At 43.9% G+C, this 65,099-nt stretch overlaps 5 protein-coding genes and 1 pseudogene across 5 annotated transcripts; 1 reads left to right on the top strand and 5 right to left on the bottom strand.

Moving 5' to 3' along the window:
• Window positions 1-2,750: 2,750 nt before the first annotated feature.
• Window positions 2,751-3,728, bottom strand: LOC149862221 (olfactory receptor 10A4-like). Its single transcript, XM_090053891.1, has one exon. It carries the CDS (start codon window positions 3,726-3,728, stop codon window positions 2,751-2,753), a length of 978 nt encoding a protein of 325 aa, XP_089910017.1.
• Window positions 3,729-12,462: 8,734 nt separating this feature from the next.
• LOC149862220 (olfactory receptor 10A4-like) lies at window positions 12,463-13,425 on the bottom strand. The gene has a single exon (XM_090053890.1). The coding sequence runs from the start codon at window positions 13,423-13,425 to the stop codon at window positions 12,463-12,465; it is 963 nt and encodes a 320-aa protein (XP_089910016.1).
• A 9,733-nt stretch (window positions 13,426-23,158) lies between these two features.
• On the top strand, window positions 23,159-24,133 carry LOC149862219 (olfactory receptor 6B1-like; annotated as a pseudogene).
• A 15,200-nt stretch (window positions 24,134-39,333) lies between these two features.
• On the bottom strand, window positions 39,334-40,287 carry LOC149862218 (olfactory receptor 14A16-like). Its single transcript, XM_090053889.1, has one exon. It carries the CDS (start codon window positions 40,285-40,287, stop codon window positions 39,334-39,336), a length of 954 nt encoding a protein of 317 aa, XP_089910015.1.
• A 6,558-nt stretch (window positions 40,288-46,845) lies between these two features.
• LOC149862217 (olfactory receptor 14C36-like) lies at window positions 46,846-47,808 on the bottom strand. Its single transcript, XM_090053887.1, has one exon. It carries the CDS (start codon window positions 47,806-47,808, stop codon window positions 46,846-46,848), a length of 963 nt encoding a protein of 320 aa, XP_089910013.1.
• A 9,447-nt stretch (window positions 47,809-57,255) lies between these two features.
• LOC149862216 (olfactory receptor 14C36-like) lies at window positions 57,256-58,209 on the bottom strand. The gene has a single exon (XM_090053886.1). It carries the CDS (start codon window positions 58,207-58,209, stop codon window positions 57,256-57,258), a length of 954 nt encoding a protein of 317 aa, XP_089910012.1.
• Window positions 58,210-65,099: the final 6,890 nt, after the last annotated feature.

Here is a 65,099-nt window from a genome sequence, read left to right as displayed (position 1 = left end):
AGTCCTGAGGCAGGGCCCAGGTTGGGGAGGGACCTGGAGCAGCACCCAGGGTCTTTGTGAGTTTTGTTGTTGCCGAGGCCCTGAGAAGGGGCCAGGCATGGCTGTGACTACCTGAGCCTTACAGGGTGCAATATTCCAGGGTAGAGGGCCAGGCAGGGCTACAACCACCAGAGTCTGATGGGGTGGCAGGCCCCAGTGAGGAGTGGTGTGTGAAGGGGCAGTGTGGGGGTTTAATACCCTAGGGCCAGGCAAAGCTGCAACCACCTGGGTTGGATGACCTAGAAGAGCCCTAGTGAGGGGGCACTGTGGGGATGTAAGACCCTAGGGTCAAGCATGGGTGTGGCCAGCTGAGTCCCAAGGGGTGGATGACCCCAGTAGAGTCCTAGTAAGGGGGCTGAAGGTTGGAGCTCATTATGTGTTTGTTTGTGTGTACCTGTTTGTGTGTTTAAAGACCCAGTGCAAACCATTTGCGGGGACTTCTGCAAGACATTGGGCACATAAGGGGTGGCTGGAGCATGTAAACAGTTCCCCATTACAACTGGGGTATTTGAAGGGCAGCCTTCCACCTATTTAAGATCTTAATTATTTAACAAGGCATGGCAGACGAGCAAGGTGATGGTGTGGGCTGCAGCCTGGAGGTTGCCCTCATCACACTGCTGTGCAAAGAAGCAGAAATACAGGCTAGCTGGGTGGGATTGCAATTTTGGATTTAGTTGCCTAAAGTTAGTAGGGTAGATTTTTATATGCCAACGTCCTTTTTTGGACAAGGCCTACAGAGAGTAATGTGACTTCCCCAGGGCCATTTTAGCATGTTATCATGGAGTGCTGGACCAATCCCCAGTCCCTGGCGAGGGACAGAAATTGCACATAAACCACTTTAAGTGATCAGAAACCAGTTCAAATCTGTAATGGAACAGCAGTTCAGGGCATATAAACAACTGACAAAATGGCCAAAAACAGTTTAAGGTAAATCTGGATGTATGTAGTATCAGACTTAACTGGTTTAGGTTAAACTGGTTTATTGAGTTTTTATCCCAGATCCCATCCAAATTAAATTTAACTCACAGTACCCCAGCATCCCTGAATGCTTTGCACCACCCCTGCAATCCCTCCCCCTACCCTGGCAGGGTCGGTGAGCTAGCTTTCTTCTACACTGTCCGCCCCAGCCAAGCAGGGAGGTATGTTTTAGTGCTTCCCCCTGCCGGCTTCTGGCCTGAGCCACTGCAGTTACATGGCTGCATTTCCAGAATCAAAAATGAATGTCTGTTCACTTGCTTATTGGTTTAATCCACATAGGTTAGACTAACCTGTGAAGATTAAATAGATACAGATTCAGCCTTTAGTCTGAAAGCCAAAACAGGTCCCAGCACCATGACCAGACCACTGTTCTTACTGAAAACAGGAAAATATATGAAACCAAGCTGAGGAGCTTAGATGTACACAATGTTTTTGAACCCAATTCTTTGGGCAACACATGACAAATACACATTTGGATGGGATCTGAATACACAACCAGACTTACGAAAAATAATTGATTTTTTTGTAGCCCAGGCTGGGGAGGTGGGAGGTAGAGGCAGATCCCTTTTTCTTCATTATATTTTTCCTACCAACAAAGAGGACAATATTATTAAAAGGCAGTATTCTTGCATTTTTAATTGAAAAAAGAGAAACACCGTGGAATAAATATTTTAATCAGAGTAGTAATAAAATTATTAACACTATTGGTGTTCTCATTCTTCTATACAGTGAAAAAAGAGCGTGTGCTTAGAAAGGAAAACAACTACAGTTGGGTAGTGAAGGGAAAAATAATCTAGTAAAATAGAATGTGAAGGGAAACAGTCGTTTAATCACTTTGAAGTCAATCTAGAAAAAGGGGAAAGAGAAAAGAAATAGGAAACTGAGAAAGGTAGAAAAATGAAAATTAAGAGAGAATAGGCAAAAAGTAAAATGAAAGAAAAAGGGTCAAGTAAAAAGAGGCAGAATGGGAGGAGAAAGGAAAAAAAAGGATGCAATGAGAAGAAAGTAAAGGAAAATGTTCCATTCAGATCTAGATCAGGTCTTTTCTTCTGATTTCTTTGAAGTGAATCCCACACAGATCTTAAGTGCGAAACCTGCACCTCTGTCCAAAACTGAATATTGCTCCAAAACACAATTCACCCACTGTCATACTCCCTCCACAGATGCAGGTACCATATGATTGTTCTGATTTGACCTGTGTCCTCTCTTCTGACACTTGGAGCCTGGATACCTGTGACCAAGGACAGTTTTCTTGAACACAACATGGGGAAAGGTTAATACAAGGGAAAAAAAAAATATTTTTTCAGACAATAAAACCTGATGACCGTGATGTGAAAGATTTGGGTTACATATCTTTTAGAAACAAATCATCCACCAGGAAGTTGAAGTGCTGTCAAATCTCCCTCATTTCCATTTCAAGAAAAAAGGTGTCCTCTTTCTTCAATGAGGTTGTCTCTTAGATCTCCTTCTACCTTTTGATCTCTGCAAACTGGGAGGGGATTCCATTCTATAAAATATTGTCCAGCGAACTCATGAGAGGGCTGAGGCTGCACATCGCAGTAAATTCCTGTGGGCATTTGCAGAGGAGCTCTTTTCTGGGCTATTGTGCAACTCTTGGCATTATTTCCTACCACCCTGTTTCCTGAATGAATACCAGATGCATCATTTTCAATACTCAGAAACACACATTGATTGTGCAATCAAAAATCAATAACTCCAATAATCCTACGTTATTAAAAGGACCTTTTTCTTGATATCAGCCTTCTCAAGGCCTGCTTTACCTCCTTATTCCTCAGGCTATAGATTAAAGGGTTCACCATTGGTGACATCACAGAGTAGAAGAGAGAGAGGAATTTGTTGGAATTGTGAGAATGGACAGATTTGGGAATCAGATATGTAACCAGGCCGGGAACATAAAATAAAGTGACCACAAGGAGGTGGGAGAAGCAGGTGGAAAAGGTTTTTCTCCTGCCCTCAGCAGCAGGTATGCGGAATATGGTATGGAGGATCCAGGCATAGGACATGAGTATAAGTAAGAAAGGCACCATGATGAAGACAACAGCAACAATATAGATACAAATTTCGTTCCTGAAAGTATCCACACAGGCCAACTTCAGTACTGGGAGCAGGTCACAGAAAAAGTGATTAATCACATTGGGGCCACAGAAAGGTAGAGTGAATATGGCAGTTGTCTGCCATACGTTCACCACCACCCCCAAGAACCAGCACACACCTGATAGCTGGAGGCAGACAGTGTGGCTTATCATGGCTGTGTACCTCAGAGGATGACAAATGGCCACATAACGGTCATATGCCATAGCAGCCAGCAGGCAACATTCTGTGATTCCCAGGAGGCCAAAAAAGTACATCTGCATGGCACAACCCACAAAAGAGATGCTCTTGTCTTTTGCAAAGGAGTTCACCAGGAATTTTGGAATGGTGGAAGAGGTGTAAGCGATTTCCAGAAAGGCTAAGTTCCTCAGGAAGAAGTACATCGGGGAGTGAAGGGCTGGGTCAAGGACACTGATCGTAATGATGAGGAGGTTTCCCCACATTGTGGTAAGGTACATAAGCAATACCAGAAAGAAAAGGGTAACTTGCACTCCTAAGGCATTGGAGAAAGGCTCGAAGACAAAGTGTGTCACAGCCGTGTGGTTCCCACTTGCCACTGCCTCCCTTGTATTTCCCATCTGGAAAAACAAGAGAGTCATGCTTTTTATTGTGAATCTGGATGAATGAGGGGAAAACAAAAAATGCACCTATCTACCCCACTGGGCCTGTTTCTGCAACTTTTTTCATACCTATTATTTCTTATGTGTATCTGTGGTTTTTAACTCCAGGTTATATTTTGTATGGGTTTATAGTTGGGACGTACGTTCTGAATACAAACAGAAACTACAAAGATTTACTGCTATTCAACAAGATCAGAAACAAGCTATTCACATCCAGTGCACCCAAAGCAAAGTCCCTGCTTAGCCTCACCAAAGAGATTTGAAGATCATGTATTCAAAGTATTTTGAAATGTTAGGCAGCATTACAGCAGCAATTTCTCTTCAGTTAACCCTGCCAGGTCAGAACAACAGGAAATGATGATCCCATACTGTAGTTTACTATGCCTTATCTTCCTCTACATTATCCAGGTTTAATTCAGTGACATTTATTTGTCCATAACAAGATCCTGACTGGTTTTCACGTATTAGACTGAAAGCCTGACCAAGTGTGAGAATTTAAGCTATCCATTTATCTACCATTTTCCTGCAGCATTCATTAAAGTAGTTTGTAATCATGAGTTCCCTACTTTCTCCAGACATCGAACTAGCCTAAATTCAGTGGTGACTGTTCCATAGCTCCCATCCATAATGTTGAAGAAGTCACCCCTAAATGGTAATTCGTGATATTAGGCCACAGAAATCACATTCTAAAACAAAACAATACTCACCAGGATGTCCAGCCTTCTTCTTTAGCTTGCAAGCTTTACATTCATCTTTACTAATACTAAATAGATATAAAATAATTTTACATCCAATTTCTGTACTCATTTCACTGAAGGTAACATTTTTCACCCAGTCTGCTCTTACCTAGACCACATGGAATTGACTGCATAAATTGGACTATAGTGCAACAATAACATTTAGAGGAAAACTAGATTACATGTTGAAAACATTCTATCATAATCATGTTTTAAAACTCAACTGTGCTTCAGAGAAGAGTGTACTGAGTGAATAAAGAAGCCACACCCTGAATTATGAGCATATAAATTCTTTTGTACTTCCACTGGGACTGATTCTCTCATGTATTGGCTCTTTGAAAACAATTTTTCCCCCCTGATTTCTCTCCGTTTGCATCTCCCTGTCTCTCTCTCTCTTTGTGTCAGTGTTTTAGATAATGTAGGCCTTGATATTCAGGCAAGTTTCCAAGCAAAACCTTAGCCAGGGCTAATTAAAAAAAGCCTATGGAATATTTTTTCAACAGCAAATTTGGTGTTAATTGAAGCCAAGCTGCTGAGAGAAAGCCCTTACTTTGAGAAGAATTAAGAATCAAAAATAAAAACATTCTGGTAAAAACATTGCAGTTCTCTGCCCCAAATGTTTCTGTTTGCACTAAGGTGTTTTCAGTATTTAGTTATCCAGTGCTCAAAACTTGCTTTCTGATTTTCATTTTTCTTAAAGACAAAGTTTTCTGCTCAAACTTTTCTTTGGAAAGCACCATATATTTCTGAGTGGCTTTACCTTGAAAATGTTTTGCACTATTCTGTGCCTAAATTTCTGTAAATCATAAAGGGATTTATTGGGGTAAGTGCAAATAATTGCCGTTAGGACCCCTTTAATATCAATTAATCAAATTCTGATCCTACTTACTGTAATGTTTCTCCAGAGAAATAAATGGGATTTATACAGTGTTGTTGTTGCTATTATTGAAAGACATCTGATACATTTAGTGTTGGCCTAGTCTGTTACCACTGTCTTCAAAAACGCTGTGGTAGGGCAAATAGAAGTGAAATTCAGAAAAGAGTTCAGATGCTTAAAACTGGACACAGACAGAATTAGACTTTTAAATCCAAATAGTGTATTCACAACCATTGTATTTAACTCTGACAGGGAGTAATTCCATTTGACCTATTATACATCTAAGTGAGGGGTGGGCAAAGTGCAGCCCAGAGGCAATTCCATCCGGCCTGTGAGGCTCCTAAAATGTTTTGAAAATTAATATTTCTCTGTCTTTGGTTCTTGTCAAAAATGACAGGAATCAGGGGCAGTAGGACCCAGGGGAAGCCTGATGGGCTCCTGCAAGAGCAGGGCCTGCCCGGTCCCCACTGCCCCAGGCAGGGCTGGAACGCCCAGGCAGGACTTCTAGCCTGGGACCACATGGCTGCCCCGCACTGAAAACTCCAGTAAGGGGGGTGGTCAGGGAAGGAGCTGGTGCGGAGCACAGGGAAAAGTGGCCCTTCCCCTGCCCTGTTGCCCGCGCTCCCTACTGCAGCTGCTCACAGCCCGAGCAGGCACAAGCAGCCTCAGGCAGGCTGTGAGTGGCTACAGAGTGGGGCACTGGCCACAGGGTGGACAGGGGGATGTTTTTCCCCCCCCGCACTCAGCATCACCTTGTAACCCACCCCCTCTGCCAGGCTGGGCCCCGTGATGGTCCAGGCTCACCCATTGGAGCTGCTCCACAGTGGTAGCAGCTGTGCCCCACCCTTGCTGCGCCGGGCAGTGTTGGCTTGTGCCGCCAGCCCAGAGCTCGCACGCTGGGCATCCCAGAAGCTGCGGTGGCAAACTCTGTCCGGCACAGCAATTTGGGGGGCCACAGCTGCTGCCACTATGCGCAGCCCCAATGGATGAGCCCAGAGCCATGCAGGGCCTAGGCTGGCACTGGAGCCAGATTACAAGCTGGTGCTGTACATGGGGGGAAAAAAGCAGCCCCTTACCCACCCCGGGGCCAGCACCCTGCACTGCAGGTGCTCGCATCCCACATGGGAATGCCTGTACTGCTCAAAACAAAACAAGGGACATGGCAGGATGCCCTTCTTGTGCCCTTTGCCCCCCCAGCCTTCCTGCCTCTGCCCCCCAGCCCTGCTGCCTCTTGCCCCCCCCCAAATCCCCTGCCCCTCAGCCCTGCTGCACCTTGTCCCCCACCCAAAGCCCTGGTCCCGCAGCCTGAGGTCTGTAGCTTTCAGCAGCTACCCAAAACCTGGGCCAGCTGCAAACATCTCTCCACCCTGGCCCCTGCTTGTGCCTTCTCGGGACAGCCCCGCATAGGCTGTGAGTGGCTGCAGCAGGGAGCTCAAGCCATGGGGCAGGAGAGGGGCTGCTTTTTCCCACATTCAGAACCAGCTCATTCCCTGCTGCACAGCAGGGGTTCAGGGCTCTGTGCTGCCCTCCGCCTGTACCGTGGGGCGGGGCAGGCCCTGGGAGTGAGCGGGTGCACAGGGCCCACACCAGTGTCCCAGGGCCAGCACTGGCGGGGCCCAGAGCAGGACAGGAGGAGTACAGAATTTATGTAGGAAAACACACACATATGTGTGTATATATATATATATATATATATATATATATATTTATTTATTTATTATATAAATACATACCTACAAACATACATACATTAAATAAATATACATACAATTATCTTAATAGCTACATATACTACATAAATCAGATAGATAACATTACACAAAAGAAGGGACAGATTTTCTAGCACATCAAGGCAAAGACAAGACACTATGAAACACATCATGAAGCATGCTGGAAAGGCAGCTGGCAAGCCTTCAGGGAGAGGAGAAAGAGGAGGTAGAGGGAGAGCTATAAGTTCCCCCCTGCCCCCCACCAAACTAAGATGCAGCTTCTTTGCTACAAGAAGCAGGCATGAGGTTTCCGCTAGTACAGGCAGCAAGGGGAGGGGAGCAGTGCCAGTGCTGAGGAGGCTGAGGTAGAGGGTGCAGAGGAAAGTGGATCCACTGAGTCTGCTCCTCCTTTTGCTGTGCTTCTGCCCTCTGAGAAGGGGGAAATTGCAGCATCCACACATGCACCCGCACCCCAGAAGTGAGCAGGTAGTGTGGTCTGAGATCATTTGGAGCTGGCAGATGATCCCACACAAGTTATCTGCCTAAACTGATGGGCCCAAACCAGCTGGGACAAGGGAACAAACTACATGAGCACCACGGGGATGCTGATGCATCTCCACAGGCACTGCCCCCTTGTCCTCATTCCTCCTCATCCTGGCACCAGTGGGGGGGTGCCCAAAGGGAAGTCCCCATATTGTGCACCACAACCCTCAGTGCCGCAACCCTCAGTGCTCGGGGTACCCTCCTTATCTAGGTGATCGCTGTAGTGAGGGAACTTCAGAGCCAAATGGAGAGCTTCCAGGGGATCAATGTTTCTGGCTGGGGAAGCCACTGTTACCAAATGTGCAGGCACTGGTGAGGTGGCTAACAGAAGGCAGCAGGACATGGCTTGATCCCTTGTGGTCCAGTATGGTCCATGTGCTGGCCACCATGTGTGACCCGAGGGTGAAGGGCAGCATATGCTGCAGCCAAAGCCTTAAGTAGTGGACAGAGGTACTGGTGAAGAGAATCAGGGAGGAAGAACACTGACTGGTATCGTGGGAGGGAGCACATGTCCCCCCTGACTCAAGAGGCACCAGGCACCCATGGTATCCCCTATTCCCTGTTGACCTCCCCCCAACCCCCATGAGTTTGTAGACAGCCATGATATCACCCCTCAGCCTTCTCTTGCAGAGGCTGAGATATTCAGGTCCCTCAATCTTTCTTCATAGGATCTTACCCTCAGGCTCTCAACCATACAAGTAGCCCTCCTCTGAATCCTTTCCAGGTTATCCACATCCCTCTTGAAGTACCATGCCAAAAACTGGATGCAGTACTCCAGCTGCAGCCCCACCAATGCCATATAGAGGGGAAGTATCACCTCCCTAGACCTGCTTGTGCTGCACCTACTAATGCAGGAAACAGTGTGGTTAGCCTTACTTATTACCTCATCATATTGGCAACTCATGTTCATTGTTGCATCAACTATGACTCCGAGATCCCTTTCTGCTGCTGTGCTACGTAGAATGGTATTTCCCAGTTTATAGGTGTATTAGTGATTCTTTCTCCCCAGGTGCAGCACTTTGCATTTATCTTTGTTAAATTGCATCCTATTCTCATCTGCCCACTTCCCCAGTATATCTAAATCCTCCTGAATTTGCTTCCTACCCTCTAGTGTGTTTACTATACCCCATAGTTTGGTGTTGTCTGTGAATTTGGACAGAGTGCTTTTTAAACCTTCATCCAAATCACTGATGAAGTTATTGAACAGTACTGGTCCAAGGACAAAGCCTTGGGGGATGCCAATTCCCACATCTCTCCAGGTAGAAACTGACACATACACCACCACTCTCTAGGTGCATCCCATAAGTCAGTTTCCCACCCACTTGGCTGTGAAAAAATCCACATCACAGCTACTTAATTTATGTGTAAAAATTGGGTGCAGCACTGTGTTGAAAGCCTTTTTAAAATCCAGGTAAATAACATCTTCCTCTACTCCTGCATCTAAGCACTTTGTGACCTGGTCATACAAAGAGACCAGGTTAGTTGGGCAGGATCTGCCTGCTAGAAACCCATGCTGGTTTCCCCCTAACATTTTATTATCCGCTGGCCCTCCACAAATGTGATCCTTAATGATTTTTTCTAAGGTCTTGCGAAGAATAGAGGTGAGGCTAACCGACCTATAATTACCCGGGTCCTCCTTCCTCCCCTTATTGAAAATAGGGACCATACGGCTCCATTTCCAGTCTTCTGAGGCCTGTCCTGAGTGCCACAAATGCTCAAACAGTTGCACCAGTGGTTCCGCTATGGCACCGGCCAATTCCTTTAGTACCCATGGGTGAAGATCATTGGGGCCTGCTGACTTAAATAGTCCAACCCCTCCAAGTGCCCCTTCACTAGGTCAGTACTAACTGCTGGGGGATTGGTATCTCTCTCAAGCCAGACTAAAGTCTCATTGGGAGGTGTTTGTATCCATGTCCAGGGACACAGATGAAAAGAAATCATTTAAGAGCTCAGCTTTGTCCATCTTATCTGCTACGAGTTGTTCTAGTCCATCCTGTAGCTGTCCTATGTTACCCTGCACCTTCTTCTTGCTCCCTATGTATGTAAAGAAGGACTTTTTGTTACCTATAATCTTTGTTTCCAGCCTGAGTTCCTTTTCTGCTTTGGCCTTCCTCACTTCTTCCCTGCAAGCACAAGCCAAACAGGTATACTCCTCTTTGGTGGCTGCCTCCTGCTTCCACAGGCTGTAAGCCTATCTTTTCCCCTGTAGGATCTCCTGGATTTATCTTCTCAGCCAAAAGGTTTCTTGGATCTTTGGCCTCCCTTTATGTGTACTGGGATGGTACCCCTCTGTGCCCGCAGGATCAGTTCCTTGAGGAACTCCCACCCTTCCTGGACTCCCAACTCACCAATGTTAATACCCCTCAGTCCCACTCTAACTAATCTCCTGAGCTTATTGAAGTTTGCCTTCCAGAAGTCTAGCACTTCTGCCCTACCAGTTATCTTTTCCACCTTTTGCCGGATAGTGAATCCTATCAACAGGTGGTCACTATCTCCTAGGTTACTTTGTATCTGCAGTTCCCCCACCAAGTCCTCCCCTGTGGTCATCACGAGGTCGAGTAATGCATTTCCCTTAGTGGGACTGCATACTTCCTGTGTTAGATGCAGGTCCTTTATGCAGGTTAGGAACCTATGTGAATGGGCAGACCTGGCTGAGTGTTCCTCCCAGCAGAATTCCAGGTAATTAAGGTCACTCATGACAACCAGGTCCTTTGAGTGTATTGTCTTTGAGAGCTGTCTCAAGAATTCTAGGTCTAACTTCTCCACCTGGTGTGGGGGTCTGTAGTAGACCCCCACTACCAAGTCCTTTTCATCCCACCCCCTTGTAATCTGACCCATAGGACTTTCATCTGCCCTTCTTCTTTCCCCATTTTTATTACAGAAGATGTATAATGTTCCTTGATGTATAAAGCAACACAGCCCCCCGCCCCATTTTTTCCCAATCTATCCTGCCTATATAGGCTGTAGCCCTCAATGCCCACTGCCCAATTGTGGGTAGGGTCCCACCAGGTTTCTGTTAGCCCACCCAGGTTGAAATCTTTGTATGCAAGCAGGAATGCAAATTCCTCCTGCTTATATCCAATGCTCCCAACATTAGTGTAGAGACACCTAAATCCCCCATTAGGTGCCCTCTGTACTTCCCTTTCCAGATTCTTGTGGGGCCCTAAGTATTTACCCGATCTGTTCCAGTGTGTGGTTCATGGAAAAAAGAAAAAAAGCCCTGCACTTACTGGCTGCTGCAGTGGCTGTCAGGGCTTCTGGAGGCTCATGGCAGAGTCCTCCATGCAGCGTGGGGCAGAGGGGATTGCCCCCTTCCCCTCCCCAGCTGGCAACATCCAGTGAGTGTGGGGCTTTTTTTTTTTAAGAGTCAGGATGCGGGGGTTGGGCTGGGAAGCCATTGATAGGTCTGGGAGAGCAGGACAGGAATGGAGACGGGGCCTGTTTGATTTGGTGATTCAGCCAATTCTGCGGCAGCTGAATTGCTGAATCAGATTTGGCCAGATTTCATAGATTTCATAGACATTAGGGCTGGAAGGGACCTCGGGAGATCATCGAGTCCAGCCCCCTGCCCAAAGGGCAGGAAGTCAGCTGGGGTCATAGGATCCCAGCAAGATAAGCATCCAATTTACTCTTGAAGGTGTTCAATGTAGGTGCTTGAACCACCTCCGCTGGCAGACTGTTCCAGACCTTGGGGGCTCGGACAATAAAGAAATTCTACCTTATGTCCAGCCTGAAATGGTCTTGCAGGAGTTTGTGACCGTTTGACCTCGTCATCCCTTGGGGCGCTCTGGTGAACAAACGTTCCCCCAGATCCTGGTGGTCACCCTTGATAAATTTATAGGTGGCCATCAGATCACCCCTGAGCCTACGCTTTTCCAGGCTAAAGAGTCCCATGTCTCTCAGCCTGTCATCGTAAGATCTGTTTTCCTGACCTCTGATCATGCGCGTGGCTCTCCTCTGGACTCTCTCAAGCTTCTCCGCATCCTTTTTGAATTGTGGAGCCCAAAACTGGACGCAGTACTCCAGCTGCGGCCTCACCAAGGCCGAGTACAAGGGGAGAATGACGTCCCGGGATTTGCTCGAGAAGCATCTATGGATGCAAGCCAGCGTTTTGGTCGCTTTACTAGCCGCAGCATCGCATTGCAGGTTCATGTTCATCTTGTGGTCAATGATGACCCCCAAGTCTCTTTCTTCTGTAGTGCTAACCAACGTAGCACTGCTGAGCCTATAAGGGTGCTGCAGTTTTTCCTCCCAAGGTGGAGAACCTTGCATTTTTCGGTGTTAAACACCATCAGGTTCTCGTCTGCCCATTTGCTGAGCTTGTCCAGGTCAGATTGATTCAGGACAGTGATTCAAATACCGAATTGAATCACTGTCCCCCAAATCAGCTGAATCCAAATCTGAAGTGAATACTAACTGCTTTGCACAGGTCTAATTTGCAGTAGGACATGCAAAGAAAAAAAATGTTATTTAGCAGGCAAATGCCTTTTACCTTCCATGGGGTAAAGTCAAATTATACCATTTGCCTGACATTGATATAAACAGAGATAGTTCTATCATCTGGGGAGATCAAATATGTTTTGCGTTTAGAAAGAGCTATTTGGGGAGACATTTAAAAAGATTGAAGAAGTATTTGAAATATTTAAGTGACAGATACTTGCTCTTATGGTGTATGCATTATAACGTGAGGACCTTGACAGGGCTACACCACTTACTTGCTCTTCATGTCCCACTACCCCCCACCCCCCACACACACAAAGGAATCAAAGAAAATCTCAGTCACCCAGGCTATAGTATTCTGAACAGAAACTATTATTTTCCATAGATATTTTTTTAAGATTACTGATTTATTTTCTCTGAATACCACTGTACACAAATAATTTCCCAACAAAATTTCCTAGAGCCTCCTTCACCATTTTATTTCTCAGGCTGTAGACCAAGGGGTTGACCATCGGAGTCAAGGCAGTATAGGAGAGAGAAAACACTTTGTTGAGACTGCTCTTGGCTTTAGACTTTGGTAACATGTAGACAAAAATTAATGTCCCATAGAACAGTATCACCACAATGAGATGAGAGGAGCAAGTGGAAAAAGCCTTGTGCTTCCCAGTAGTGGAAGGGATTCTTAAGATGGTGGAGATAATTAAGATGTAGGACATTAATGTTAAAAGAAATGGTGGCAGTGTGAAAATACCTGCTAGTGTAAAGGTTGTGACTTCCACCATGTGGGTGTCTTTGCAGGAGAGTTCTATGATTGGGAAAACGTCACAAACAAAATGGTCAATTTTATTGGGCCCACAGAAAGACAGCTGTGATATTGATACTGTTGTGATGGTGCTAACCACGAATCCACTTATCCAGCACCCAGTTGCTAGAAAGAGGCAGGAACTGTTATTCATAAGGGCAGAATAATGCAGAGGCTTACAGATTGCTACATACCTGTCATATGACATCAGAGATAAGAGATAGCACTCAGCTCCTACCAGGAAAGCGAATAAATAATTTTGCCCAATGCAGTTTCTAATGGAAATAGTTCTGTTCCCGGTCACCAGACTTGCCAGCATTCTGGGAAGGATGGTGGAGGTGTAGCAGGTTTCCAAGCAGGACAAGTTCCCGAGGAAGAAGTACATAGGAGTGTGCAGATGCTGATCAGCAACAACCACAAAAACAATGAGGATGTTCCCAGCCATAGTCACAATGTAAATCACTAAAAAGAGCAGGAAGAGAGGAGTTTGCAATGACGGAAGATTTCTGAATCCAAGGAGGATGAATTCAGTGATGTCAGTTTGATTTCTCCAGTTTGTGCCTGCCATGGGGTGTACTTAGGAAAGTAAAAAGAAATCTCACAGTTAAGTTTGAAGAAGTAATTTACTGTAACAAAATTACTCTAGGTTCAGATTTATTAAAGATCCCAAAGGCATTCAGCTTCTATGGATAACCAGGGAACTATGTGTTATGACATGGATGTTTCAATCCTTCTGTGGAGTCTGAAAATGTCAACCATCAGCTATGTGTGCACACCATATAACATCCCTTCATGGTAAAACCACTTGGTTTAATGTTTTACTGTGTTCCTCTAAATTGAGCTATGAAATTCTTGGCAGGATTGTCAAAGAGGGATTTTTTTCTGAGTGATATTTATAAAACAAAATTTTTGGTGAAATCTTCACCTTGAGTAAACAGTCAAAAGATTACTGTCCCAATGGGCCATATGTCCCACTAATGAAAATGGTTCTACTGTCACGGTCCTATCTATTTTGCTGCTGCTCTTGATGGATCTTGCTATTTTCTTGGCCTTTTTTCTCACAATAGTTACTTTTCTCATTCAAAGAGAAAAGAATAATTTCAGTTGGAATTTTTAAGGCACCTAAAGCATGATGCCAAAGAAAGTCAATGAAGAGATTCATATCAAATTTCACAGAATCCTAAAATAGCAACATCTCACCTCTTGAGGAAGGAGTGAGATGCTGAACTTAACAGTGTCCCCAACACTGACCTTTTACTAATTGTAAGTCAGACCAAACAAGAATTGTTTTCTAACTTAGATTTTTTTTAAAATAGTTTTAATTGAATTTCTGATTTTCAGCTGTTTTCATATTTCAAGGGATGGGAGCAGCTAATAGCACTATTCTGATTTACAAACCTGAATTGGAGGGGAATAAGTACATATTTGCCTTCCGATTCTAAAATTCTACTCCATACTCATTTTTATGCTTATTTTGTGAATATGGCAAGAATTTTCCTTATTCATGCCTCAATTTCTCCATCTTTTTAATGAAAAAATAATGTTTAAGAGGGGCTGAACTTGCGAATTTCCAGAATGCAGTTTTCTAACCCTGAATGTCAGCAAATAAATGGAGGCAAAAAAGTAGAAACATAAAGGACAATGCTTACCTTAGATTAAAGTAGTTCAGTTCAGGATTTGAGTGATTTCTCAAGATTACTATAGAAGCTGATTGCTTTCCTTAAAGATACTTATCTATCTCCAAAGGGATTATCACCACCTGGGAACATGTTATGTCACCTCTATTTATACAGTTCAGTTGTACCATCACACTTAAATCATTTTGCAAGAGAATATTGTTTTTCTTTTATGTTTAAAAAACAACAACACATAAATACATAAATAAATAAATAAATACCCCAAATCATTAAGATTGGTTTTCCTCCTCCTCTTTATCCTTCATAATATGGCTCAGATTGTGTTCTCAAACTTGTCTTAATGGAGTTCAGCCTTGTCAGGTATCATTCATTTGTGTCACAAATTCTTCTTCATAGCTAAGTTTAATCTAAATAACTTCTCTCTCTCTCTTTCACACACACACACACACACACACGTTAAATTTTAATACAGGGCCTACCAAGTTAACATGCTGAAAGTTCTGGACTTGTATTTAAACAGAGAAGGAGAGAGCTTGCTTCAAGGTGGGTGCAAGATAAATTTATGCAATAAAAATTTAGACAATGAAGGCTGTAGAAATCATTTATTGATATTCCTTATAGCTTACTTTCTAGAGCCCATTTCCGACCCCCTGCCATGGGCAGGAAAGAATGCTGGGGTCAAATGACCCCGGCTCGGTGATTGTCTAGCCTCGTTTTGAAGACCCCCAGGGTAGTAAACTAGACATTTAGAGCATTTTTACATGTGATCCAGTGGGGGAGTGGGGGGGGGGACTTTAATTAGAGCATCTCTGAGTGCCACTCTGATTAAAGCATTTTCAACACCTCATGCATCAGAATCCCCATGCTTCAAAATTAACTAAAGCCCCCACTGCCATTTTGAAGCATGGGGACACTGATACATAAGACTCAGAGGCTGCTGGAGCATGGTAATTAAGTCTCTGCTGATATGCTGTAATTACAGTGCGTTGAAACAACCTCCCTTCACATCTACAGGCATCCTTAGTTGCCCCAACATCTACTGCTGTAGTCCAAGATAATCCCAGCAACTATAGCAACCTACTACTTATGGTATTTGCAACTAATCTTTTAGCTTGTTTGGGGAAGATCTATACTTTGGCGGGTGAAGATTATGAAATCAAGGCTGTTGACAATGGTGATATGCCTGAAATCACATGAGCACCAAATGTCATCCTATTGTAGCTTTTTGGCAATGCTAACTTTTAACACTTTCAAGCAGCTTGATCTGCACTGATTTCAAAATGGAGGTACTTGGAGTATAGAACAGCTTGGCTCTCTCCATACTTCCATGCCTTGTATTCTGTGTAATCTTAGATGAAATGAGGTGCTTTCACTTTGGGTCCCCATTTGTCTGTCATGTCCACTTTTTAATGAAAAGCTCTTTAAAGGGAAGGACTTTTCAGGAGTGGGTTGATACAGGACCATGCACAATGACAGGACTGGATCCAGGAGGGGCATAGTGCACCCACCTTCTGTATTGGACTGGCCCATAGGAGCCTATTGGGATTATTTTTTTTTAGCCCTCTTCTTCCCTTCCTCTTCCCCCATCCCTGCCCCCAACTCCCCCACTTACCACTTTTCCTGTCTGCCCCAGCCTGGCTGCATGTGGTCTGAGCTCAGCTGGGGACAGGGAAAGCAGCAGTGGGAGTAGGCAGAAGGGATTCCCTTCTCTGCGCCTGCTCCTGGGAGATGGAGCAGGGAGGGGGAAACTACTCTCCTGCCTTGCGGTTGTCACTATCTTCATCCCCACGTGAGCCCAGCCCCAGTGCAGCCTGGCCAAGCCAAGCAGAAATACCTGTTCTGCTTTTTCCACTCCTTTCCCCCAATCTTTGGGAAATTCTGAATCTGCCCCTGCACAATGAGACCCTTATCTCAGCTAGGAACTCTAGGCATATTATAGTTTCATAGTTGGTAGGGTCGGAAGGGACCTGAGCAGATCAAGTCTGACTTCCTGCCATGGGCAGGAAAGAATGCTGGTGTCAAATGACCCTGGCTCAGTGATTGTCCAGCCTCCTTTTGAAGACCCCCAGGGTAGGAGTGAGCACCACATCCCCTTGGAAGTTGGTTCCAGCTCCTAGCTGCCCTGACCGTGAAGTAGCGCCTCCTGATGTCTAGTCTGAATCTCCTCTCAGTCAACTTGTGGCCATTATTCCTTGTTACTCCCGGTAACACTCAGGGGAACAGGGACTCTCCCATTGCCTGCTAGTCCCCCTTGGCCAGTTTATAGGTGGCCACCAGATCCCCTCTCAGCCTTCTCTTGTGGAAGCTGAACAGGTTCAGGTCCCTTAGCCTCCCTTTGTAGGGCCTGCCTTGCTGCCCCCTGATCATGTGAGTGGCCCTCCTCTGGACCCTCTCAATGCTGGTCACATCCCTCCTGAAGTGCAGCGCCCACAACTGGACACAGTACTCCAGCTGCAGCCTGACCAGTGCCGCATAGAGGGGGAGGACCACCTCCTTGGGCCTGCTCGTGATGCATCTGTGGATGCATGACAAGGTGCAGTTAGCTTTCCTGACCACATCCTCGCATTGGTGGCCCATGTTCATCTTGGAATTCATAAAGACTCCAACATCCTTTTCTGCCTCTGTGCTGACGAAAAGGGAGTTCCCCTGCCTGTAGGTATACTTCTGGTTCTTCCCTCCCAGGTATAATACCTTGCACATGTCAGTGTTGAAACTTATCCAGTTCTCATCTGCCCACCCCTGTAACCTGTCCAGATCTAGTTGCAGCATGTCCCTCTCCTCTAGTGTGCCCACTTCTCCCCACATCCTAGTGTCATCTGTGAATTTGAACAAGGTACTTTTCACCCCTTTGTCCAAGCTGCTGATGAAGATGTTGAACAGTGCAGACCCGAGGACTGAGCCCTGGGGAACCCCCCTGCCCACATCCCTCTAGGTCGAAGGAAGGAAGGGTTATGAAGGAAGGAAGGACTTTTAACTGCTTTATTCAGGGGTTCAGAGATACAAAAAGGGTGGCCGCTTACAAAGCAAAAAAACAAATTACTATCAAACCAAGAATACCATATCATCGCATTCAACACATCACACTGTGACAGACACCCTCACTACATGCTATGTCATGCCTTACATGTTAGTTATGTGGTTGGAGTGCCAGCCACACAGTCATAACTATAAATAAACAATTCGTACTCTGCTCCATCCAATCATACATGTAACAAAAACCTTCAACTTCCCACACAAAAAGAAGGCAAAAAAGCAGCCTAGTGAGGGCCCAGGATGCAGCATGAGCTGCAAGTCATAGTCTGACACCAAGCCAGCCCAGTCGCCCAGACTGGTCATGACATCAGAGCGCGTATTTGAGACGACCGTCTTCCACAAGGCACAGCACTCCTTCTAAGGCCCAGCGTGTCTGAAAGGTGGGCACCACCCACCGGAGCACAGCATGCTCAAATGCCAGTGAGAGGCATGCCTGCACCAGGAGGCGGAAAAGCCTCAGGGCATCATCTGAGCCAGTCCCGGCAAGCTAGTTTCGGCGGCTCTTGAGGATGGCCAATTTGGCCTGACCCAGCAAAAAGTTGGCCAGGCAGATGGGGCCTTTCTCAGCTACCCACTATGGGTAGCAGCACACATAGGTGGTCTCTGAAAAGCAAGAGACCTGGCCCACCTGGAGATAGTCATCTAGGGTGGCTGCTGCCTCCAATGGGAGGGTAGCCCGGATGTCACACAGAGATGGTCCACACTGCGGACAGAGCACGTGCCCAGCTGGGTGGTCAAGGCCTCAGGAGAGAGCTAAGCCAACCGAGTGGGGTCAAGGAGATGGCTCAGGTGGAGGACATGCACCTGGATGAAAATCGCTGTGAGACTGGCAGAGGCCAGGCTCAGCATGAGGCACCTTAGATATGGGTTGTACACCAGGGGCTCCCTCAGCAACTGTGGGAACTGCAGGTGATGGGTCTAGGGCTAGAGGCGGAAAGTGGTTTGCCAGGCTCATACCACGCCATGGTAGAAAGCTGGAAGCACTGCCCAGTTCAAAAGCGTGAGGTCCAACAGGAAGAGCTCCCCCCCATGTCATGTCTTACATGCTTGTTGGATGTTTTCCTCATTGTGCAAAAGGATGGCACTATCATCAGCATATTGTAAGTCAAGGATGGTTACTGTGCAGTAGCGTTGCATTACATTTCATGCCAAGCAATGCTACTGCACAGTAGTAACAAGCTACTGCAGTCACCATCTAGTGTAGACACTGCCAGCGAGTGCTACGTCTCACTTTGTCCTCTCTCTCAGATTTTTTCACAACTTCTGTGAGACTAAGTGGGAAGCTTTTCCTAAGGGTTTTTTTTTATAATGAAACTGGGTAACAGGCAGGCTGTTCTGGTGCCCAGTGGCGGAGTGCCCTGGAGGTAGGAGACACCCTGGCATACTTGTGAGAGATGCCCTGGCAAAGCACTTCCAAAGTGGTGGGGCATGGTAGTAAGGGATGGCAGTTGATTATTACCCATAGAGCTTTACCTATGCCTTTTATTAAACATTGCCCAACCAGAAAACAAACTCTCTTGTGGTTCTTAAGAAGAAGAGAAGTTAGGAGATGGACTGCAATTGTGATGCCAACATTTCAGAGTGGAAGGTGGTCAGGGAAGCAATGGGTTGTGATGCATAAATCATGAGGGAGGGGTGACATGTTTACTCCTTGCTGAGAGCAAAGTCTTATATTTGCTGTTTTAGCACATCTTTGATTCAAACCCATGCAAACCCTTTTTATAACCAAAGCAGGCTTTATTGTCTGTCAACAAAACCATGCCTTTTACTAAGTAGCCCAGTTCTTAGTAATCCAATGGTATTTTTTTAACCAAAACATTTTTATTTAATGAGCAACCAAAAAAACCTACCCAAACAAACAGACAAACCACCTTTTATTAAGTAAACCAAAATTTGAAAAAAGAATATCTTCTGTTACCAATATTTTAATCAACAAATATCCCAAAATGTCTACCTTTCACTGACCAAACCAAAGCAGTTCTGCGAGGTACTTATGGGGTACAAAGTGGGGGGAATTGCACAACTCCCATCAAGGCCTACAACACACCCCATTCAAAAAGTACCCAAGAGAGGTGGAGTTCCCCACTACATAGCATTATGGATTCATGGCCATATGCCTGCTGAATGCATCAAAGAAGCTGCTCTCAGGGTGGTATCATGCTTTCATTTCCAGCAGTTGCAAATCATTGTTGTGTTGTGATGTATTAAAGTTATTATGAGTTAGGATGGTGCCATGCGTCCACATGCTAAGATTGCAAATCTTTGGAATATAGCAACTTATTTTAGTTATTATAGTTAGGAGATAAACCTCACCTGGAAGAGAACACTTTTGCAATTCCATGGGGGCTCTTAATGTGGACTAAATGGCTGAATTGCTCATGTTTTAAGTTGAATGTGTGACATCACCCTTACTCTGCCAAGAACCCTCCCCACTTGGGCACGTGGCGTGTGCTGCTGTTGCTGTGTGGAAATACTGGTAATATTCATGTCATAAATGTGTCTGAACCAGCTCTCTGAACTCAGAAATTTTTCCCTTCCCAACAAATTCCATGAAGCAGTTGACACCACTAATATCAACATTTTCTTTTCTAAAACAATACAAGAAAATGTATCGTTATTCCTTTTGTCTCATTATAATTTCAGATGCTCATTAGCCATGGTGCCAAGGGAGATTTCACATTTTGGTGAGATAAAGGGTGAAGCAAGTCAGATGTTCAGCTTTTGCAAAGAGCTTGAAGGAGAAACATACCAAGATCACCAGCAGAACCAGGGTGTCTGAACACTAACATGCAGGTCTCATTACTGAGAAGTTTCAAGTATACAGAATAAGTGAGAATGTAAGACAAGTTTCAGGACCCATATTTATGTCCTGGCAGTGCTTAGTCAGAGGAAAATTCTGAGCTTCTTTTGTACCTGCCATGAGATAAATAGACTTCACCAGACTCTTTTGGGATACTGTGAAATCATAAATGATATATATAGATATATCTTAGTGAGCCTCTGTGCTGAATATGTTTCTATTATAAGTGCCACGTAATGCATAAGATTATTGAAAGGGATAGTGAGTTTGATGTTATGTTAGTTCTTGTGTGTCTAAGTCAGTGCTGAATATGAAATGTCTTAAAATATGTGTTTCTGTGCTTGGCTAAGTAAGGACCTCCATGTTGCAAAATACTTTGAAGATGGAAAGGAATCTATACTACACACTGCTAATATTATTTACTATTCCACTAGGAATGCAATAGAAGTATATTTCTGAACAGACTTAGACTTCATCAAATCTGTCCTTAAAGTAAATGAATGTTTTCTCTCTGCTTGAGTACAACTGAATTATCAATTTTATAAGACAAATGTGTTTATATATCTTGCCCTTATTCCTATGTAAATGCATGGGGATACTATAAGTTATTTTTATAGTTCACACAAGTGTGTAAACACTTACAGTGATGGTGAAACTTATTTTCCAGTAAGAAATTTCAACAATTTTTTTCAAACTCCCCCCCCCCCGTGCTTTCAATAAACCTTTTTTATGTGGGGGGGAGGAGGGCGGAGGAGAGAATTGGTTTAAAAAATCTAGTTTTGATAGACCTCATTAGTTTACAAAAATACTTTCCTTTTTTCTTCCTGAAAAACAAATATATTTTCTATCAAAATGTATGAAAACCACCCTTAAATTCTGGCAAACATTAACAAAAACACTTTCTGACAAAATAAATGTTTTCCATGAAAAAATACACCTTTTTGGTCAACACAAGCATTTATCTTTGATAGTGACATCCACAGTGTTAATGCGGAAGTCAGTTTTGTATAGATTGTAAAATGTGGCAATTTCTTTATATAAAAGGGAACCACTGCTATTTTTGCCAAAGGCAAGGGATTGATGAAGTTGTAGTCCATATTTCTTTTCAATATGAAGTGGAGGTGAAAATCCAAGTTTCAGGGAATGGAGTAAAATGCTCAACAGCTTTACTGGAGATATTAAAATAAATAATCATAAAATCATAGAAAGTTTGGGTTGGAAGCGACCTCAGGAGGTCATCTACTCCAAGTCCCTGCTCAAAGCAGGACCATCCCTGACTGCTTCATCCCAGCCAAAATGTTGTCTAGCCAGGTTTTGAAAACCATAGAAATATCAAAGATGATTCACTTTTTATATTTTATTTTGAGAATTTTAAGGTTTTAAGCTCGTGAGGAGTTTCCTAATACCAAAAAATCAAAGGTTTGTTTCTGAAAGAGTTATAAGGACTGACAGACTGAAAGAAAAACAGAAGCCCAGACAGAAGAGATCACCGTATGTGATTTCTGATGGTGCAAAGTTGGAGAAATATCTCAGAAACTTAAATGAGTAGGCAAAATTGGCAGTGATCTTGAACACTGATTGTAGTACTGGTCTTCAGATCACAAAAAGGATATAGTAGAAGTAAAAAAAAAAGATACCAAGAAGAACAAGCAAAATGGTCAGGGGTATGGAGCACCTGCTGTACTAGGGGAGACTGAAGAGGCTATGGTTCTTCAGTTTGGAAAGGAGAGGGCTGGGGTGGGGAAAATATAATAGAGGTCTATAAAATCATATGGACATGATGAACAGGGAGAAGTTATTCAACAAGTCGTAGAATACCAGAACTAGGGGACACTACTAAAGTTAGCAAGAGACAGGTTTAAAACTAACAGGAGAAAATACTTTTGACACAGTGCATAGTTAACTTGCTGAACTCATTGCCACAGCAGGCTTTAGTGGCAGATACAACAGTCTGGTTAAAAAAGGGATTAGACATATTCATGGATGGTAGATCCATAAATAGTTATTAAATGGAGCAGTCAGAGATGTATCCCCTGACATCTCTAAACCAATGATGGTAGATGCTAAAGAGGGTATGAACAAAGGAGAGATCACTGTGAATATACACTGATCCAATGCTGCGAGGACTCTCAGTTATAGATTTAGATTGGATAGGATGGAATAATTACAACACTATGTAGGATTTACTATCCCAGCTTTAAGATTAGTATTATGTCATAAGCAACCTGATAAATTAATCATTTAACTTGATATATAAATACTTTCTCCCCCTCAATTAAGATATCAAAAATTTATTTTAATTATATTTATTTATTGAATATTTGGTTGACTGCATTCTCTGCTTCTCATACAGCATATATTTTACATGTTCTATACATTCAAAACTCAATTATAGATTAGAAGAGGGAAGCAAACATAGGTAAATCAAAGTCAAAATGTAGCAGTGTTGTTTTTGGAGGAGAGGTTGGACATGTTGATGTATCCTTAAGAAAAGAATATGAGATAACAGCATATTTATGGGCAAAATAAGCACTGGAGTTATGATTTCTAAGAGCTATACTTTCTAAAATGTTTCTAAGAAAAAAAATAACTATACATTCTACTCAAAGGCAGTGTTGGAAGGTGCTTAATTCTTTTTCACATCTCCCAAATCACATCTTAGGATTCCAATCATCTGGAAACTTATGTGTTGGTCTCCAAAACAAGTATTTTACTTTTAACTAGTCTGATGGCATACATTATATATTTATGAACTGAAATTGAAACTGCATCACTGATATTTAACATCTTTAATATTACATTTTTTCTTTTAATTCTTCTAGCCAAGCCACATGGAAAAAGCAGAAGAGAATCAAACAGTCATCATGGAATTCATCCTTGTGGGATTCAGGATTATTCCTGAACTGCAGCATCTTCTCTTCCTGCTTTTTCTAGCAATCTACATTGCAACAGTATTAGGGCATCTCCTTATTGTTGCATTAGTGGTAAATTATAAGCAGCTTCACACACCCATGTATTTCTTCCTAGGCAATCTGTCCTGCATAGAGACCTGCTATACCTCTGCCATCCTGCCCAGGATGTTGGCCACATTCTTCACAAATGAACTATGCCATCTCATTAAATGGCTGTTTCTTGCAATATTATTTGTTTAACTTGGCTGGCAGGTGCTGAGTGTTGTCTCTTGTCAGCCATGTCTTATGACAGATACCTAGCAATATGCAAGCCTCTACATTATGTAACTCTTATGAGTGGCAGATTCTGTTTGCAGCTAGCACTTGGGTCTTGGATAAATGGGATGGTGGCTGGTGCCATTGTGACCTCTCTGATGCCACATTTAATTTTCTGTGGCCCCAATGAAATTGATCATTTCTTCTGTGATTTCACCCCAGTGGTGAAACTTTCCTGCAGTGACACCAGCATGATTGAGCTTGTTACTTTCATCCTGGCTTCCATATTCACACTGCCCCCATTTCTACTGACAACCATATCATATATTTGTATCATTGCCACTGTCCTGAGAATGCCTTCTGCAACCAGAAAGAAAAAAAGCATTTTCTACCTGCTCCTCACACCTTATTGTGGTCACAATTTTCTATGGGTCGCTAATCATTGTGTATCTGTTGCCAAAAACCAAAACATTGAGAGACCTCAATAAGCTTTTCTCTGTCTTCTACACTGTCCTGACTCCCATGGTCAACCCTCTTATATATAGCTTGAGAAATAAAAATGTAAAGGAGGTTTTTGCAAAGGCTGTGAGCAAATATTTGGCCTTGATGAGAGATCAGAGAATCCATACTAATAGCTAAATAAATGCAAGTGACCATATTTGATAAATGAAGCACAGAGTCAGAATCATTCATGTTACCTTAAATACATGTTAAGTTCTCTTAAAACAGGTCTGTCCACATGTTATGGCAGAAAGACACAAGCTCAAGACCCTGTGAGTAGCTCAGAGAGAATTGTCTTCCAGCGAGAATTATCTTTAACTGGTTTTGGGCACCTCATGTTGCATTCATGTTAGGGTGTAGTTACATGTTAAAATCAGCATGTGGTAACTTTAAGGAGTGTTAGATGGTGTTAAAGTTAGCACATGCTCTGAGTGGTCACACAGTAAGAGTTAAAACGCCCCTGTAACGTACAGTGCTCTGACTTCCTTAAGACGGCTGGTGAGCAGGGGCAGACTTAATAGCTGCCAAGCTGGCTCTGCACCTGCTTAGCTCACCTGCTCTCTGGTGGTGTGTAGGTGAACCAGACTGGGACCCTGCCAGGCCCTGGCAGACAGTCATCCCCTGCCTGCCCAGACTAGGCCTCCACTGCCCTTGCCAGCCCAGATCAAGCCCTCTGCTCTCCTCCCATCCCTACCCCCCACTGGCCTGGATTGGGCACATCAGCTCCCCTGCCACTCTCCACTGGTCCAGATCAGACCCACCACCCCCATCCAGCCTGGATCAGGCCTCCTGCCCCCATTTAAGCCTGGTTCTCCAAATTGGGCAGCACTAGGCATAGCAGGAGGTGGGGGGAAGCATACAGTATACTGGATATCAAAGGGTAGTGGGGCTTGGAAGAGGGAGAAGTACTAGTTATATTTTATGATGGCACCTAATTAGGTTAGGAGACAGCTATGTAAGACAGTTTCTCATTCCACTTTTCTCTGTGGAAATATAGTATATATAGTATATATTATACTATATAAAGTATATATAGTATATATTATATTATATTATAACTATTATATATTATAATTATTATAATTATATATTATATTATTATAATATATATAATTATATATTATAACTATATAGTAGTTCTCAACATTGTTGACCACAACAGCTCCAGTTTTCTGGCTATCTCCACAGTCCCTACAGTCTTCTGAACCTCCTGTTTCCCCCCTGGTCCCATGCACAGCCTCACAACAAAACCCCCTCATGATCTGACCCCACCAAATGTTTCCTATGCAGGCTGCACTGAGTGTAGTAGCCTGGTTTTGGGAAGCAGCAGAGTAGTAATAGTGCTTTGCCTAAACCAGTTACACTTGCCTTTCAGCAGTGCTAGTAAGCCCACTGACAAAGATATTAGTGGGTCTCTGCTACATCCCATGATGGAGCAGGCTGTTGACAAGAACATTTAAAGGGCTCACTTTACCATCTGGAGCTGCCTATTTAGCTCAAGTCTAACTCCCGCATTTATATTTAGCACAGTGGCTGGGGTGCTGTTAGTTGGCAGCCTGGCACAGCCAAACTGCACTTTGGACTGGGCAAGTCAGAGATCTCCAGGTGTGTCCCCCAGTGACACAGAGAAATGGTCTTGGGTGGCCTACAAAGGATTTCTGGGTATAATCCCAGCCCAAATTCCAATTCCTTATTCGGGTCCAGATACTTAGCACAGTGTCTAGACAGTGGTGTCAGTTGGTAGCCTGATGCAGCTAAATGGTGCTTTGGGCTGTGCAAGTCTTTAGTCATAGATGTCCAGAACAGTCCCTCAGGGCTGCTGAACCATTTTGTGGGGTGGGCCAAGAAGGATTTCTAGGTATAATCCCAGCCCCAAATCCATTTCCTTATTTGGTTCCATATACTTAGCACAATGGCTGGGGTGCTGTCTGTTGGCAGCGTGGCACAGCCAAATGGATCTTTAGGTCAGGCAAATCTGTGGTCAGAGATGTCCAGGAGAGTACCCTGGTCCCACAGAAGCATGGCATGGGGTGGTCTAAAAAGGATTTCTAGGTATAATCCCAGCCCCAAATCCAGTTCCTTATTCAGATCCATATACTTAGCACAGTGGCAAAGGCAGTGTCAGTTAGCAGCCTGGCGTAGCCAAATGGCACTTTGGGTCGGGCAAGACTCTGGTCAGATGCATCCAGTAGCGGCCCCCAGTGATGCAGAGGGATTGTGATGGGTGACCCAAGCAGAATTTCTAGCCGTAATCCCAGCCTGAAAGCCAGTTCCTTATTCAAGGTATTATACTTAGTACAGTGGGCATGGGGGGTGTTAATTGGCAGCCTGGCATGGCCAAACCGTGCTTTGGGGAAATGGGACTATGGTCCAGGTTCTTTGGGATAGTCCTCCAGTGGCATTGACAGGATGTTTGGGGTGGCCCAAGAAGTATTTTGCCCCATAATACCATCCTAATCTGACCTTCACTTAGGGTTCTGTACTTTATGTGGGATATTATTTCAAATATTAATTAGTGGACTGCTCCGCCCTGCTCCCCCCCACCCCCCAAGAGACCCAGGCCTCAATCCCCCTGCTCCTCCTCCAAACCCCTCCCTCTCCAGACAACCCAGATATTATTTTACATATGAACTACTACATATGCATAGATAATGAAATTCTCTCTCTTTAGGATGTGGAATTCATTGCTAACAAGCTTTATTGGGTCTAGATTAGCTTTGAAAAAAGAACTGGGCATAAGGAACTGGGAATAAGCAACCAACTTCAGCCCCATCTGCTTCTGTGGGGGCTGCTACCAGGACAATTGCTTCTGAAAGGACGACTAGCAGAAGAATTGTGACCGAGTGAGCTGCTACTGAGGGCAGAGGAGCCACCAGCTAATGGAGTACCCAGGATTGCCTGGTATCCTTTACTGAAGGAGAAGGGTTGTGGAAAGGGGTTCCCCTCCCCACTCTTAAAAATTGCTGGGTATAGGGAGTCACTGGAAGAAATCAGGGATAGGGGTTGCTAGAGGAGGTTCTGAGAGAGCTAAGGAAAGCATCAGGTTATCATGGCTGTGTGGGAGCTCCAGCAGAGAGCTCAATAAAGTATAGCTGAGAAGAGTCACTCCAGGTGCCAAACACAGGGGAGCTGGCTTGGGAAGCATCTGGGGAATGGTGTGAGTGATTGCAAGTGCCCAAGAAAGACTGGACAAGGGAAGAAACCCTGGTTTCCATGCAGCCACACCTGTGGTCCTGACAGGCACCTCCATCTTCTGTCCAGATGCCAGCATCATCATCCCTCTTGTGAGGCACAGCAAGGATCGCTCTCCAGGGCTCCATTGCAGCCACTGCACAGTGGGCTACTCTGCTGCAGGCAGAGCCGTTTGTGAAGACCTGGCTGATTAAGCGTATATACTTGTTAAAGTTGCCTGAGTATTAAAGTTGATAACATAATTGCTTTTGTTATATGATAAGTCTTTGCTTTATCTGCTGGTACAGATTATTATTGAGCTCATTGAAAGTATTTTGGTTGTTATTTATGGGATGTCAAATTTGTTACTCAGTTATTATTGTAAATAAACTATTGTAAATAGTTATTGTGTGTGTGGTCTGGTGTGGGGAGGACCACCAGTGATGCTCCCAGCCTGGAGATGGAGTGAGTGGACAAGACCTATTGGCACCTGAGGATCCCAAAATTTGGATGTGGCTGCAGGTAGCGCTGCCTCCAGGGTTACACATTATTGCAAAGGATGAAAGAATTCTGAAAACAAACCAGACCAGAAGTTAGGCGATAGAAACAGAAAGCAAGTACAGATTCTTACATTCTTATCTGCTACCTCTTGGCTACCATAAGAGTCCTTCCAGAGTTCTAGAAATCAGCCTTTCTACTGCTTTTACCAGACCTGGTAACTGGAGCCAGTGAACCCCCAAATCTGATATTCAAAGATGAATACTCTAGCCTAGCTAGGCTCTAAAAAGTCTGCAAGCAGTCACCAGAATCCTCTATGTTTCTGGCCACCCTGAGACACCTGAAGCCCCTCCAGCTGAAGGGACTAGTGCCTCCAGATGCCATTAGCATTGTAGAGTTGATTGCTCCCATTATAGACCAAAAAGTGCCCAGGAGTTCCTGTTCCACCAGAGGCCCCTTGTCTGCTATTGTGAGTAGCAATTGTCTTAAGTCTAGGACACATTTGCAAGGAGCTATTAGCAATTCTGCCTGCTTCCCGAGTTCTCTGGCTAAACCATATCCAAAACCATAAAGATATACCTAACAATAATAACACAATCCATATAGTAATAACAATATCAGAAGTAAATATAGTAGAACCTGGGCTTTCCAATGAGACCACACATGCCTCATTAGTATAATAAAACACAAGAAAAAAAAATATGACATGCTAGGAATCCCAAAACATAACAGAATTTGTGACAATGACAAAGGGGGGAAAACAAACAAACCCCAAAATGGAATGAAGTGACCCAGCTCTGTCAGTCCTGTTGGGGGACACAAGTTAAGAATGAGCAGCCTCATATGGAAGCACCACCATGCCCTTCCCCAAATGGACACCTTTGTAGATCTGGTGATTCCTATGAATTCCTGCCTCTTTCAAAGTCTGCAATACCCCACCCCATTTTTAGGCTAGGTTTCACCTGTTCCAGATGGAAGAAAGAAAGAAGAAGGGAAGGAGAAGGAGAAGGAAGAATCCTGCTCTCCTCTTACTCCTGACCTGGTCCCTCAACTCCCAAACCTGTGATTGAATCTATGCAATTAGATGAAGCCCATTATCACCTCACCTTAACAGAGTATCAGTACAATCTATACTTCAGTTGACACTTTTTTTGCTAATTGCCTTTAAAAGAAGGCAGCTAGTTAGCCTGAAGGGCTGCAGCTGGGGGGAGGCTAATAAGGGTGTGGGTCCCTGAGAATTAAAAACTCCAGCAGGCAGGACTAACAAAGAAATAGAGGAGAAGCATTAGGGGCAGGAACATGCCTGTGCTAGGAGGAGGGTAAACCTAGGAAGGAAGATTGGCATTACAGTGACTCCATCTCAGGCATTAGGATGATAAAGTTTCCATTTACTTTTTTTGTTTGGTGAAGGGCTATATAGATCTGGGGCAGGTGAAGGTATGCTCCAGGCAGCAAAAGCCATCCTGGTGAGAGATTGTGTAGTATACTAAGGCTGCCGAGAGATGTTCAGAGGTAGAACAAAGTTTGAGTAAAGTCCTGAGGTGGAAACCTACAGCACATGGTGGAAAAAGCAGGCAAATAGCATGCCCCCATAAACAGTGTTAAAAGGGATGGAGGGGCTACAATACCAGCAGGCTTTACAGAAGTAATGGGGAATGATAGAAAGTTGGTCTAAGTTAAATACCTGGTAAATTACTGGAGCATATAATAAGAAAGGTCACTTGTAATCCTCTGGAGGAGGAAAAGCTAATCAGGAACAGCAGGCATGAATTTGGAAAGAACAAATCATGCCAAACAAACTTGCTCTGCTTTAACAAAGTCCAACATGACTGTCTGCTAAATAAACTGAAGAAATGTGGGCTGAACAAAACTACTTTTAAGGTGCACAGACAACTGGTTCAATAGTCACAAGCAAAGGGTGATTATAAATGGATCCATGTCAAAACTTGAGGTTTTTGAGTGAAGTCCTATCTGGGTCTGTCCTTGGACTAGTGCACTTTAATGCACTTATTAATTACCTGGATGCACTTATTAATTACCTGGATGCTGGAATATAGAGCTTCCTGAGCAAATTTGCAGATGACACAAAAGTAGGAAGGACACAAAAGTAGGAAGGACTGCAAATGCAAATGCACTGGAGGACATGGGAACAATTCAGAAGGATATTAATAATCTGGAAAGCTGGGCTAAAGCCAACAGGATCAAGTTTAAATTAAATACAAAGTGCTATACATTGAGAAGAGTAACCAAGAACAAAGATACAAAGTGGGTAATAACTGGCTGAATTGTAGTACTGTGGAGAAGGAACCAAATAGAAACAAATCTCATTTAAGCCACTTTTCCTTTTTTTATGGTGGCACAAATGCTGAGCAAATAGTCCTTCCCCTTTGGCATAACCAAAGGTGGTAATAGACTCTGCCCCTTTACTGTGTCTGTAACATTTGTGGTGCTTTCCTGTTCTGCCAGATCTTTCCCTGGGTCTGGATGAACAGGGGAAAGTGATTCCTTACTCAGCCTGACCTATGCATCTGACTAGGGGGCGGGGGAGGAGGAATACTTCCCCCCCCCCATCCCCTCCTCCATATTTGTAAAGGATTTCCCTATGTGCATCTGCAAGAGTGGAGAGGGTTACACCCATTCAATTCCCACTCCTGCACTTGTAGGCATGTGGGAGGAAATTCCCTGCAGGAGATTCTCATGCTCCCCAACACGGAGGCAAGGCTGCAAGAAGTGCAGTTGACTGTGCTTCACTGAAGACACCTGTTTATTGCCTGGGTGTCTTGGTGGGTCACAGATTCAATATGGGTCTGTAGTGTGATGCATCTGTCCAAAAGATTAATGCAGTTTGGGCTACATTAATAGGAACACAAAATGCAACATATGAGAGATGATAGTGCCTCTTAACTCAGCACTGGTAGGTCTCATCCAAAGTATTCCAAGGAGCCCCCTGAAGAAAACTGAAGTAACTCAACATTTATAACAAAACAAGGTCTGCAGTTTTTAAATGCATGGCAGAGAGGAATGTTTAAAAAAAGGAATTATGAATTAAAAAGCATTTGATAAAAGTTTTCTAAAATGTTTTATAGTTTTTCCAAACAGCTTTAGTTTTCAGTATTTCAACTTGCCATCAAACTAAGCATCCATTTTTTTTATTTTTAACTTGAAGCTTCTTGAAAATATGCAAGCCAAGGCAATCTATTGTGATATAGGCCATGGATTCTTAACTGCAAAGGATACTATGCTATATTTTACTTTTATTATACTACTTTTTCTTTGTTATACATTTCTTAATATTAAAAAATAAAAGGATGAATACAATGGGTTGTGGCTTCAATAAACTTACTGAAGTTCTGACTTTAGAAGTTAAACAGTCTTGGGTCTTGCTGGTACTTGAATACTGGACCACAGTAACCAAGTGAGTGAGGAAATATCATCTGCTCCAGTTGTTGCTGGAGAGTAATAAAAGGAAGGAAGTATCCTACTTTAGGGTGAGAGATACAGGGATTACCCAGTGTAAGCTCCATTCTAACCAAATCTTCCCTGATTATGTGCCTTACCCTTTGAAACAAACCCCAATACAGCAATCCATTGAAATGATGGGAAACTTGATCAACTTTTGAGAGCTCCAACTGGTTTGTATCTTTTTATTATGATGGTATAATCACATAATTTCAGGATTTTCTTCCCCCTCCCTGCCCAATAAGTTTATTATGTGCCATTGACCATAGATAGCAGAAGATAAGAAACACAGAATGGAGGTATCTGCACATCTCCAGAGGGCAATCCCACTTCACCTTTCTTAGAAGATATGGGACATTGGAGCATCCCTTCAGATGCCTCCATGCTTACCTGTCCACTATTGTGGCAATCTGCCTAGATTGTCAGAATGGGGTATCACTGGGAAACATGGTCCCAGAATACCCAAAACTACTGCTGTACTAAAAGAAAGAAGGGCTCTTAAAAGCTCTATCAACTTGTTGAAAGCTCCTGCAAAAAGCTACATGAAGGCACCAGTATGCATGGTATGTTAAGAGAGATACCCAATCACCATCCTGCATCAGCCGAAGGAACCATGCCAATCTGCTTCTCTGCAGGTAGGGTATTTGCTTGGCTGCTTGTGTAAGCCAGTTTACTCCTTGCTGTAGCACCTCTTGGGTGATAAGTTAAACTAGCACCTGGGCTAATACCAGACCAATGTGATGGCCTGCACAGGAAGTGAATTAGAATGCAGTCAATGGTAGGAGGAGAGCAGGCTGCCCTCCCCATCCCCCGATCCATTATAGCTCTACTCTCCTATAGGCCCACTTGACAGAAGAATTAGCTTGGGTAAAATGAATGGTACAGCCATGGTAGCAAAAAAGCTGAAGACAAACTTATTTCCAGAGCCTTTAGCTCCTTTTCAAACAGTTTCAGCCTTTTGAGTGTGTACAGAAGTTGCTTTTTTGCCATTTAAACCACTTTATTGCCATGACTTAACAGAAGTGCATAACTTTATAGAATTTTAAAAAGGGGTACAGAACCTTAAATTAACCTTTGTTAAATAGGTGAGGCATTAAACTTCAAACACTGTATTTTACAGCACTTTAGTAACCTACAGTGCTTTAAATAACTTCAGTACATTGGGTCAAATATCTGACCAGTTAAGAAGCCCTAGGAAGCTGTGAAGTGCCCCCTGCCTCCTACTCTGCAATATGCAGGGTGGCTCAGAACCCCCTCCCCCCGCAACACTGTTCTTCTGACATGTTTAAGAGTAACTTTATAGCACTATAAAAAGTGGTCTAAATTACAGTGCTGTAAAACATGCACAGAGCACTTCTGTACACACCCTTTGTGCTGAGCTCTGTTGTGTCACAACTACATTGCTAGTAGTGCCTGAGAGAGTTACACAATGGAATGCATATTACCTTGTGGAAGTCAATGTCACAGGATTAGTATAGGACAATATTACATATTCGTGTTCAAAAAAGGGATTAGAGAAATTGATGAAGGCTATTTCCCTTAGATTTATTAAGCACAGAAATCAGGCTATACCCCCAGGCTCTGGACATCCTAAGCCTCTGACTACTTGTAACTGTGGAAATCAAACAGGATCAATCAGTTAATATGCATTCTGTTTCTTATTTTCTAAAGCAGTGGTGCTCAACCTTCTTGCCCCATGGGTCAGATGGGCATTGCCCAGTCCATCAGTGGCATGGATCCAGCTAGTGGGCCCAATCTAGCACACAGGCTAGATTGCCCAAGGCAAGCACAACAGGTTGCAATCTGGCTGCACAGGGAAAATAGGGGTGCCCCAGCCCTAATCCAGGTGTAAGGGAAGGGACATGACCTGGTCCCTGAGTACAGGGGGAAGAGAGAGAAGGGAGCTGGGAGCTAAAGGTTATCTTGGTCTGCATGGGCCAGTACTGCACTATGTTCCCCTTGCCTTCTTCCTGCATCTCCTCCCCCTCCCATCATGCAGCCAAACTATGATGGTGCCATGCTGTTTCAATGTGCCACTTCAGGCCACGTGGGTGCAGCTGGCACAGCTCCTGCCACAACCTAGCCATGTACCCGAGACTCAGAGTAGGGTAGGAGCCATGCTGGGGTTGGACAAAAGTCATGCCAGCTGCGCCCGTGTGGTGCAGCCCAAACCAGTGGAGCACTACATTAATGGCTCCCACACTCCTACCAGGCCCCTTTCTGGCAAGTTCATTTCTTCTAAACATTACTTATTTCTCAATCTTTTCCTACACTCAGTGTTGCCTCTCCATAAGTGCAAGAATATTAAATTATGAATCTTTCAGAAATGTTTGCAATAGCGAGAAGAAATTTTTGCTTCTGGGTCTATTCTTGGGTGGTTCAGGGCTCTAGGAGTAATTTCCTAAAGCTCTTCTGACTAGAAACTGATAAATATACTTCCAACCACAACTAGTTAAACCATCTTATCTGTATATAGCAATTAGTCAGTTAATATTTAACAGCTGACATGCTGAAAGTATCTTGCTAGATACTTTGGTTAAAGAAGAAAAGAAATCTCAAAATGGGAAGACTGAACATAAAAAGAAACCAGTAAGTTGCATTCTTCAGCAATATTTTTTGGGTTTTTTTCAGACGGACATTTATAACCCCAAATACACAAGAGATGATTTCCATTCTTTATTGAATTTCAATCTTAAAACATTTTCAACATGAAAATTGATGGTTTGTCTATAGTGAGACACTTTGGGAAGTTAATATGTATATGTTCTTAAGTGAATTGGGAAAAAATGCATTATACCCCTGTGTTCATACTTCCATTCAAAATGGTCTTTTAATTGGAATTACTTTAAAAAACAACAACAACAAAAGAGTTGCATCAAAATAAGGCTTCTTTACTTCTGTATTAAAAAAATGTTCATGGGGTATCTATGCACTGTGTTAAAGTCACGTTATTTTATACCTTGAATTGGTATTAACTGTCTTCTTTAAATATCTGTGTCTGGGCAACCTTGTGATGACCTTAGAAAAGAGACAGAATGTGGGATGTTAGCTTCAGTTTCTCCAACTGAAAATGTGGACAAAGGAACATAATGTTTCTAATATTCTTAAATATTTTAAGAAGACTAAATAGGAAGAAGTGCCACACAATTGTTAAGCGCTTGTATTAGATCTGGGAGTGCACATGGGATAGTATGTGGTGCATGTAGCAGCAATGATTAATAGACTGGAGAAGTGGAGGGACAGTTATGCTTTTCATAATTAAAAATAAGGCAAATAGAGCATGTGAGAAACAAATGGAGAAAAATATGTGATTTTACAAGAGGCAGAAATTCTATAAATGTACAGTATGGCTATCTATCTGATGCTATCTCTTCTTTCACTTTCTGTCTTATTTCTTCCTCACTAGTTCTCTACATAGATCAATATGGAAGTAGAGATGATATCTCTAGCTAGGAAGAATGCCTACAAATGGCATAATAATTGCTGTTGCAATTAAATATATTAGGGATTTTCAAAGCAGTGATGTTAAGTAAAAACCTGCATGAAAGACTATGCTGTGGGAACTTAACCATAACTGTAATAATCTTTTAAGATAAGGAAGCTAGAAGCCAATTTAGAAAGATTTATTACATGTAAATAATATATTATTAACATAAGGATGCAGAAGAGCAGCGAACAGAATGAAGAGGAAGCTAGCTTTGTAGCTGTATAGATGGCATATTACAAAATAAGTAAGGAATCTGGAAAAAAAAAATTCCCTCATTCGCTTTTTCTCTCTCAGCTTTCTATCTTCCTGTGTTATTTCAAGTGTGTGTGTGTGTGTGTGTGTGTGTGTGTGTGTGTATGCGTATGCATGCATGCATGTATTATATGTATTTAAAAATAAAGAAAAACAAACAAACAAAAAAGAAAACAACAGTAAGATGTTAACAGAAAAAAAGCTCAGTCTCTCCCAGTCAGGCATGGTAATCTTAGGAAAAACCAGAATTAGGAATGCCTAAGGATGCCTAGGTTTTATTCCTGTGGCTGATGGAGGTTGTGAGAATCTGGTTAGAACAGAGCTTCTCCTGCTCCATTTCAGTCAGGCTGCATTGAAAACCGGGTCTTTTGGGGGCAGTGGCAATGGCAGACAGGTTTAGCTTCCCTCTTTTGTCCCTCTGGAAGTTGCCTGCCATCACGGGAGCATGCATGTACAGGGGGAACCTCCCCACTATCTCTGCTGTCCCTGACAAAGCCTGTTCCCTGTGCAACCTCCCTGCAGCCCAAGCTGAAGCAGGCCAAGACACACTTAGAAAGGGGCAGTGCCTGTGAGTTGGTGTCCCAGTTGCCTTCCTGTTCCCATATCTATAAGTAGAGAGGACAAGGAGAGGAAGAGTGGGGAGGTGGGAGGAGGTGCTGCTGGGCATGGAGGGAAAGGGAAAGGTTACCAAGAGGGTGTGGGGGGATTCCTAACTGTTTTCTTGCTTTAGAAACTGAGGTAAAATCCACAGCTGTTGCTCCTGTGGTGCAGTCTGCATGCCCTGCTGGAAGCTGGAGAGAGGCTGGGAGTGAGGGAGTGTAACCACGCTTGTGGCATCTTGCTGCTGCACTCCCATTTTTAAAACCTTGGATCTACCTATGAGCAGATGAAATCATTATAGATATCTTGAAGGGGAGCTAAAAAAGACATGTTCTTAAATAGGTAAATGTCATTTAAAAATTTCAGAGAATACAACCTGTTTCATGTAAACATCTTCCATGTTGGGTAATATTCCTTGATCATGGATTTCATAGATTTCATAGACATTAGGGCTGGAAGGGACCTTGGAAGATCGAGTCCAGCCCCCTGCCCAAAGGGCAGGAAGTCAGCTGGGGTCATAGGATCCCAGCAAGATAAGCATCCAATTTACTCTTGAAGGTGTTCAATGTAGGTGCTTGAACCACCTCCGCTGGCAGACTGTTCCACACCTTGGGGGCTCGGACAGTAAAGAAATTCTTCCTTATGTCCAGCCTGAAACGGTCTTGCAGGAGTTTGTGACCATTCGACCTCGTCATCCCATGGGGCGCTCTGGTGAACAGATGTTCCCCCAGATCCTGGTGGTCACCCTTGATAAACTTGTAGGTGGCCATCAGATCACCCCTGAGCCTGCGCTTTTCCAGGCTAGAGTCCCGTGGCTCTCAGCCTGTCATTGTAAGGTCTGTTTTCCTGACCTCTGATCATGTGCATGGCTCTCCTCTGGACTCTCTCAAGCTTCTCCACATCCTTTTTGAATTGTGGAGCCTAAAACTGGACACAGTACTCCAGCTGCGGCCTCACCAAGGCCGAGTACAAGGGGAGAATAATGTTCCGGGATTTTCTTGGAAAGTATCTATGGATGCAAGCCAGCGTTTTGGTTGCTTTATTACTGCAGCATCGCATTGCAGGCTCATGTTCATCTTGTGGTCCATGATGACCCCCAAGTCTCTTTCTTCCATAGTGCTAGCCAGCGTAGCACTGCTGAGCCTATAAGGATGCTGCAGATTTTTTCCTCCCAAGGTGGAGAACCTTGTATTTTTAGGTGTTAAACACCACCAGGTTTTCATCCACCCATTTGCTAAGCCTGTCTGTATAATGTCCATTTTCTTGTGGTTAAATTATTTCACTTTTGACATTGCCACTTATAACTGGCTACTTTCAAATACAGGCTATCGTAGGTAAACATCTACTCTATCAAGTATGTTATTTTGACTTTTGTTGATGGTCATTATAAAGCCACTTTGATAGGAAAGTGCCTCCTGCACGGCTTAAAAAGCAGAATTGTATCTGATAAACATAATGTGATTCTTAGGAAATGGACAGGTATTCCAGTAGCCTCTCCTGTTCTTAGTTCTAATTTTTGAGTGTTGTCATAAAATCTTTTTACAATAAAATTCAATACAATTATGGTTGATTTAAGATTTTCTTTGAAACCACATTTTGTAACAGGGTCACAATCATTCTTATCGTAAGTGTGAGCCTGTGAGGAGACAAACTGCTCAGTGTGCCTATACACATCAGGGCCCCACTCTAACTCATGGCACTTTACACAAAGTGCCATGAATTAGAGCCCCTAAGATTCAATCAGCCATTTAAAAAGCTCTCTGCAGCTATGTGTATGTTATGTCATTGCTGTAGAGCACTTTCAGGGGCCCAAACACACACAGAAATGTTACTTCTGTAAGCACCCCTAATGAGAAACAGCTGAGAAATTCGATTGGATGTTGGATATCCTCCTTACCACATTCATTATCTACACTATCTATGGTATATACTTTCTTCTCTAATAATTCTGGCAATTTTCACATCATTTATAACATTATCATGTTTTGGGGGCAAAGAATCATGGAACAGGAATTGCAGTAAATGGCATCTTCTGAAAAGTCCTTGCTACTTAACTAAGTTGCCTTTTCTTAAGATGTACTTTTTTGGTACTCTGATAAGATCAGAGCAATTTCCATAGGTAAGCTACAAAGTCATCTGATCCAACTCTTTTGTTACAACGAATTATGAATACGTTAAAATGTCTCCACAGTGGCAATGTTAGATGAAAATAAGGCAGAGATCTGCTTTGCATGAAGTCTCACATCTGACTGAAGACCAGCACTGCCTGCCAGAATGTTGAAGACAGTGAAGTGCACATGCGCTGAACACTTTTTTTGGTGGATGCTTTTTTCAGACGTTTACATGATTTTTGAATTTTGTGCATAGCTACACACTAAGTTTTTTGCGCAGCACCCAAAAATCTCAGAAAGTCATAGCCTAATGTTTTTCAACCCAAAACTTCTTCGAAATTTATTTTTACTCTGTACTATAGGGGTCCCTTCTGTATAACATAGGGTTTCTGTCCTCAGGTACTCTTATAACAACAGAGAAGTGTTTACCAATGGTGGCTAATAATGCTGATTTTTTAAATGGTGACATAGTTTCTAGGAAGCGGATACAGATCTCCTGTCTACTTTATACCGGCTACCACAAAGTTATTTGGTTGTACTAAGTCTTGATGCTTTGGCCAAAATTGGCCACTAACAGCCTTGTTGTACACTGGGCTCTCTCTATATAGAATTGAGTGCCTGCTAGGTGGTACACACAGCTAAACTTGAATTTTATTTCTGGCAAATTTTTAATAGGAAATAAATGCAATATTGTGAGGAGAAAAGCATTCAGAATCAGAGCAGAACATGAAAAATCAAATTTCTATTGAGGATTATTTGTGAGAACGCAACTCAAAAGAACCAAGCAGCTGATTTGTTTTTCAATTAGCTTCCTTGGGTAGTGAAGTCACTGAAGTGCCAGCATGTCTGCCAAAAAAAAAAAATCTGCCAAAATTGTTTTGTGAAGATCCTTGAGGTTTCAGATAATCAATCTCTCGCTTGCTCGCTCGCTCTCTCTCGATTGTATACTGAAAGTTGCCATTGCTCACACATATCATTAAAACATGCCAAATTCTTAACAGTAGTGCAACGTTCCAAGAGAAGCAGAGACATTCATACATTTCAGGAATTATTCTCCACCCCAATAAAAATGATAAAACATGGTCAATTTTCTTTTCATCCAATATCTACAATGCTAATATCCCTGGAAATTAAAAATCATTAACAGTCCCTATCTAAAAATCACCAATTTCACCCCAAATGTCCTAAGAGTCTATGCTGAATGCACTGACAAAACAAAAAAGCAAGCAAACAAATGAATAATAAAAAACCCTCACATCTTGGGAACATACAGAGAAGCAGCAGCAGCAACAACGACAACAACAATAATAAATACATCTGATAATATAGGAATCCCACAATATTCATACTTGAACCAAAGTCCTATCCCAAATCTGATAAGAACTAGACGTTCCCTAAAGTAAGATGTCCAGATAGCATTTTAAGATTAGATGGAGAGAGAAAGAAATGGATTTTAATTTTATATGGTACATCATAAGAAGTCCTTTGAATTCAGTAGTGCTCCAGGAAATATGCAAGGTACAAGACTTATTGTAGGAGATATCTTTTCTTGGAAAACCTGCGTAGTTGGATAAGCTGTCCTGAAGGTTAAATAGTGCAAGAAAAGGCATCATCTACAAAAATCCTTCAACTTTATTGTGCCTAATCTGAACTAGCAAGAAAATGTAAATACTGCATTAAAATAGATTAGAGAACATCATCACAAAGAAAATAATCTTATTTGATTAAATTAACAAAAATGAGTAATTCAGCCACAGTAATTAAGGGACACTACACAAGTAATTCCTTCTGAATAATACCCATTGGATCACTTCCCACAAAGCAACTTTCATCTCCTTGTTCCTAATGCTGTAGATGACTGGATTCATCACTTGAGGTACTGTGGAATAGAGAACACCTACCAGGATGTCAAAAACTGATGGAGAGCTGGAGGTGGGTTTCAGGTAGGCAACAATGCCATTGGAAAGAAACAAGGTGACCACAATGATGTGAGGAATGCAGGTGGAGAAGGCTTTATGCTTCCCCTGCTCAGAGGGGATTCTGCGCACAGTGATAAAGATCTGAACATATGACACTATGATGAATGCAAAACAGACCAAGCCGAGACACACACCAAACACCACAATTCCAATTTCACTGATGTTTGCATCAGAACAGGAGAGCTTGACCACCTGGGGGATATCACAGAAGAACTGGTTTATAACGTTTGAGTCACAGAAGGGTAAATTAAAGGTATTAGCAGAGTGCAGTGCAGAGTACACAACAGCACTGACCCAAGCACTGACTGCCATTTGGGTGCAGGCTCTCCCGTCCATTAAAGTCCCATAGTGCAAAGGCTTGCAGATGGCAACATAGCGGTCATAGGCCATGATGGTGAGGATAGCAAGGTCAGCTGTAACAAAGAAGATAAAAAGAAAGAGTTGGGTGATGCATCCAGCATAGGAAATTGTCCTGATGTTCATGATTGAATTGGCCATGGATTTGGGGAGAGTCACAGAGATGGATCCAATATCAAGGATGGATAAATTCATCAGAAAGAAGTACATGGGGGTGTGGAGATGGTTGTTGAAGGCTATGACTGTGAAAACAAGGAGATTCCCCATCACTGCTGCCAGGTACAATGTTAGGAAGAGGAGAACATGGAGAATCTGCAGTCCCAGCGATTCAGAGAATCCCAGAAGGATGAATTCGGTCACAGTGGTTTGGTTAAACATATTATTTTTCAAGGCCTGTTCCAGGAATGTATGTTGCCTATACCAGTAAAAAAAAAAAAAAAAAAAAGGACTGGGCTGTGGTCAGAATGAAAATAAAAAAGGGAGTGGACCTGATTATCTTGTTGTCTGTGACTTTTTAAGCTTCAAATCTGCCCAGTAAAACAGGTGCAAAATTTCTAAACACACACCTTTGTTTCATGAAGAAATTGGCTTGGGAATAAAGTAAGTCATCCACAAGGACAAACTGATTACAGAAAAAATATTCTGATTTCTCATTTAAAAAACAAAAACACCAAAAAAAGAAGTTTTTCATCTACCTAATGCCTCTAAACTGTCTGTGAGGAACTGGGTTTGCTTGTTCCCGCTCCTTTTCCGGGGCAGGCTTTGAGGCCAGACAACTTTTCCTGTGATCAAGGCTCCCATCATAGAACTGTTTAGCTAAAAATATTTCCTGTGAAAATGAAACATGAAGCATCATGTGAAGCGTAGCATGGTCAGAGAGCCTAGCATGGAGAGGAAAGTTTGGCATGAACCACCCTGTCCTCGAATATAGGTGTCATACATGGCAGTGTGTCCAAAAAGTGTTTTGGTTTTCAAAAAATCATTTTGTGGCAAATAAGGTGCCCTAAGTGTTATTTTTTTAAATTGAAAATTGTATTATCCCAATAGCATAACTAGAGGTGGGTGAAAGAGGCATGAGCCTCAGGCACCGACTATTCTGGGACATTAGAACAAAGAAAAGGGTCAATTTTGCAAGTGGCAGCCTGCAGCAGTGGAAATGGCCATAAGCCAGCAGCTGGTGGGGAGAGGAGTCTTGCATCTACCCAAAGAACCTTGCCTGCCTATGTCCTTAGACTGATACAACTATAACTAAAAACTCCTTAGAAAGGCTAATTATTTACTGTGGCAAACAGGTGGTTAACAGTTTTAGCGTGAAACTACAAGCATTAAAATCTCTTCACATAGTGGCTCCCTATTTCCATGGACCTAGATAGACATTTTAGAACACACACAGATATATAATGATTCCAAACCATTTTCCAGGTGCAGACTACCTCGTACTTGGTTACATATTGATATCTGCCCCCAAATCCAAGGCATCTTTGTGCCATGAAGTAATTTGGTAGTTTGGGGATATTTCAGCTTTGCTACACAACTCTATTCTCCTGGCCAACTGGATATAATTGAATCAAATGATAATAATATTCCTTTTAAAAAAATCACACAGTAAATCAGAAGCACATTGTATATTATCCTTCTATGTGAATAAAGTAAAAATTATATAGAAATAACAAACTTACTGTGCCGGAACTTTTGTATTTTCCTCACAATTTCTGATCCGTTCAGTTCTTCATTGTCTAGATAGTTTAGCCTCTCTCTATATCTATACCTAGAGTTAATGGGTGCAAAAGGTACAGACACCTAAGATCCCTCTCTCTCTCTGAGCTTGAATTGACAAAGGGGATTCAAGCCTGTTTCTCTCTTCAGATAGTTCCTTCATGCCAGTTACAGACAGACTAAGGCAAGTGTGGAAGCAGTTTATCAGAATCTCTTTTCTTAGAGCCTCTGAGGGGACTTATTCCCTAAAGCTCTTCAACTCAGAAGCAAGGGCCGGAGACAAACATGTAAAGATAAAAGGGACCACTGTGATTCTCTTTCTTGACCTACTGCAGGCTGCCGGACATAAGATCTTTACTCAGAGTTTCTTGCCCCTTCCATAGGCTTGGTGTCATCTGTGTCTCTGACAAACAAAAGTACAGAAGCACCTAAGGTTGCACATATGTTCAAAGTCCTATATATATACACACAACAAATCTCCTATGCGGATTGGTTCACATAGGCTTCTCATAATGCAAGTGGCAGTCTTCCTCTTTAAGGACCTCAAAGATTTGGCAGCTGCCAGCTTGACATGGAGGTTGGAGCAGCAGGACAGGATATCCGAGATGGTTCTGACAAGTATTTAGTAGCTCTTTTCAATACCTACAAATGAAGGCATGAAAGTTTGGACCAAGGGCCTAGGTCAAGATTTTGTAATCAGGACAGAGGAGTGATATCCATCACCAGTTTTTAATGTCACTGTGATCTCCCTTCCTGAGAAGCAGTATGAGGACTCCCTGCTGCCAGTTGACTGGTAGGATCACATCCTTAAGGCTGTACTGGAAGACATCTAGAGGTCCAGGCCAAGGAAGAGCCAACAGATCTTATAGAATTCAGTGGGGAAGCCACTGAGGTCCAGAGGGTTTTTGTCATGATGAGGGCCTTAGGAGCAACAGTTAGATTTGGCAAGGCTAGCTCCTGCTCGAGGTCATTATGGAAGCATAGGAAGGTAGAACTGTCATGTTCTTCACAAGATGCCCTAGTCCCGTCCCTTGCTCAAGGTAGGATCATCTCTGACTACACCATTCCAACAACTCTGTCTAACCTGCTCTTGAAAATGTCCAAGAATAGAGATTCTACAACTGCTCTAGGTAGCCTGTTCCAATGCTTGACCACCCACGTAGCAAAAAGGTTCCTTCTAATCTCCAACCTACATTTCCACTACTGAAAGTCAAGGCCATTGCTCTTACACCTGTCCACTATGGTCACAGAGAAAAATCCACTTTCATCCTCTCTAAAATTTCCCTTCAATTATTTGAAGAATGTTATTCCCCCCACAGTCTTCTCTTCTCCCGATTTAAATAACCTTAGTTCTTTCAGTCTGTTGTCGTAAGTCTTGCTTCCCAGGCTTTTCCATGTTTCTAACCTGTCCACATCCCTTTTGAAGTGGAGGGCCCCAAAACCGGACACAGTACTGCAGGTGAAATTCCTTCCACCAGGGCTGGATTATGACAGGTTTGGGCCCCAAACTTAAGAGGCCCCATAGCATTACCAAAAAAAAGTGATAAAAAGGCATTCATCTTCAATGCCTGATGAAGGGTGTTTGTGCCAGAAATCTTGCAATTGAAGAGATTTTTTGTTTTGCAAAAATCTTTTTGGTCTAATAAAAGATGTCATCTCTGTTATGAGTTCTGATCATAAAAAAAGTGAAAAACTCACAAAATCCAGCACTTCCCTGCTGCTTTGAGACTAGCTGCTGCTCCGCTCCACCCGCCCCCTGCCTCCCCCCCCCGCCCCCCGCCGGCCTGGAAGTGGCAGGGGAAGCTTGTACACAACTGCTCCTGCTCCAGTAAAAACTCTGCTTGTGGCTGGTGCTCCAGGACTGGACACCGCTACCCCACCACCCCTCCCCACCTCCACAACTGGCTGCACCCTTTGCAACACACCGAGCCCTCCCTTGCCTGGCCAAGCATTGATAGGATCATAGGAAAGTAGGACTAAATGGGACCTCACAAGTAAGGTTCATTCATGACTAAGACATGCTTTCCTCCCAAGGGATCCTGTCCACCAGGTTCCTGAGTTGGTTAAACTCTGATCCAGTGGCCCTACATGCTGCTCTTTTTCATTTTGTTGTTGCCATCGCTCCTTGCTCTCTTTATCAGCTGGACCCCAGCTCTTCCCCACAGTCCATCTCCCTGGAAAACCTCCTCATGGTTGAGAAAGCCAAAGTCTGGCTGTCATTATCATTTACACAGCCATGTATTGATCTCAAGGATGTGTCTGCCCCTCTCCAAGCCTTTACTCTTTACCAGAAGGGTTGATGAGAACACCATCTGGGACCCTGCCCTCTTCACAATTGTGCCCGAAGCTATGGAGTCACTTTTGATCTGCTCAGAGTTGCCCATGGCAGTATCATTATTACCCATTTGAATGAATAGTCTTGGAGCCAGATGAGTTGAGGCAACTTTTTTCCATGATGTCTCACTTGAGCTCCTGGCATGGAGCCAAATACAGAATCCAGCCAATCAGGCCAGAAGTTAGATGCTTCTATGCCCAGATGGCAACATAGTGGTCATATGATGTGATTGTGAGGATAGAGTGGTGAGCAGCAACAAAGAAGACAAAGAAGAAGACTTGTGTGGCACATCCAGCAAAGGAAATTCTTCTTGTGTTCAATAGAGAATTAGTCAGGGATTTGGAGACAGCTGTAATGACTTGGGGAAATTTTTATCCTAGTCACGAGTCCATTCCTATTTCATGCTTATTTATGAAATACTAAGAGGCTTAGTAAAAAAATAAAATTACTGTGCTGGTGTAGAGGTTTCATTTTTTTCCCCCTTTCCCCAACTTCTGATGAAGTTCTAGGATAGTATATTCATCATACATCTCCAATATGCGTGCATTCTAGCCATCGGTTAACAGGGTGCAGTTCCCCCAAAACCCCTGCACTGATCTTCTTGAAACTTGAAAGGCTTTGTGGCCCCAGCATAGGCTATCACTCCTGCAGTTTCCACCACCCTATGTTGTAATGCTGAGATGTGACATGAGTTTTGCTTTCAAGAATTTGGGGGACAGTTCCTCCCAAATCCCTATACTGATCTTCTTAAAACTTGGTAGGCTTCATGCTCTCTGCAGAGTCTACCGCTGCTGAAAAATTTCATCCAAATCAGACAAAAACTAACAAAGTTATATATATTTCCTTGATTCCCCATTATCCCCTATGGCCACATCTCCAAGACGGCTCTGAAGCTTTGGCTGGATTGAGGTGGAAACCAGTCCTGAGCTCCGGATCAGATCGCGGCCATCCAAAGCAGCCGGATCCAAAGCTGGATCAGATCACTGCCGATTCGCCCAGGCCTACCAAGAGTCCTTGCCCTCTGTCTCATTGCTCTGGACTAACAGTGGATGTAAACAGTTTTCTCTCTGAAGATATTGTTTCTGCAAGTGGCATGTAGGGACTGAAGCTGCAGGGCAGCTGTTTCTTACTGTCCTTTTGTTTTTTCCTTAAGTCCTGTAGGAATCATCTCCGGTATGCCTGCAGAGTCCAGAAGCAGAAACAAATATTTGAAGACTATAAGGACCATTGTGATGCACTTTTTTGACCTCTGGCAGGCCACAGCATATAAGATCTTACTTAGTGTCCCCTGCTCCAGTCAAAGGTATACATGATCTGTGTCCCATATAAATAATGATATGGAGGAATCAAATGATATACATAGTCATATTTAGGCAATATCCTATGAATGTTGGTTAGCACTATCTCATAATGTAGGTGCTTTTGTAAACCTCATTAAGTTCCAGTTGTATCTCTTTAAGCATCTCGGTACCTCTGCACAACTGCCCCTGTGTTCTTGCTGCGTTTCAGGTTCTTCACCTCTCTCAAAGTGTAGGAGTCAATAAGGTTGTTGCTTACAAAGTCCAAAAAGTGAAGCAGGCAAATTTTAGGCACCTGAGTACCTTAGATTCCCTGAAAAATCACAGTTTAGAGTTGTAAGAGTGAATTTAGTCAAGCTTCTGGCCTCTCTGACTAGAAAAACAGACAGAGACCAGAAGTACTGATACCGCTTATTTCAGTTATATGTTATCAGATTACAAAAAAAACAAAATAAACTCCTGCATTATTACTCTGTGCACAGATGTCCAATTAAGTAAGCTTGTTTTAGTTTCTTCAATGTTGTATTTTTTTCTCTCTTTATCTGTCTTAAGTATAAAAATGCTTTAGGTACTTGTTTCTTAATTTCTTTAATCATGTAAAGTCACATTTTAAACATCATCTCAAATTGTGTAATCTATTTTATTCTGCATGAAGTATTGAAAAGGTTGTTAATTCTGGGTCAGTCTACTGATGTCTAAGGAGTTGTTATAACATATCATTTTCCATTACAGTACAAGGAATCAATGAATCTATTCCTCTGGTGGTGGCAGTTGCTATTCTCCTTCCCCAGCTTTGCTAAGATCCAACTCTTATTTCCCTATCCATCTAAAACCTTTTCAAATTTTGACTTTTTGAACCCCTCTGGATTTAGACAGCTGGTAGGCATCATAGCCGCAGCAAAGGCTAGCAGGCCTGCAGTTTTCACCCCACTAAGACTTAACACACACAGTGTCACCCTTGTCATGAGTTTTGCTTGTCCACAGCTTGAGGTGCAGTTCCCCCCAAACCTCTGCACAGATCATCTTGTAACTTGTTAGGCTTTGTGGCATCAGCTGGGGTTCACCACCCCTGCAGTTTTCACCACCCCCCATGGTGTAACGCATACACAGGATATGAGTTTTGCTTTCAAGAATTTGGGGTGCAGTTCCCCTCAAACCCCTGCACCTATCTTCTTGAAACTTGGCAGGCTTTATGGCCTATGCAGGCGCCATCACTCCTGCAGTTTTCACCTCCCTGTGGTGCAACACACATACACGTGACATGAGTTTGGCTTTCAGAAATCTGGGGTGCCGTTCCCCCCCAAACCCCTGCGTTGATCTTCTTGAAACTTGGCAGACTTCATGCTCACAGCAATGGCTTCTGTACATTTAATCAAAATCAGATACAAAAAACAAAACTTATAGATATTTTATTGATTCCATGTTATACCCTATGGCTGGATATCTGAGGCAGCTCCAAAGCTTTGGAGCCACTTTGGCAGGATTGAAATGGGAACCTGGTCTGGAGCTCTGGATAGGATCCCTGGCATCTGAAGTGGGGAGATCTGAAGCTAGGTTGAATAGCTCCCTACTCACAAGCCTACAAAGCTACAGTAATAAAAGAAAGATACACAACCCATTCCTTCTGAATAACATCCGTGGGATCATTTTCCTCAGGGCAGCTTTGATTTCCTTGTTCCTCATACTGTAAATGACTGGATTCATCACTGGAGGGAGAGTGGAATAGAAACCAGTTACAAGGAGATCCAGAGCTGATGCCGAGGTAGAGGTGGGCTTTAAGTAGGCAAAGGTGCCAGTAAAGAAAAGCAATGAGACCACCACGATGTGAGGAACGCAGGTGGAGAAGGCTTTATCCTGACCCTGCTCCGAGCGGATTTTACACACCGTGGTGAAGATCTGAACATATGACACTATGATGAATGAAAAACAGCCAATGCCAAGACACACACCAAAGGCCAGAATGCCAATTTCATTGACGATTGCGTCAGAACAGGAGAGCTTGAGTACCTGGGGAATATCACAGTAGTACTGGTTTATGATGTTAGAGTCACAGAAAGGTAAATGAAAAGTGTTAGCAGTGTTAAGTGAAGAATACAGAAGAGAAATAACCCATGCACTGGCAGCCATTTGGATGCAAGCTCTCCAGTTCATCAGCATCTCATAGTGCAGTGGTTTGCAGATGGCGACATAGCGGTCATACGCCATGATGGTAAGGATGAAGAAGTCAGCTGTAACAAATAAACCAAATAAGAAGACTTGTGTGGCACATCCCGCATAGGAAATTTTCCTTGTGTTCATTAAAGTATTAGTCATGGATTTGGGGACAGTCACAGAGATAGACCCGATATCTAGGATGGACAAATTCATCAGGAAGAAGTACATGGGTGTATACAGTTGGCGGTCAAAGACTATGACTATAAAAATGAGGAGATTCCCTATCATTGCTATCAGATACACTGTTAAGAAGATGACAACTTCCAGAATTTGTAGTTCCAAGGATTCAGACAAACCCAGGAGGATGAACTCAGTCACTGTTGTTTGATTAGACATTTCCTCATTGAAGACATGATATATGGTCTGTGATGGGAGAGACAGAGACAGTGGTCAGACAGTGGTCAAAGACACTCACCCTTGTTCTCCTGTCATTAGCCTGTCTTAGCTTTAGGACAGGTGAACATTTTCCAAATACAAAACATTGTTTCATGGAATATTTGGTTTTTGAACACATTTTCAGAAGAAAGGGTAGCTTTCAAGGGAATGCTATTGTTTTCCCTTAGAATATTATGCAGTGAAAAGAGAAGGTTTCTTTTTATCTGTCTAATGTCACTAAATTCCCTCATAGGATTGGGACTTGGTTGTAACCGCTGTTCTGAAGGGCAGGCTTTGAAGCCAAAGCTGCTTTCCTGTCATATAGCTGTTTCCCCCAAAATCATAAATATTCTTTTTAATTTAGAAATGTCTGATTTTGGCAAATATTTTGGTCTAAATGTTATTTTTAAATTAAAATCAACATTTCTCACTCTGCACTAGTGCACAAGCTTCATAAGAGCCATTCACTCAGGGCTGCAAATGCTTGACACCCATAGAAATCAGATCATATGTGAGGATACTTAAAGGGGGGCTGCTCCAGTGCAATACTGTTTAAAAATACTGTGCATTACATACATATTCAAATATTCTGATCAAAATCAATTCCCTATCAGTACAAAAAACTTGTCACATTTTATTTTGAAGCCATTACATTAAGAGAGCAGAAAAGCATAGTTCTCTATTTCCAGGGACACACTTCAAAAACACAGAGGGATATAGTGATTCAGCTCCGAGCTCTGCATGGATGCTTCCTCACCTGTAGAAATTGCTATGTGCCCCAAAACCCAAGGCATCTCTGTGCCATGAACTAACTACTGCAATTTAGAGTAAATATTAATTAATATGTGAGTACAGAATTACTATATGCCACAGTATTTGTGCTGAGGTAGGGGAGGTGCTCAGAATTGGAATGATTTAGGAATTCTTTTCTCCCGTCATATTCACTTATATTATCCTTGTGTATGAATAAATTGAATTGTACTGAAATATTATACTTACAGGGCTGGTATAGAGTGGTTTGGTAGTTTTTTGCTGTTCCCCCAACTTCAAATGCATTCAGTTTTTCAGTACTTCCAGGATATTATAGTCACTGTCCATCTTCAGTATCGGTCCACTCTATCCATTGGTTAACTGGGTGCAAAAAGTACAAACACCTACAAGTCCTTGCCCTCCATCACACTTCTGTGTACCAGCAGTGGATGCAAACCAATTTCTCTCTGAAGATATCTTGTGTGCAACTGGCCTGAAGGGACTGAGGCTGCAAGGCAGTTGTTTCTTAGGGTCTTTTTTTTTTCCCCCTAGTGTCATGTGGGACTCATTCCCAGGAGCCCTGCACAACTCAGAAGCAGAGACTAGAAAGAAATATTTGAAGACAAAAAGGACTACTCTGATGCACTTTCTTGACCTCTAACAAGCCACAGGCCATACTTATGGTCCCTTCTCCTACCAAAAGTCTCTAGGAACTGTGTCCCAAATGGATCATTCTATGTATGCACAAACAATATATAGAGGTACCCACTGATATTTAGGCAACATCCTGTGTGGGCTTTTAGTTTACTCTCATAACTTAGGTGATTTTGAAAACCTCACTGAACACATCTCCATGTCACCACATGGTGACATTGTTACTGTGCCATACTTTAGTACTTCCTTTTGGGAGTACTAAAACATGGTGCAGTAACTGCCCGTACTGCACTGTAAAGGTGGTGCACAGTTTGATTTCCCTGCTACGTTGCCCTAGCAGCACAGTTTAAATAGGGAGTGTGCCACTATGGTGAAGCAGCTGGTGATCACATGAAGACTCATCTGATCGCTAAGTCACTGTAGTGTGCTTTACAGTGATGTTGCACATCACTACATCGCCATAGGACAACATGTAGACACAACCACTAAGTGCCAGACTGCATCTTTAAAAATCTGGCTACCTCTGCACACCTACACCTGTGTTCCTCGTGCTACCTGTCACTGCCTTTTCTATTCTTTTTATCTTCCATCTGTGAGAAAAATCTGATACTATAAAATCAGTCACATGAATTATTTAGTTTCAGGCTATTTATATTGAATCAAACTGTTCATTGATTCCACCAGGACCTGCCATAGCTGTTACATTTGCAAACACATTTTGTCTGCTATTCACAGGAGAACAGGGATTGCCAGAGGCCACAAAGTTTAAAAGAATCCACCTTAGTAGCCGCCCTGCAGTATCCCAAAACAAAAGGTCCAATGTGGGTAGAGTTGTTCTGAGTGTACCCACAATAATCTATGTCTGAGTCAGCCAAAGATATAAGACACCACTGCTCTGCAGTTTCTCGCTAGCCCGTCCCAGCAGAGGTACCTCTGTGCTCTGGGAGGGAAGGATTGCTAACATCCCGTCAACGCAGAGAAATACTGGAAAGCTCAGGCCCCACGTTGACAAGGCCCCTGCATCTGCTGCCATTCAGATCCGCATGATGATATTACTGAAACTCATACTGCTGCCATCAGCAAAACTCCCATTGCCACTGCCAACTTTGCTGCGATGCCCATAGTCTCCAAAAGAGCTGATTAATCACAGATGCTGGAGCGTGGTAAGTACTGTGCTCCAGCCAGTCCCTGAGCCTCACGTATCAGCATTCCTGTCGTTCAAAATGGCAGTGAGGGCAGTGGGACATACCAGGCACTTTACTTAGACTGTGAATCCCTTCAGGATAAAGAAAGCCTTGAACTAGGTCTCCCAGTTTTTAGGGAAATTCACAACACCATTGTTTTGCAATTTGGGGAAACCACTCCATCTTGACAGAGAAAAAAACCAGCTTGTCAGGATATTGAGGCATGGGTTAGATGCCTCAGGCTAGATTTACTTTGTAAACTAACCCTTCCCAACAAAGTGCCACTTCTCAAAGCAGACTGCATTCAAAACCAAAGCAGTGGGGTACCAGAGGCAGGCTAAATAGAACTGCCAATTTATAGTGAGCATTAAATTCCACCCCCAACCATCATAATTAACCCACCTATATTGTTATTTGCATGTTTCCACCCACCCACATTAGAGGACACCCTGACCTGAATAGCCTTGTGACTTGGGACTGTGGTTGTCACAGACCCTAGCTGATGGCCCAGCCTGGCCTAATTGCGTAGGCAGCCACAACCGGCCATGGAATCACTGGCTAACAAACTCTGCCCTAACAAGTTAATAGGCTATCTGCTTGTTTGGCTGCTGAAATCTCAGACTTCCCATTTATCCCCACCTTGGAAACAGCCGCCAAACCAGCCACCAGTTCTACCTTGTCTGCAGTGGTAAGCCTCCTCGATTTTCAGTCTGGCTTTGGCTTTGATTTTGGCTTTGGCTTCCCCTGTGCTTCTGTTTCCTGTCTCCTGAGGCTGGTGTGGCTCTCTTCTCCAAGTTCACCAGGTAGATAGAATCATAGAAAGTTAGGGTTGGAAGGGACTTCAGCAGGTCATCTAGTCCAACCCCCTGCTCAAAGCATGGCTATCCCCAAGTAGATCGTCCCACCCAAAGATGTGTCCAGCTGGGTTAGGAAAACCTGCATGGATGGAGCCTCCACAACCTCTCTGGGTAACCTATTCTAGTGTTTTACTACCCTCCTAATGACAAATTGCTTCCTAATCTCTGACCTAAATTTAACATGCTGCAATGTCCGCCCATTGCTCTTTGTTCTGTCATCTGACACCACTGAGAATAGTCTAGCTCTATTAAATCCCACCCCCTCTTCTTGAGACTAAATAAGCCAAGTTTCCTCACCCTCTCCTCAAAAAGCATGCCCCCAATATCCTCCACGCCTATTACCATTTTTGTTGTCCTCCGCTAGACGCTATACAATTTGTCCATAGTCTTTCTCCAGTGGGGCACCCCCAAAACTGAACTCAGGTCTCCAGATGTTGCCTCTCCAGTGCCTAATAGAGGGGAAGAAATACTTCCTTTAAGCTACTGGCAACACACCAACCGATGCAGCCCAGGATGCTGTTTGCCTTCTTGGCAAAAAGGACTCACTGTTGACTCCTATTCAGCGTATTGTCCCTTGGATTAGGTTTACTCAGTATCTGATTCCCTGATTCTGCCTTGTGTTTTGGACTCTGCCCCTGGATTCCTTTCCGGATCTCGTCGTTTGGCTACTAAACTGTGACCTGGACCCTACCCCCTCCCTTCCAACACCTTTTTAGTGAATGCCAATTTGCTACCTATGCACTCAATCTCATGCTCCAAATCATTAATGCAGATACTAAACAATATTAGACGGAATATAGATCACTAGGAAAACCCATTCACTATTTCTTTCCTGCTAGTTATTAAACTCCTGTTGACTACTTCCTGAACACAATGATCACACCAGTTGTCTAGCCATCTGCCGTATAGTAATTGTGACACTCGTGTCACGCCATTCCAAAAACCTTACTAAAGCCACAGTACATCTCATCCATTGCCTCGTCTTTATCCAGAAATGAGGCGATCTTGTCAGACGTGACTTTCTATGATGTATCCAGAAGAAATGCAAAACTCTAGAACTCTTGGTTCAAATATGATCTCTTTTATTAAACCAACTGAAAAATCTCAATGACATCAATTGACTCCTTTAATTGCTGCTTGAATACAAGCACTGCTGCTGGTCCCAGGAAATTGCTTTTAAACTTTGGATGGACAATAAATCAAAAAAGGGGTGGAGCTTTACATCTGCACCCTGCCCTGCTATGCTTCACTGTTAAGGCCCTTGAGTAGGGATCTCAAGCTCATTAGGCTTTGGGGACCAGGTAAGTGGTATAGGACAGCTCTCTAGACTGGATGCATGGCACTGGGCTGGCCTCAGAGGCTGGACTGTCCACAAACTGTCCCCCACATACCAGATCCAGCACCCATGGTGCCCACCTCAGGCTAATTTGGGACTGTGGCACACGTGGTGCCTGCTTTGGTTGGTTCAGAGAGAGAACGTTGTGCAGCCCCAGCCCCAAGCCAGCCAGAGTGGATGATAGATCCAGTCTGTAGGGGACCCATGTACTGCTTCCCCTGCATGCTACATCTAGCATTTGTTCTGGGATCTGTGCTGCATGCAGTGCCTGTCTCTGATCACCTGCAGCAGGTATCCTATATTGCAGCATGTATCCTAGATTGGCTGTAGCAGGTATTATGGGCATTAGATCTGGCGTGCGGGGGGGATCCTAAACTAACTCCACGTCAGTGACATATGCAGCGTGGGCCCTAGAGTGGACTCCATGTGCTGCATAAACTGGCCCTGAGTGTGGGACTGGCTTGGCGTGGCATGTTGGTCAATTCAGGACTCAGAGACAAGGGTGTGGGCTGGATGATATGTGACCATGAGCCATATCTTTGTCCCCTATACTACAGAGTCCTTTAGAAGAGGACAACAAAGGATTCCTTGATAACCACTCTAGCATCCGCTACCAGCTGGATGTTGACCTGCTGGTGAAAGAATAGCATGTGCTTAAGGATGAGGACTTGAGACCAGAGAAGTACAGTGGTCATTGAGGAGGTGACCTTTCTTTGGCAAGGAGAGGGCTCATGAAGACAACATTGAGACATGTCAGGGACCATGTGGCACGGCACACTATGACACCTGGTGATGGTAGGAAAGGGCTACTTGAAATGGTCTTGACCCAAGTGTTGTAAAGTCCCAACATCAATTGCCTGTAGGGAAGCTGGGCTTCCAGAGCTGGGGAAACACTGAGTTGGCAAGGTCCCAGCTCTCAAAATATACCTGGCTACAGAGAGTGGCCATTCCTTGACTTTGGCGGCAACCACTTCTTCCTTACCAGACTGTTTTAAGGAAGCAGCTGGGTAGCCCTTGTCCTCATTTCTGACTTCACTTTAACTGAGATACTGTGGAATCATTAGGGGGAGATGGGCCAAAGGACCACATGGTCCTGTTTGTCTCTTCTTGTCTACCTGCTCTTGAAACAATCCCAAGGATCGCAACCCTACAGTTTTTCTAGGCAGCCTGTTCCAATATCTGATTACCTTCTGGGGCAGAAAATTCCAGGTATGGGAAATTTCATAGCAGGCATTCAATATATCTTCACTTCTTCAGACTAAATATCCCTAGTGCTTTCAGCATGTCCTCACAACTCATGCTTCCCATGACCTGGCTAGAATGGAGAAATGGCCTACAATCTTTGAGATGAGATCTAACAAGGACAATTGCCTTTTGGAGCGGAGCTGTAACATGCTGGAGCGTTCGCAATTCCACACAACTTGGTGTCATCCACAAATTTGCTAAGTGTGCACTTGATCCTGTTATGCAAATTATTAATGAAGCCGTTGAACAATACTGAGTCCAAGATAGTCCCTAAGCAGACCCCACTTGACAGCTCTGTCCTCCTAGACATCAAGCCACTGAGGAATGTCAGTATGATGAAATGAGCACAGTGTGGCTACATGAGATGAGAAGAGCACATTAGGCAATTCTACTGTGCATTAGTGTGCCACAGAAGAAGCCTCATAATGCACAGCAGGTTTAGGCTACTGCATATTAGTGTCATTAATGTGCTGGTGCTACAGCCCAGTAGCACCAGTGACTGCACATTAAGTTAGTAATTGTTAATACAGGTACTAAACCTAATGTACAATAACAATGGCACATTAGTGCTTATGTAGACATGTCCCTAGTTAAACATCTACCTTACAGATGGGTTCTATTTGGGCTATGTGAGGCTTCAGACCGTACTTTGGATGTGGTGTCCAAAGTGCATATGCCTGGATTGAAGTGCTGCCTTTGTTAGGCTTTCTGAAGTGCTTTGGATCTTCTGAGTCGCTTTGGAAAAGCTTCAGAGCCACCTCAGAGATACAACCCATAGGGTATGATGGGGAATCAATGAAATATCTAGAACTTTGTTGATTTTGGGGGGTAAAAACTGCAGGGTTGGTGAACCCCTGCTGATGCCACAAAGCCTAACAAGTTACAAGAAGATCTGTGCAGGGCTTTGGGTGGAACTGCACCTCAAGCCGTTGACAGGCAAAACTCGTGACATGGGTGACACTGAATGTGTTAAGGCACAGGAGGCCACAAAGCCTGCCAGCTGTTGAGAAGATAAATGCAGGGTTTCTGGGCTCTGAGGCCCTGCATCTCTAGCTGCTGCTGCATTGGGGAAAGTGTGTCCTACACCGACTTAGTGGAAGGAGGGACAGAAGTAGGGTAAAAGAAACCGAACCAAAATACAGAATCTAAATCCAGAGGTGTTCAAAAAGGCAAAATTTGAAAAGGTTTTAGAGGGATAGGGAATTAAGAGTTGGATCTTAGCAAAGCTGGGAAAGGAGAATAGCGACTGCCACCACCAGAGCAATAGATTAATTGATTTATTGTACTGTAATGGAAAATGTTATGTTACAATAACTCCTTAGGCATCAGTAGAGTGACTCAGAATTAACAACATTTTCAATACTTCATGCAGAATAACATAGATTACACAATTTGAGATGATGTTTAAAATGTGACCTTACATGATTAAAGAAGTTAAGAAACAAGTACCTAAACTATAGGGCTGTGCAAGGCTTCAGACCATGCTTCAGATCCGGAGAAGCTTCTTTAGGCTTTTCAAAGTGGTTCGGAGCTTCCGAACTTTTTCGGAAAAGCTTCAGAGCCACCTTGGAGATCTGGCCATAGGGTATACTGCAGGGGTGGTGGCCCCTTGATGAGGCCACAAAGCCTGCCAAGTTTCAAGAAGATAGGTGCAGGGGTTTGAGGGGAACTGCACCCCAAATTCTTGAAAGCAAAACTTGTATCTTGTGTATGTGTTACACCACAGGGGGGTGAAAACTGCAGGGGTGGTGAACCCCTGCTGATGCCACAAAGCCTAACAAGTTACAAGAAGATCTGTGCAGGAGTTGGGGGGAACTGCACCTCAAGCTGTGGACAAGCAAAACTCATGACAAGGGTGACACTGTGTGTGTTAAGTCTTAGTGGGGTGAAAGCTGCAGGCCTGCTAGCCTCTGCTGAGGCTATGATGCCTGCCAGCTTTCAAGGAGATAGGTGCAGCGGTTCTGGGGCCCTGCACTTCCAGCTGCTGACAGATGCAACTCATGACTGTCTTGCAACCGACTGTCTTTGTCTTGGGGCAGTTGATTGTCTGTATTGATTATTTTCTCTCCTAAGTCTGTGGTTCTGTAGGTGTTACTCATTGCACGCTAACTCATTAACACCTACAAATCCACAGACTATGGAGAAGAAACTATCAATACAGTGCCCAACTGCTTCTGCTCCAAGAAAGACACAGTCAGTTGCACAAGCACACATGTCACTAATTTGGTGCACACTTTGATTTCCTTGCTATGTTGCCCTACCAGCACAGTTTAAGTAGGGAATGCGCCACTATGGTGAAGCAGCTGGTGATCACGCGTAGACTCATCTGATCTCTCTGTCACTGTAGTGCGCTTCACAGCGATGTTGCACAGCACTACATCACCATAGGACAACATGTAGACACAACCACTAAGTGCCAGACTACATCTTTAAAAATCTGGCTACCTCTGCACACCTACCCCTGTGTTCCTCTTGCTACATTTTCAATACAGAATAAAATAGATCACAGAAATTCAGATGATGTTTAAAATGTGACCTTACATGATTGAAGAAATTAAGAAACAAGTACCTAAACTATAGGGCTGTGCAAGGCTTCGGACCATGCTTCAGGTCTGGAGAAGCTTCTTTAAGGTTGGCTTCTTTAGGCTTCTCAAAGTGGTTCGGAGCTTCCGAACTGTTTTGGAAAAGCTTTGGGGCCACCTCGGAGATCTGGCCATAGGGTATATGCAGGGGTGATGGCCCCTTGATGAGGCCACGAAGCCTGCCAAGTTTCAAGGTGATAGGTGAAGGGGTTTGCGGGGAACGGCACCTCAAGCTGGGGCAAGCAAAACATGTGACATGGGTGAAAACATGTGACCCTGCAGTTTTCACCCCCCTGTGGTGTAATGCATACACGGGATATGAGTTTTGCTTTCAAGACTTGGGGTGCAGTTCCCCTCAAACGCCTGCACCTATATTCTTGATACTTGGCATGCTTTGTGGCTTATGCAGGGGCCATCACTCCTGCAGTTTTCACCTCCCCATGGTGTAACACACATATGCATGACATGAGTTTGGCTTTCAGAAATCTGGGGTGCCGTTCCCGCCAAATCCCTGCATCGATCTTCTTGAAACTTGATAGACTTCATGCTCTCAGCAATGGCTTCTGTACATTTAATCAAAATCAGACACAAAAAATCAACGTTATAGATACTTTATTGATTTCACATTATACCCTATGGCCGGATACCCGAGGCAGCTCCAAAGCTTTGGAGCCATTTTGGCAGGATCAAAATGGGAACCCGGTCTGGAGCTCTGGATAGGATCCCTGGCATCTGAAGCGGGCAGATCCAAAGCCAGGTTGAATAGCTGCCTACTCACAAGCCTACAAAGCTACAGATAATTAAAGAAAGATACAAAACCCATTCCTTCTGAATAACATCCGTGGGATCATTTTCCTCAGGGCAGCTTTGATTTCCTTGTTCCTCATGCTATAAATGACTGGATTCATCACTGGAGGGAGAGTGGAATAGAAACCAGTTACAAGGAGATCCAGAGCTGATGCAGAGTTAGAGGTGGGCTTTAAGTAGGCAAAGGTGCCAGTAAAGAAAAGCAATGAGACCACCACGATGTGAGGAACGCAGGTGGAGAAGGCTTTAGGCTGACCCTGCTCAGAGCGGATTTTACACACCGTGGTGAAGATCTGAACATATGACACTATGATGAATGAAAAACAGCCAATGCCAAGACACGCACCAAAGGCCAGAATGCCAATTTCATTGACGATTGCGTCAGAACAGGAGAGCTTGAGTAGCTGGGGAATATCACAGTAGTACTGGTTTATGATGTTAGAGTCACAGAAAGGTAAATGAAAAGTGTTCGCAGTGTTAAGTGAAGAATACAGAAGAGAAATAACCCATGCACTGGCAGCCATTTGGATGCAAGCTCTCCAGTTCATCAGCATCTCATAGTGCAGTGGTTTGCAGATGGCAACATAGCGGTCGTATGCCATGATGGTAAGGATGAAGAAGTCAGCTGTAAAAAATAAGCCAAATAAGAAGACTTGTGTGGCACATCCCGCATAGGAAATTTTCCTTGTGTTCATTAGAGTATTAGTCATGGATTTGGGGAGAGTCACAGAGAGAGATCCAATATCTAGGATGGACAAATTCATCAGGAAGAAGTACATGGGTGTATACAGTTGGCGGTCAAAGACTATCACTATAAAAATGAGGAGATTCCCCATCATTGCTATTAGATACACTGTTAAGAAGACGACAACGTGCAGGATTTGTAGTTCCAACGATTCAGAGAATCCCAGGAGGATGAACTCAGTCACCGTGGTTTGATTAGACATTTCCTCATTGAAGACATTATATGTTGTCTGTGCTGGAAAACAGATAAAACAGTGGTCAAAGACACTCACCCTTTTTCTCCTGTCCTTAGCCTGTCTTAGCTTTAGGACAGGTGCACATTTTCCAAATACAAAACATTGTTTCATGGAATATTTGGTTTTTGAACACATTTTCAGAAGAAAGGGTAGCTTTCAAGGGAATGCTATTGTTTTCCTTTAGAATATTATGCAGTGAAAAGAGAAGGTTTCTTTTTATCTGTCTAACGTCACTAAATTCCCTCATAGGATTGGGACTTGGTTGTACCCGCTGTTCTGAAGGGCAGGCTTTGAAGCCAAAGCTGCTTTCCTGTCATATAGCTGTTTCCCCCAAAATCATAAATATTCTTTTTAATTTAGAAATGTCTGATTTTGGCAAATATTTTGGTCTAAATGTTATTTTTAAATTAAAATCAACATTTCTCACTCTGCACTAGTGCACAAGCTTCATAAGAGCCATTCACTCAGGGCTGCAAATGCTTGACACCCATAGAAATCAGATCATATGTGAGGATACTTAAAGGGGGGCTGCTCCAGTGCAATACTGTTTAAAAATACTGTGCATTACATACATATTCAAATATTCTGATCAAAATCAATTCCCTATCAGTACAAAAAGCTTGTCACATTTTATTTTGAAGCTATTACATCAAGATAGCAGAAAAACATAGTTCTCTATTTCCAGGGACACACTTCAAAAACACAGAGGGATATAGTGATTCAGCTCCAAGCTCTGCAGGGATGCTTCCTCACCTGTAGAAATTGCTATGTGCCCCAAAACCCAAGGTATCCGTGTGGCGTGAACTAAATACTCCAATTTGGAGTAGATATTAATTAATATGCAAGTACAGAGTTACTATATGCCACAGTATTTGTACTGTAGTAGGGGAGGTGCTCAGAATTGGAATGACTTAGGAATTCTTTTCCCTAGTCATACTCACTTATTTTATCCTTGCGTATGTATAAATTAAGAATTGTATTGAAATATTAAAACTTACAGGGCTGATCTAGAGCAGTTTGCTTGTCTTTTCTGCATTCAGTTTTTCGGTTCTTCCAGGATATTATATTCACTGTCCGTCTCCAATATCTGTCCACTCTATCCATTGGTTAACTGGGTGCGAAAAGTACAGACACCTACAAGTCCTTGCCCTCCATCACACTTCTCTCTCCCAACAGTGGATGCAAACCAGTTTCTCTCTGAAGATATCTTGTGTGCAATTGGCCTGAAGGGACTGAAGCTGCAAGGCTGGTGTTTATTAGGGTCTTTTTTTTTTTTTCCCCAGCGTCATGTGGGACTCATTCCCAGGAGCCATGCACAACTCAGAAGCAGAAACCAGAAATAAAATTTTTGAAGAGAAAAAGGACTACTCTGATGAACTTTCTTGACCTCCAGCAAGCCACAGGCCATAGGATATTACTTATGGTCCCTGCTTCTACCAGAGTTCTCTATGAACTTCTGCTCCAAATAGGTCATTGTATGTAGGCATCAAACAATATATATAGGTACCCACTCACATTTAAGCAATATCCTGCGTGGGCTTTTAGCTTACTCTGATAACTTAGGTGATTTTGTAAACCTCACTGAACACATCTCCACATTGCCACATGGTGACATTGTTACTGCGCCATAATTTAGTACGTGACACAGTAACCGCCAGTACTGCACTGCACTGGTGCTGCGCACTTTAATTTCCCCACTATGTTGCCATAGCACCACAGCTTAAGTAGGGAGTGCACCACTATGGTGAAATAGCTGGTGATCACATGTAGACTCATGTGATCACTGTGTTGCCGTAGTGTGCTTTACAGTGATGTAGCACATCACTACATCACCATAGGACAACATGTAGACACAACTACTAAGTGCCAGACTACAACTTTAAACATCTGGCTACCTCTGCACACCTACGCCTGCATTCCTCCTGCTACCTTCCAGGTGCTGCTCCTCTCTCAAAGTGTAGGACTCAAGACAGTTGTTGCTTGTGAAGTCCAAAAATGTAAGCAAACAAATCTTGGGCACCTAAGTTCCTTAGATTCCTTGAAAAATCACAAGTTTGGAGTGACATACAGTCATCACCCATGAGCAAGACAGATGAGTGTAGTTCTCAAGATTTCTGTATGTAACTTCTCCATGTGACCTGTCACTGCTTTTTCTATTGTTTTTATCTGCAATCTGCAGGATAAAACTCTGTGAGTGTAAAATCAGTCACATGAATGGTTTAGTTTCAGGCTATTGAATCAAAGTGTTCAATGATTCCACCAGGACGTGCCAGAGCTGTTACATTATTTGCAAACTCATTTTGTCTGGTTTTCACAGGGGAACAGGGATTGCCAGAGACCGCAGTCTTGGCACCCTAGTTGTGAAGTGGTTTTTCCTAACACTGAGGCTGAAATGAGCCTGAAACGCTCTTCCAGCAGTTTGTGACCATTATTCCTACTTTTCCCCAAGGGTGCCTTGGTGAACAGCTCTTCACTGAGCCCTAGATCTTTGCTTCTGATGTAGAGGTAACCTGCTACCAAGTCCCCTCTCAGCCTCCTCTTTTTCAGGCACAAGAGTCCCAGGTCCCTCAGCCTTTCCTCATGTGGCTTGCCGTGCAAGTCTCTGATCACATGGGCAGCCCTTCTCTGGCATCTCTCAAGCTTGACCACATCCTTCTTAAAGTGCGGAGCCCAGAACTGGATGCAGTGCTCCAGCTGCAGTCTCACATGTGCTGAGAAGAGCTGCGTAGAGCAGGAGAATCACTTCTTTGCAATGGTTTTGCTGGAGATGCATTAATTGATGCATGCCAGTGTATTGTTGGCCCTGCTGGCTACAGCATTGCACTGCCGGCTCATGTTTATACTGTGGTCAATTATTACCCCCAGGTCTGTAGTGGCAAGTGATGGCAGATCTCAAGTCCTGCTGCCTGATGAGAGGCAGCAGTTGCACAAGCACCCATGTCAGGAGTTTTGCCTGTCAGCAGCTAGGGGTGCAGGGCCCCAAACCCATAACCCCTGTGCCTATCTCCTTGACAGCTGGCAGGCTTCATGGCCTCAGCAGGGGCTAGCAGGTCTGCAGTTTTCACCCTGCTACACCTTAACACAAACAGTTTCATTCACATCACGAGTTTTGCTTGTCTGTAGCTTGCGGTGCCATTTCCCTAAAACCCTGCACCGATCTCCTTGAAATTTGACAGGCTTTGTGGCCTCTGCAGGGGCTAGCATGCCTGCAGGTTTGACCCCACCATGGCTTAACACATACAGGTGACATGAGTTTTGCTCTCAAGATTTTGGGGTGCAGTTTCTCTGAACCTCCTGCCTCTATCTTCTTGAAGCCTGGCATGCTTCATGGCCTCAGAAGAAGCTAGCATTCCTGCATGTTTGTTTGTCTTTTGGGAGATTTTGGGACATTTATCCAAAGCTGTCTCCATTCTGAATAATGTTGTCACAAGCAATGTGTTCAGGTGTTTGCTCCCTGCTTGCTCTGGCTAACGAGTAAGAGGATCAATGAGCAATTGGATCGTTGTCTCCCTAGTCATTGGGTGCCACATGGAGTCGGGATCTAACATAGAATAATAGAAAGTTAGAGTTGGAAGGGACTTCAGGAGGTTATCCAATCCAACCCCCTGATCAAAACAAAGCTATCCCCAAGTAGTTCATCCCAGCCAAAGATTTGTCTAGCCAGGTTATGGAAAACTCCAAGGATGGAAACTCCACAACTTCTCTGGGTGACCTGTTCCAGTGTTTTACTACCCTCCCAACTCTAAATTGCTTCCTAATTTCTAACCTAAACTTCTTTTGCTGTAACTGAAGCCCATTGCTCTTTGCTCTGTCATCTCATAGATTTCATAGACATTAGGGCTGGAAGGGACCTCGGGAGATCATCGAGTCCAGCCCCCTGCCCAAAGGGCAGGAAGTCAGCTGGGGTCATAGGATCCCAGCAAGATAAGCATCCAATTTACTCTTGAAGGTGTTCAATGTAGGTGCTTGAACCACCTCCGCTGGCAGACTGTTCCACACCTTGGGGGCTCGGACAGTAAAGAAATTCTTCCTTATGTCCAGCCTGAAACGGTCTTGCAGGAGTTTGTGACTGTTCGACTTCGTCATCCCTTTGGGCGCTCTGGTGAACAGATGTTCCCCCAGATCCTGGTGGTCACCCCTGATAAACTTATAGGTGGCCATCAGATCACCCCTGAGCCTGCGCTTTTCCAGGCTAAAGAGTCCCATGGCTCTCAGCCTGTCATCGTAAGATCTGTTTTCCTGACCTCTGATCATGCGCGTGGCTCTCCTCTGGACTCTCTCAAGCTTCTCCACATCCTTTTTGAATTGTGAAGCCCAAAACTGGACGCAGTACTCCAGCTGCGGCCTCACCAAGGCCGAGTACAAGGGGAGAATGACGTCCCAGGATTTGCTCGAGAGGCATCTATGGATGCACGCCAGCATTTTGGTCGCTTTACTAGCCGCAGCATCGCATTGCAGGCTCATGTTCATCTTGTGGTTAATGATGACCCCCAAGTCTTTTTCTTCTGTAGTGCTAACCAACGTAGCACTGCCAAGCCTATAAGAGTGCTGCAGGTTTTTCCTCCCAAGGTGGAGAACCTTGCATTTTTCGGTGTTAAACACCATGAGGTTCTCATCTGCCCATTTGCTGAGCTTGTCCAGGTCAGCCTGGATCACCCGCCTATCTTCTGGCGTGGTTGCTTTGCCCCAAAGTTTGGTGTCATCGGCGAACTTGGCCAGTCCACTCCTAACTCCAATGTCCACATCATTAATGAAGATGTTGAACAGTATGGGTCCCAGGACAGAGCCTTGAGGGACCCCACTGGTTACAGGGCACCATGATGAGTGACTGCCATCAATCACAACCCTTTGGGTCCGACCACGAAGCCAATTTCCCAGCCAGCGGATCGTGGTGGAGCCAAGGCCACAACTGGGCAGTTTGGCCAAGAGGTGATCATGGGATACCAGAATGAAGGCTTTTTTGAAGTCAAGATATATGACATCAATCTCTTCTCCCTTGTCCAGGTGATAGGTCACCTGGTCATAGAAGGAAATGAGATTGGTCAAACAAGACCTACCCGAACAAACCCGTGCTGGCTATCCCTTAGGATGTTAGCCTGGGCCAGTCCCTCAAGGATGGCCTCCTTAATAAACTTTTCTAAGATCTTCCCCAGGATAGAAGTCAGGCTAATGGGCCTGTAGTTAGCCGGATCCACTCTCCTCCCTTCCTTGAAGATCGGCACCACATTGGCCTTCTTTCAGTCTTCGGGCACTACACCAGAGCGCCAGGAGTTTTCAAAGATCCGTGCCAGGGGCTGGGCTATGACGCTCGCCAGCTCCTTGAGTACCCTGGGGTGCAGGTTGTCAGGGCCAGCTGACTTGAAGGTATCCAGCTTCTCAAGGTGTTCCTTCACGAGGTCAGCATTGATGGAGGGTAGGGGATTCCCCTCACCCAGATTTCCCTGTCCCATAGCAGGCATGGGCATCCCCTGTGACTGATGAAAGACTGACGCAAAGTACCTATTTAATAGGTTGGCTTTTTCCTGGGCGTCAGTTGTCAGTTGGCCCATCTGGTTTAGCAGGGGTCCAACATTGCCCTTGCTTTTCCTCTGGCTCCCCCCATACCTGAAAAAGAACTTTTTGTTGTCTTTGATGCCTGAAGCTAGTTGGAGTTCAATTGCAGCCTTGGCTTTCCTGGTTTGGTCCCTGCAGGACCGGACCAGCGCAGAGTAATCCTCCTTGGAGGTGAATCCCGTCCTCCATCCTTTGTAGGCTTTCCTTTTTAGCCACAGTAGGTCCGCTAGGTCTCTGGAGAGCCAGGGGGGCTGCTGTGCCTTCTTGCTGCCTTTCCTCTGTGTTGGAATAGATTTAGCTTGTGCACTGAGGATTGCTTCCTTGAGAAGCAACCACTCTTCTTGAACTCCCATCACCCTGGGGTCATGGTCCCTGAGGGCCTGACCGACTAGCCTCTTGAGCTTGTCAAAGTCAGCTTTTCTGAAGTCAAGGACTTTTGTGTTGCTGACTGACTTGCCAGCTTTACGGCGGATGGTGAAGGTGATCAGCTCATGGTCGCTGTCACCCAACTTCCCATCAATCACTAGGTCGCCAATTAGGTCGTCCCCCGTAGCCAGTACCAGGTCAAGCAGCGCTTTGCCTCTCGTTGGCCCATAGACTTCTTGGGTCAGGTAGAGGTCATCCACGCATGAGAGAAAGCTTTGCGCCCGCTCAGATTTAGCTGAGTGATCTTCCCACGAGATGTCCGGGTAATTGAAGTCACCCATGACAACCAAGGTCCTGGAGCAAGCAGCCTCAGTCAGTTCCCGGGCAAACTCCTGGTGAAGCTTGGGACTTTGAGTGGGAGGTCTGTAGTAGACTCCCACCGTTGTGTCCCCTGTGCCGAATTCCCCACGAACTTTTACCCAGAGGGTCTCTAGCTGTCCATGCTGGTCGCCAACATCAGCTTGCAGGGACATGTAGCTTTCCTTCACATAAAGAGCTACGCCCCCGCCCCTTTTGTCAACACGATCCCTCCTGTATAGGGTATAGCCCTCTATACCCGTGGTCCAGTCATGGGTGGAGTCCCACCAGGTCTCCGTTATCCCAATGACATCATATTTCTTTGCACTGAGCAGGAGGACAAGCTCATCCTGCTTGTTGCCCAGGCTCCTGGCATTAGTGTACAGGCAGGCAAGTGTGCCCTTGGGGGCTCTTGCCTTGCCCACAGATTGTGCCAGGGCTGGGGCAGGGGTGAACTCCCTTAAGTGCCCCCTTAAGTGCCTTGGTCCGCTGGCTTTGCAAGGGCCATTCAGCGGGCCAGCAGGGGCAGTAGTCTCCCCCATCCCCCAGCGGGTTTAGTTTAAAGCCCGGTGGAGCAGGTC

This window comes from Crocodylus siamensis, chromosome 6, assembly GCF_052110815.1.
Source record: "Crocodylus siamensis isolate JL-2025a chromosome 6, ASM5211081v1, whole genome shotgun sequence".
Taxonomy (NCBI): Eukaryota; Metazoa; Chordata; order Crocodylia; family Crocodylidae; genus Crocodylus; species Crocodylus siamensis.
Note: the sequence above shows the minus strand (reverse complement) of the source record. Positions and strands in the feature narration are given on the sequence as shown.

What these genes read in the sequence shown, in the direction of transcription:
- LOC149862221 (XM_090053891.1), bottom strand. Translation starts at nt 3,728, where the DNA reads ATGACTCTCTTGTTTTTCCAGATGGGAAATACAAGGGAGGCAGTGGCA.
- LOC149862220 (XM_090053890.1), bottom strand. Translation starts at nt 13,425, where the DNA reads ATGGCAGGCACAAACTGGAGAAATCAAACTGACATCACTGAATTCATC.
- LOC149862218 (XM_090053889.1), bottom strand. Translation starts at nt 40,287, where the DNA reads ATGTTTAACCAAACCACTGTGACCGAATTCATCCTTCTGGGATTCTCT.
- LOC149862217 (XM_090053887.1), bottom strand. Translation starts at nt 47,808, where the DNA reads ATGTCTAATCAAACAACAGTGACTGAGTTCATCCTCCTGGGTTTGTCT.
- LOC149862216 (XM_090053886.1), bottom strand. Translation starts at nt 58,209, where the DNA reads ATGTCTAATCAAACCACGGTGACTGAGTTCATCCTCCTGGGATTCTCT.